General features: G+C 50.0%; 2 protein-coding genes across 4 annotated transcripts; one reads left to right on the forward strand and one right to left on the reverse strand.

The window, feature by feature from the left end:
- Positions 1-11,672: 11,672 nt before the first annotated feature.
- On the reverse strand, positions 11,673-35,926 carry PTPDC1 (protein tyrosine phosphatase domain containing 1). Of its 3 annotated transcripts, none has more exons than XM_054216729.1 (10): positions 35,888-35,926; positions 23,253-23,345; positions 20,361-20,532; positions 19,473-19,553; positions 19,132-19,250; positions 18,214-18,351; positions 16,338-17,533; positions 15,418-15,603; positions 13,324-13,434; positions 11,673-12,486 (listed from the first exon to the last, which is right to left on the reverse strand). In XM_054216729.1, the coding sequence occupies exons 2-10, from the start codon at positions 23,335-23,337 to the stop codon at positions 12,370-12,372; spliced, it is 2,205 nt and encodes a 734-aa protein (XP_054072704.1). In that variant the 5' UTR covers positions 23,338-23,345; positions 35,888-35,926; the 3' UTR covers positions 11,673-12,369. The 3 variants fall into 3 exon arrangements, with proteins under 3 accessions (XP_054072704.1, XP_054072705.1, XP_054072706.1); XM_054216730.1 differs by lacking the exon at positions 35,888-35,926 and adding an exon at positions 35,583-35,679; XM_054216731.1 differs by lacking the exons at positions 23,253-23,345; positions 35,888-35,926 and adding an exon at positions 21,085-22,227.
- A 23,115-nt stretch (positions 35,927-59,041) lies between these two features.
- Positions 59,042-62,098, forward strand: BARX1 (BARX homeobox 1). Its single transcript, XM_054216565.1, has 4 exons — positions 59,042-59,246; positions 61,016-61,304; positions 61,481-61,565; positions 61,934-62,098. Exons 1-4 carry the CDS (start codon positions 59,042-59,044, stop codon positions 62,096-62,098), a joined length of 744 nt encoding a protein of 247 aa, XP_054072540.1.
- Positions 62,099-69,719: the final 7,621 nt, after the last annotated feature.

Here is a 69,719-nt window from a genome sequence, read left to right on the forward strand (position 1 = left end):
AGGATGCCGTCTCCCTGATGGGCAACGCTCCCATCTGATCCAACTGTCCCACTTTCTTTCTCAAGAGACGGACCAAGAGGCTGCGCAGGAGGTGGCGTTTCCAGAAGGAAGCAGCGGCTCCCTGCCGGTCTCTGCTGAAGAATCAGAGGCGATGCCAGGTAATTGCTGTCCCGTGGTGAGCCGGTGTCACCCATGAGGATGACCGTGTGTCAGCAGGTTCTTCCCCGGTGCCCGCTCCTGCCCGTCACGTCAGCAGCCAAATGGCAACCTTCCCGTGGGCCCCCCGCGCCCCCGCAGCCAGTCCCTGGCCACCCTGCACCAACAGCAGGACCAGCCCAGCGGCCTGCAGCCCCAGAGCACACAGCAATGGCCCCCCTGCCGCACGAGCCCCCTGCTCCATCCCTCCAGCGAGGACTGGAGCCAGCCACACCAGGGTACAGCCTGGGACAGACACAGATCCACCACCCACAGCTTCCGGGATCCGCCATTTCTCTCCATATCAAGAGGGAGAGAGGCCATGGCGCCTGCCCAACGCCTCCTCCTCGTTGTCTTCCTCCTGGTGGCCCCGCACAGCAGGGTGGCCTGGGCTGCTCCGTTGCCAGCTTGGGGAGCAGGTGAGCAGATGGCGCTGGTGCAGCCTTTCACCAACGGGCCAGTGGGCTTTTCTCCCCGAGAAGTGTGGGTGATGGTTTGTCCCCCAGGGCTTTATCAGAGGCTTCCTCTGTGTGCGTGAGCTCTCCCGGTAAGAGCACCCCGAGGGGCCGTATGTTGGTCCACCGGCTCCTGAAGGGCTGTTGCCCATGGCCTGGAAGGAGTGTTTGGAGAGGTGCCTGGAGCCAGCCAAGAGCTCCCCAGCCCCATCTGCAGCTTCTGTAATCTCCACCTCCGTCTGGCTCCCACCTGGGGAGCCCAGCTCCTTCCAGTGCCAGCAGGTCCCTAAGGCAGAAGTGGGTCCCAACGTGCAATGGAAACGTTTCTCCTCTGTGCTTGCTTCTAGATGAGGATGGTGGCAATGGTTATTCTGCTTCTCGGCTGGACGTTGCTTTGGAGCCCTTAGGGCATCCTGCAGGCAAGTTCTCAATGTCCCTTTCCTTGCAAGCAGAAACATTGACAATGCGGCAAGCGATTATCCCGGTGCAATTTTCCTGAAGACCCTCGCAGGGCCGACGGCTTCCTGACTTCTTGCCCCCTTGCTGTCCTCCAGCCTGAGAGCAATCCCACAGCTAAGTCAGTGGGAGGAAGGAGCATCTACCTTTCCATCTTTTTTTCCTGTGAAATGCCTGTTGCTCCTTCCGTGGCTGATGTGCGGACACGGAGAAGAGCCGAGAGGGAAGGGGCCGGGCTCAGTGATGTGCCCTGGGGCGCTTTGCCTTGCAAAGCTCTTTGCTGGCCCCCGTGGGTACGTCACGGCTTTTTCCTCCCTTGGGGAGCTGCAGGTGTGAGGACAGAGACCTGCAGGCGTGTGCCCTCTCCTCACCCGATCCCCTTACCCCATCTGCGGTTGGGTTCTGCCAGTGCAGATCCCACGAGATGACGGAGGCTTCTCCTGGCTGTTTATTTGACAGATGTGTCCGTAGGGAAGGCTCTTCCAGCTCCTGGACTGGAGCGTGCGCTACAGCCCGGCTGGCGTCGCAGGGGTGAGTCGTCTGTCTCTGCCGACCTCCCAGACTGTGCACTGGTTTTCTCTCTTTTCTTGGTGTGAAATCAAACCGATGCTTTCTGTTAAGGTCCTCCGAGAGCAAAGTACCAAGCTGAAGGAGGACAAAAGCCCCCGGAGCCAACTGAAGTCCTCAGGGACATTGTGAAGGAACTGCAGAGAGGACACGGTGGGTGTATTTCACTCTGCGGTAGCCGCGAGACTCGGGCACCAGAGGTTTTCAGTCCCCGTCTGGCCGGGCTGTAGCCTGCAGAGCGGGAAGGGCTCCATCAGAGCCTGGCTGCGGCCACGCTGGGTCTCGGGCCTTGCAGGCGCTGCCGAGCCCCAGAGATGGTCCAGGGCCGCCGCTGCCAGTTGTGGCTCAGGCCGGGTGCCAGGGGCAGCCGCTGCCCCAGTTTGGCCGTTGCGGCTCAGAGCTGTTTGCGCAGAGGTGGGTGGGCAGGTTGGAGGGCCTGGCACGTGCTGAACTTGTGTTCAGCTCCCACGCAGCTCTGCTCGCCCGCTGGGCCACTGCCAGGGGGAGCGAGGTCCCCGGCAACGCTGGCTGCCCTTCCCTAGTGCTGGAAGTCGGGGGGAGATGCAGATGCGGCAGCTTTTGGGGTTGTCCTCCATTTCCCGTCTGCAGACCAGTAGGTGGGATGGGACAGATGTGAGCGTTGCTGGGGCTTGCAGGGCACGGCAGGAGGGCATGGTGCAGGAGCCCCAAAAGCCCAGGCATTCTTTCCAACCCCCATGGAGGTCTTTGAGAAGTATTGCCTCCTGAGGATGCCGTCTCCCTGATGGGCAACGCTCCCATCTGATCCAACTGTCCCACTTTCTTTCTCAAGAGACGGACCAAGAGGCTGCGCAGGAGGTGGCGTTTCCAGAAGGAAGCAGCGGCTCCCTGCCGGTCTCTGCTGAAGAATCAGAGGCGATGCCAGGTAATTGCTGTCCCGTGGTGAGCCGGTGTCACCCATGAGGATGACCGTGTGTCAGCAGGTTCTTCCCCGGTGCCCGCTCCTGCCCGTCACGTCAGCAGCCAAATGGCAACCTTCCCGTGGGCCCCCCGCGCCCCCGCAGCCAGTCCCTGGCCACCCTGCACCAACAGCAGGACCAGCCCAGCGGCCTGCAGCCCCAGAGCACACAGCAATGGCCCCCCTGCCGCACGAGCCCCCTGCTCCATCCCTCCAGCGAGGACTGGAGCCAGCCACACCAGGGTACAGCCTGGGACAGACACAGATCCACCACCCACAGCTTCCGGGATCCGCCATTTCTCTCCATATCAAGAGGGAGAGAGGCCATGGCGCCTGCCCAACGCCTCCTCCTCGTTGTCTTCCTCCTGGTGGCCCCGCACAGCAGGGTGGCCTGGGCTGCTCCGTTGCCAGCTTGGGGAGCAGGTGAGCAGATGGCGCTGGTGCAGCCTTTCACCAACGGGCCAGTGGGCTTTTCTCCCCGAGAAGTGTGGGTGATGGTTTGTCCCCCAGGGCTTTATCAGAGGCTTCCTCTGTGTGCGTGAGCTCTCCCGGTAAGAACACCCCGAGGGGCCGTATGTTGGTCCACCGGCTCCTGAAGGGCTGTTGCCCATGGCCTGGAAGGAGTGTTTGGAGAGGTGCCAGGAGCCAGCCAAGAGCTCCCCAGCCCCATCTGCAGCTTCTGTAATCTCCACCTCCGTCTGGCTCCCACCTGGGGAGCCCAGCTCCTTCCAGTGCCAGCAGGTCCCTAAGGCAGAAGTGGGTCCCAACGTGCAATGGAAACGTTTCTCCTCTGTGCTTGCTTCTAGATGAGGATGGTGGCAATGGTTATTCTGCTTCTCGGCTGGACGTTGCTTTGGAGCCCTTAGGGCATCCTGCAGGCAAGTTCTCAATGTCCCTTTCCTTGCAAGCAGAAACATTGACAATGCGGCAAGCGATTATCCCGGTGCAATTTTCCTGAAGACCCTCGCAGGGCCGACGGCTTCCTGACTTCTTGCCCCCTTGCTGTCCTCCAGCCTGAGAGCAATCCCACAGCTAAGTCAGTGGGAGGAAGGAGCATCTACATTTCCATCTTTTTTTCCTGTGAAATGCCCGTTGCTCCTTCCGTGGCCGATGTGCGGACACGGAGAAGAGCCGAGAGGGAAGGGGCCGGGCTCAGTGATGTGCCCTGGGGCGCTTTGCCTTGCAAAGCTCTTTGCTGGCCCCCGTGGGTACGTCACGGCTTTTTCCTCCCTTGGGGAGCTGCAGGTGTGAGGACAGAGACCTGCAGGCGTGTGCCCTCTCCTCACCCGATCCCCTTACCCCATCTGCGGTTGGGTTCTGCCAGTGCAGATCCCACGAGATGACGGAGGCTTCTCCTGGCTGTTTATTTGACAGATGTGTCCGTAGGGAAGGCTCTTCCAGCTCCTGGACTGGAGCGTGCGCTACAGCCCGGCTGGCGTCGCAGGGGTGAGTCGTCTGTCTCTGCCGACCTCCCAGACTGTGCACTGGTTTTCTCTCTTTTCTTGGTGTGAAATCAAACCGATGCTTTCTGTTAAGGTCCTCCGAGAGCAAAGTACCAAGCTGAAGGAGGACAAAAGCCCCCGGAGCCAACTGAAGTCCTCAGGGACATTGTGAAGGAACTGCAGAGAGGACACGGTGGGTGTATTTCACTCTGCGGTAGCCGCGAGACTCGGGCACCAGAGGTTTTCAGTCCCCGTCTGGCCGGGCTGTAGCCTGCAGAGCGGGAAGGGCTCCATCAGAGCCTGGCTGCAGCCACGCTGGGTCTCGGGCCTTGCAGGCGCTGCCGAGCCCCAGAGATGGTCCAGGGCCGCCGCTGCCAGTTGTGGCTCAGGCCGGGTGCCAGGGGCAGCCGCTGCCCCAGTTTGGCCGTTGCGGCTCAGAGCTGTTTGCGCAGAGGTGGGTGGGCAGGTTGGAGGGCCTGGCACGTGCTGAACTTGTGTTCAGCTCCCACGCAGCTCTGCTCGCCCGCTGGGCCACTGCCAGGGGGAGCGAGGTCCCCGGCAACGCTGGCTGCCCTTCCCTAGTGCTGGAAGTCGGGGGGAGATGCAGATGCGGCAGCTTTTGGGGTTGTCCTCCATTTCCCGTCTGCAGACCAGTAGGTGGGATGGGACAGATGTGAGCGTTGCTGGGGCTTGCAGGGCACGGCAGGAGGGCATGGTGCAGGAGCCCCAAAAGCCCAGGCATTCTTTCCAACCCCCATGGAGGTCTTTGAGAAGTATTGCCTCCTGAGGATGCCGTCTCCCTGATGGGCAACGCTCCCATCTGATCCAACTGTCCCACTTTCTTTCTCAAGAGACGGACCAAGAGGCTGCGCAGGAGGTGGCGTTTCCAGAAGGAAGCAGCGGCTCCCTGCCGGTCTCTGCTGAAGAATCAGAGGCGATGCCAGGTAATTGCTGTCCCGTGGTGAGCCGGTGTCACCCATGAGGATGACCGTGTGTCAGCAGGTTCTTCCCCGGTGCCCGCTCCTGCCCGTCACGTCAGCAGCCAAATGGCAACCTTCCCGTGGGCCCCCCGCGCCCCCGCAGCCAGTCCCTGGCCACCCTGCACCAACAGCAGGACCAGCCCAGCGGCCTGCAGCCCCAGAGCACACAGCAATGGCCCCCCTGCCGCACGAGCCCCCTGCTCCATCCCTCCAGCGAGGACTGGAGCCAGCCACACCAGGGTACAGCCTGGGACAGACACAGATCCACCACCCACAGCTTCCGGGATCCGCCATTTCTCTCCATATCAAGAGGGAGAGAGGCCATGGCGCCTGCCCAACGCCTCCTCCTCGTTGTCTTCCTCCTGGTGGCCCCGCACAGCAGGGTGGCCTGGGCTGCTCCGTTGCCAGCTTGGGGAGCAGGTGAGCAGATGGCGCTGGTGCAGCCTTTCACCAACGGGCCAGTGGGCTTTTCTCCCCGAGAAGTGTGGGTGATGGTTTGTCCCCCAGGGCTTTATCAGAGGCTTCCTCTGTGTGCGTGAGCTCTCCCGGTAAGAACACCCCGAGGGGCCGTATGTTGGTCCACCGGCTCCTGAAGGGCTGTTGCCCATGGCCTGGAAGGAGTGTTTGGAGAGGTGCCAGGAGCCAGCCAAGAGCTCCCCAGCCCCATCTGCAGCTTCTGTAATCTCCACCTCCGTCTGGCTCCCACCTGGGGAGCCCAGCTCCTTCCAGTGCCAGCAGGTCCCTAAGGCAGAAGTGGGTCCCAACGTGCAATGGAAACGTTTCTCCTCTGTGCTTGCTTCTAGATGAGGATGGTGGCAATGGTTATTCTGCTTCTCGGCTGGACGTTGCTTTGGAGCCCTTAGGGCATCCTGCAGGCAAGTTCTCAATGTCCCTTTCCTTGCAAGCAGAAACATTGACAATGCGGCAAGCGATTATCCCGGTGCAATTTTCCTGAAGACCCTCGCAGGGCCGACGGCTTCCTGACTTCTTGCCCCCTTGCTGTCCTCCAGCCTGAGAGCAATCCCACAGCTAAGTCAGTGGGAGGAAGGAGCATCTACATTTCCATCTTTTTTTCCTGTGAAATGCCCGTTGCTCCTTCCGTGGCCGATGTGCGGACACGGAGAAGAGCCGAGAGGGAAGGGGCCGGGCTCAGTGATGTGCCCTGGGGCGCTTTGCCTTGCAAAGCTCTTTGCTGGCCCCCGTGGGTACGTCACGGCTTTTTCCTCCCTTGGGGAGCTGCAGGTGTGAGGACAGAGACCTGCAGGCGTGTGCCCTCTCCTCACCCGATCCCCTTACCCCATCTGCGGTTGGGTTCTGCCAGTGCAGATCCCACGAGATGACGGAGGCTTCTCCTGGCTGTTTATTTGACAGATGTGTCCGTAGGGAAGGCTCTTCCAGCTCCTGGACTGGAGCGTGCGCTACAGCCCGGCTGGCGTCGCAGGGGTGAGTCGTCTGTCTCTGCCGACCTCCCAGACTGTGCACTGGTTTTCTCTCTTTTCTTGGTGTGAAATCAAACCGATGCTTTCTGTTAAGGTCCTCCGAGAGCAAAGTACCAAGCTGAAGGAGGACAAAAGCCCCCGGAGCCAACTGAAGTCCTCAGGGACATTGTGAAGGAACTGCAGAGAGGACACGGTGGGTGTATTTCACTCTGCGGTAGCCGCGAGACTCGGGCACCAGAGGTTTTCAGTCCCCGTCTGGCCGGGCTGTAGCCTGCAGAGCGGGAAGGGCTCCATCAGAGCCTGGCTGCAGCCACGCTGGGTCTCAGGCCTTGCAGGCGCTGCCGAGCCCCAGAGATGGTCCAGGGCCGCCGCTGCCAGTTGTGGCTCAGGCCGGGTGCCAGGGGCAGCCGCTGCCCCAGTTTGGCCATTGCGGCTCAGAGCTGTTTGCGCAGAGGTGGGTGGGCAGGTTGGAGGGCCTGGCACGTGCTGAACTTGTGTTCAGCTCCCACGCAGCTCTGCTCGCCCGCTGGGCCACTGCCAGGGGGAGCGAGGTCCCCGGCAACGCTGGCTGCCCTTCCCTAGTGCTGGAAGTCGGGGGGAGATGCAGATGCGGCAGCTTTTGGGGTTGTCCTCCATTTCCCGTCTGCAGACCAGTAGGTGGGATGGGACAGATGTGAGCGTTGCTGGGGCTTGCAGGGCACGGCAGGAGGGCATGGTGCAGGAGCCCCAAAAGCCCAGGCATTCTTTCCAACCCCCATGGAGGTCTTTGAGAAGTATTGCCTCCTGAGGATGCCGTCTCCCTGATGGGCAACGCTCCCATCTGATCCAACTGTCCCACTTTCTTTCTCAAGAGACGGACCAAGAGGCTGCGCAGGAGGTGGCGTTTCCAGAAGGAAGCAGCGGCTCCCTGCCGGTCTCTGCTGAAGAATCAGAGGCGATGCCAGGTAATTGCTGTCCCGTGGTGAGCCGGTGTCACCCATGAGGATGACCGTGTGTCAGCAGGTTCTTCCCCGGTGCCCGCTCCTGCCCGTCACGTCAGCAGCCAAATGGCAACCTTCCCGTGGGCCCCCCGCGCCCCCGCAGCCAGTCCCTGGCCACCCTGCACCAACAGCAGGACCAGCCCAGCGGCCTGCAGCCCCAGAGCACACAGCAATGGCCCCCCTGCCGCACGAGCCCCCTGCTCCATCCCTCCAGCGAGGACTGGAGCCAGCCACACCAGGGTACAGCCTGGGACAGACACAGATCCACCACCCACAGCTTCCGGGATCCGCCATTTCTCTCCATATCAAGAGGGAGAGAGGCCATGGCGCCTGCCCAACGCCTCCTCCTCGTTGTCTTCCTCCTGGTGGCCCCGCACAGCAGGGTGGCCTGGGCTGCTCCGTTGCCAGCTTGGGGAGCAGGTGAGCAGATGGCGCTGGTGCAGCCTTTCACCAACGGGCCAGTGGGCTTTTCTCCCCGAGAAGTGTGGGTGATGGTTTGTCCCCCAGGGCTTTATCAGGGGCTTCCTCTGTGTGCGTGAGCTCTCCCGGTAAGAGCACCCCGAGGGGCCGTATGTTGGTCCACCGGCTCCTGAAGGGCTGTTGCCCATGGCCTGGAAGGAGTGTTTGGAGAGGTGCCTGGAGCCAGCCAAGAGCTCCCCAGCCCCATCTGCAGCTTCTGTAATCTCCACCTCCGTCTGGCTCCCACCTGGGGAGCCCAGCTCCTTCCAGTGCCAGCAGGTCCCTAAGGCAGAAGTGGGTCCCAACGTGCAATGGAAACGTTTCTCCTCTGTGCTTGCTTCTAGATGAGGATGGTGGCAATGGTTATTCTGCTTCTCGGCTGGACGTTGCTTTGGAGCCCTTAGGGCATCCTGCAGGCAAGTTCTCAATGTCCCTTTCCTTGCAAGCAGAAACATTGACAATGCGGCAAGCGATTATCCCGGTGCAATTTTCCTGAAGACCCTCGCAGGGCCGACGGCTTCCTGACTTCTTGCCCCCTTGCTGTCCTCCAGCCTGAGAGCAATCCCACAGCTAAGTCAGTGGGAGGAAGGAGCATCTACCTTTCCATCTTTTTTTCCTGTGAAATGCCCGTTGCTCCTTCCGTGGCCGATGTGCGGACACGGAGAAGAGCCGAGAGGGAAGGGGCCGGGCTCAGTGATGTGCCCTGGGGCGCTTTGCCTTGCAAAGCTCTTTGCTGGCCCCCGTGGGTACGTCACGGCTTTTTCCTCCCTTGGGGAGCTGCAGGTGTGAGGACAGAGACCTGCAGGCGTGTGCCCTCTCCTCACCCGATCCCCTTACCCCATCTGCGGTTGGGTTCTGCCAGTGCAGATCCCACGAGATGACGGAGGCTTCTCCTGGCTGTTTATTTGACAGATGTGTCCGTAGGGAAGGCTCTTCCAGCTCCTGGACTGGAGCGTGCGCTACAGCCCGGCTGGCGTCGCAGGGGTGAGTCGTCTGTCTCTGCCGACCTCACAGACTGTGCACTGGTTTTCTCTCTTTTCTTGGTGTGAAATCAAACCGATGCTTTCTGTTAAGGTCCTCCGAGAGCAAAGTACCAAGCTGAAGGAGGACAAAAGCCCCCGGAGCCAACTGAAGTCCTCAGGGACATTGTGAAGGAACTGGAGAGAGGACACGGTGGGTGTATTTCACTCTGCGGTAGCCGCGAGACTCGGGCACCAGAGGTTTTCAGTCCCCGTCTGGCCGGGCTGTAGCCTGCAGAGCGGGAAGGGCTCCATCAGAGCCTGGCTGCAGCCACGCTGGGTCTCAGGCCTTGCAGGCGCTGCCGAGCCCCAGAGATGGTCCAGGGCCGCCGCTGCCAGTTGTGGCTCAGGCCGGGTGCCAGGGGCAGCCGCTGCCCCAGTTTGGCCATTGCGGCTCAGAGCTGTTTGCGCAGAGGTGGGTGGGCAGGTTGGAGGGCCTGGCACGTGCTGAACTTGTGTTCAGCTCCCACGCAGCTCTGCTCGCCCGCTGGGCCACTGCCAGGGGGAGCGAGGTCCCCGGCAACGCTGGCTGCCCTTCCCTAGTGCTGGAAGTCGGGGGGAGATGCAGATGCGGCAGCTTTTGGGGTTGTCCTCCATTTCCCGTCTGCAGACCAGTAGGTGGGATGGGACAGATGTGAGCGTTGCTGGGGCTTGCAGGGCACGGCAGGAGGGCATGGTGCAGGAGCCCCAAAAGCCCAGGCATTCTTTCCAACCCCCATGGAGGTCTTTGAGAAGTATTGCCTCCTGAGGATGCCGTCTCCCTGATGGGCAACGCTCCCATCTGATCCAACTGTCCCACTTTCTTTCTCAAGAGACGGACCAAGAGGCTGCGCAGGAGGTGGCGTTTCCAGAAGGAAGCAGCGGCTCCCTGCCGGTCTCTGCTGAAGAATCAGAGGCGATGCCAGGTAATTGCTGTCCCGTGGTGAGCCGGTGTCACCCATGAGGATGACCGTGTGTCAGCAGGTTCTTCCCCAGTGCCCGCTCCTGCCCGTCACGTCAGCAGCCAAAGCTGAAAGTGTTTTGGGGATCCAGGCATGTGAACCGCATTCTGCAGATGATGGGCAATGTGACTCTCGCACAAAGGTCCCTCCCGCTGTGGCTGCATCCCGGAGCTGGTCGGGAGTCCCTGGAGGCCCAAGGTGGAGGAGCAGCTCAGGGCGGGATGCCTCCCGTCAGCTGAGGGCCCCAGCGATGCCCTGACTCCCAGCCTGGGCAGGGGCTTTGAGGGAACCTCCCCGTCCTCCTGCATCCTCTGTGCCTGAGCCGTGCTGAGCCTTTACCTGTCCTCTCTGCTTTTTGGCAGCGCTGTCAAAGCCCGCAGAGCACCACCACAGCAGCGTGTATGAATTTTATCGATCAGACTCAGGTACTGAGCAGACTGGCTGGGTCCCTAAGTGGGAGACACGTCCTGAAACCTGGGAGCGGCTGCAGGCGGCGCCCATGCTGGAGAAGAGGCAGCAGGGGAGAGCAAGGCTCGAGCGTCTCCTGAGAGGGCCTGACTCCGTGCCCTCGGGGTGTGGGAGCGTGTCCGCGGGGAGGGAGAGTTGCGGGTGTCACTGCCTGCTGCAGGGATGGCTTTTGTCCGTGTCCCTCGAAGGAGCGACTGGTCAAGCAGCTGCGCTCCCCGCCACGCTCTCCTGAGTGTTGTTTGGTGGGACACCCTGTCCCAAAGGGTGGGAGTGTGCCTCCAGGCGCCGGCACTGGGGACACAGAGACCCTCCGGCCATATCCAACGTGCCGCAAGCTCACCAGGGCTGCGCAGGATGGACTAACGTTCCGAATTGCTCCTCCAGATAGGGGCGGCCAGGCAATCCCAAATGTTGACAGTATGCAGAGGACCGCAAGCGTCGTCTGTCCCCAAGACGTGCGAAGGCGCTGTATGGTAGACACAGCAGCAGTCGTGGTTTCCCTGCCGTTGACAATACTGCTCTGCTGTGTCATCATCAAGCGGCGGCGAAAGAAAATGCAGTGAGTCGTTGGTTTTTCCCCGCACTGCTTCCTTCGATGGCTGCTTGTAGCCACGAAGCCAGCGCTGGGCCGTGCCGTGCCGTGCTGAGCCATGCCGTGGAGGAGCGTCCCCGTGTCCCATCTGCAGCTGAGGCCTCAGCAACCTCCTCTCCCCACAGATCCTCCTCGGCAGCTTCAGGAGCCCACCTGGGAACCGGCGGACGCCGCTCGCGCCCAGAAGGCTGGACCAGCCGCCCCGGCAGCCCGCAGCGATGGACCCAGCGCCAGCAACCGCCGCCGTGGCCAGAAACACCAACACGGCCACCCTCCCGTGGGCCCCCACGCCCCCGCAGCCCGTCTCCGGCCACCCCGCGCCGACAGCAGGACCAGCCCAGCGGCCTCCAGCCCCAGAGCTCACCGCAACGGCCCCCGCGCCCCATGAGCCCCCTGCTCCATCCCTCCAGCGAGCCGCGACGGCCCCCCCCGCCCCTTGAGCCCCCTGCTGCGTCCCACCAGCGAGGACTGGAGCCAGCCACACCAGGGTGGGGCTCGGGGCGGTGACAAATCCCCCTCCGCCATCTCGCTGGATGGGCAGTTTTTCTTGACATAATTTTCTATTTTTTAGTAGTATTATGTAACTCTTATTTATGCAAGTTTTTGCTTCACATAAGTACGGACTGCATTAGAACCTTACTAAGTTTTGATAATTGTTTTTTCTCCCTTAAAATAAAATCTATAAAAGTTTAGCTAATAAAGCATAATTTTACTCTTATTGAAATCACTTACAATGCCACAATCGATATTCTGTCAAAACTATTTTAAAGCTTTCTTAGCCAAAAAAGTCTAAATTAAGGCCTTTTGATAACTTGATACACTTCATGTATTTCTTTAGTGCAACACCTTTTAGAAACACATTGGTGACAATTATTTAAGAGATCTAAAAGAAAAAATTATCTGCCATCAATAGGAGACCTCAAAATCTGTTCATTATTACTCTTAGTCTTATTTTAAAATTTCTAAAAGGAAGAGGAATTTAATAAGTTTGGTCAGTGTTTATTTTCTGCAAAGTAACATTAAATAACATGAACGTAAACGCACTTGATGATACATAAATATTAACTCCATCTATTAAACCTTTGTGTAGCATGGCACTGAACTTATGGCAACTGTGTAACTTGAAAATAACGTTGCTTGCCAATGACAGAGGTTTCTAAATCAATAAATACATTTGAAACCACAAGAGCGGTTCACAACATAAAAGCACAGTACCTGAACCCAAACGCTACAGTACGGTCACACAGGAGCTCTTCTTTACAACGGTGTAGATAGAACAATTGTCACTAAAACTCCCTCTAAAAAAATAAAATACTTTGTTAATAACTAGTATTACCTAAAGTTAGGTAAATCATGCCAGACAGCACAAAATACAGTAGCTGGAAAATGCAAAATAATTTGGTAGGCCCATCTAGTTCTTCGGCATAGCTGTGCAGGTATCAGGAGGAATTCTCTGTTCCTTCTTTAAGCTTTTTTCTTTTTTCTTCCAGCGTTTGTTTAAATACTTTTTTCAAGGTATTGTAAACATATGGTCCATTTTCAGAATCGAAGCTTGCCTAATAAAAGGGAGAAATTTAAGTTCAGTTGTTAAATAGATGTCACACGGCAAAATGCAAAGTAGATAATCACCATTTTAAAGAAAAAAAAAGTTTTAAGGTTTATCAAAGAAAGTATGCGCGTCACACTGGAGTACTTAACGCTAAGTATTTCCAACTTTATGCTGACCAGACGTTAAAACAAACTAGCAGAAGGAGAAATGTCGTGAGTGTTTTAACAGGTGACAACGTCTGCAGGTTCGGCAGAGATTAGGAAGCAGCGGGATGAACGTTCTGTTCAAATCATTTCACCCACCGAATCTGAGAAGAAAGCAGCTCCGAGCTGAGCAACAGCAAGCTTCACCTGTCACTGTGACTAAATGATTCCAAAAGCAGAAGTTATTTATATGCATCCTATACTAAGGGCCCGAAACATAACTTGAATTGCAGCGTAACTTCAGGAAATGATTTAATCTGATGGAAAGACTCCAAGTAGTACAGAATCTACCAAGGCCTTTGGTAAACTACTCCCAGTGACTAAGTATTCTCACCGCTTAAAAATTATCTTTTCCCTAATTTGAAGAAGTTCATGAATTGGCAGTGATCCAGAAACAGGAAAAAAAAAAAAAAGATACTAAAAGATTAAGGCTGTAGTGGCAGAATTTAATTACGGTGAGAATATTTCCTATCCTTTATGTAGGCCGATTATTATACACTGCAAACTCTGAAACAGATAAGCCGGAGGACACTAAGTGTGAAGGACTTACTGCAACTTTTCTCACAGAGGCCTGCTCTGTCGATTCACCCTTCGTGATTTAAATCAACTAAACGCGATGTCAGGGACAAATGGTTACTTGCCTTAGTGAAAGCTTTAATAGCACGAGCAAGTAAGGCCTCCTCCACGTCGGCTGGGAGCGTCTGCAAGTTCACCACGCAGTGTAAAATACAAAGGATGGTCTGACACTGTTCCTGGCGGGTAAAAGGATCAGCGGCTCATTAGAAGAAATATTTTCCTGAAAAACATCTCGCTTTCCGTTTTTGTTAACTGCTGTTTAACTATCAGACTGCGCCTTCCTGTGTTGAAACCCCGAGGTGCAGGAGTTGGGGAGGGAATTTTCCCAAGCCTAAAGAGCCTCTACATAATTATTTCCGTCGTGATGGGAGAAACTCTTCCCTTGTAGCGTACCACAAACTGCTCTGGAAATTTCTAGGAGGTCAGGCATGCAGCTGGAGACTTATTTTTCAAGGTCCCCTACACAAACAGTAGCATTCATGTGAATCGGCATAGAAAAAGTGAGATTTGATCTTTTCAGCCCAAGAAGCTATGCGTGTTTAGGGCTCTTTCCCCAATTAACACAGGATGATTTGCATCTTTCCGTCCTACCAGATCTCCTTCGCCATTAAAGGAAGCTTGCAGAAAGACACCTGGGCAGTGCTAGCAAGGATGCATAAAGTGAGCGACGGTATCTTTGTGGCTGCTGGTTCCCGGCCCTTTTCCAAGGGAGACAGATCTCCGCGCTGGCAGTTCACTTATCAGTGAAAACTCAATTAACACTTGAGGGATTTCTGGGAAGGGCAGCTAAATATGCACCCGTACGTAGCGGGGGCTGACTGGCTGGAGAGCGGATCAGCAGGGAGAACCTGGGTGTCCCAGCGCACACAAAGTTGAACCCGAGTCAGCAACGGGCCCTTGCGGTCAAGGCAGCTTAAAAGCATCCTGGGCTGCACTAGAGGCCAATTGAGGCGACACATCTGGAGTGCCAGGTCCAGCTCTGGGCTCCTTGGTACAAGAAGGACGTCGACATACTAGAACTAGTCCAGCGAGAGGCCACAAAGATGATTAAGGGACTGGGGCATCCGACACACAAGCAACCTGCTCTAGTTGACTCCATTTGGAGCAGGGCGGTTGGACTAGAAGATATCCAGAGGTCCCTGCCAACTCAACTATGCTGTGATTCTGAAATAATATAGGTTAAGATTAAGTAAGCTAAAATGAACATTTTAAATTAAAAAAAACAAAAACATAATTATTATTCCTTTCCCATTCATTTATAACAGGTGTCCAGCAGTTATTTTTTTATGTAATACAATTAGAAAGTTAAAACTCCGACAGCGAGGAAGAAGGCGTCAGGAAGAAATATGACAATTTTAGATGAACTTGGGAATTCTGAATGTCAGGTCATGAAGATGGTGACTGCACATAAAGTTCTGAAGGCGTATTCTTGGATATCTGGAAGCTGTTAAAAGGGGCCCTATTTTCCTCATAAATACTTTGGAAACAAAGAATTCCCAGAGAGTTAGGAAATGAATTTGTGTAATTAAGAGATCAAGAAAAGAGGGGGGTTTTGGGGTTGTTTTTTTTTTTAAATTTACCCCTCATCTAGCCCTTTGGGGAAAGCACAATTAAACAGTTTGGATCAGAAGTACCTGTTTCTCGTAGGAATTTCAGAATACAGATGGCCGCAGTTCTGAATTAGGCAGAATAATTTGCCCTGGCTTCTGATTCCTTGAATTGGCAAATTCTTCCTATTCCTTGCCCCAGCTCATCCAAAGCTGATGGATTAACATGGTTGCACAGCAAACAGCACAACCATTGAGCGCAGCTGCCTGATGTGACGTTAATGAAAGCCATAGATGGAGTCACAGAGAAAAAGTTTCTCATCTTTGCCTCTGGATCTCAAACTGCAGAATTTGCAGGGAAATATGCTGAAGTTGAGCTTCTATGAATGGTGGTCAAAGGTCGTATCTGGTATTTCTCTTCTAATATTCATCATCACAGTATTGATTACAACTTACACTATTCAATACCAAAACAATCCTCATTCTGATTTTCAAAGAGACCGAAGTTGCCTTTTAAAAGTTCAATTCCCTCGCCTAAAAGCCACACATCAATAGTTTAACACGCATTAACAAAATGTACTTGGCAGTTAAAGAATGAATTGACACATGTACCTTTCTCAGTAAATAAAGTGCGTCCTGTGATTCTGTGCAATTTTTTGCCAGCATGTCAATGTCATCTTTGGATATAATGGGTTCTTTCAGCTGCTCTATCCAGGACCACATCAAGCTACACAGGATAAAAGGATCTCTCTCGGTACAGATTTTATCCCAAGCGCCATCTCGAGAATTCAGTTCTTTCTTAAAAAAACAAAAACAAAACAAAACAAGAAAACCCTGAAAATGCATCATCTATTACTTTTGCCAACATCCTCTTTGACTGTAGCAGTATTTGGCTGTTTACCTTTCCGCAAAAAAACAAGACTTCAGAGTCACAAAAAAATTTTTTTCTAGTTTTTTCCGAAGCATCAACATGAATCAGCAGTAATACAAGCGATTCTTGCACATGACATAAACAGTGCAGCTCAGAACCTCCCAATTATCTCCTAGAATACATAAAACAGCTTTGGATTCCAACTGCAAAGCAAACATTGTGAGGAGGATCTGGTTTTGAGGATAAGCAGTTAAGTTTCCACTAAATTATTTTACTTTTACACGCGGAATCCTCTGATGACTTCTGAGACACAGCTCTACCAACACAGCTCTACCTTAAAATCTCTAGGACTTTTATGCTACCAGTAGCCAAGTTACAGCCACAGATAATTACATCAATTGTCATTAGTTAGTAAAATGAATGAACACAACCAGAAACTATGTTCTAATCTCCTGCTAGAGACCAAAATTTGTAGGTGCATTTTGCTTGCCTTTGAAAGAACTGGCCCGTAACTGCCAAATATAATCATTTACTGAACCAACAGTATACACTGGTGGCCCAACGGGCCACTTCAAAGCACATGGTGGCATTTTTGCCCTTCTAGGAATTAGCCTAGGTGAAATATGCAGAGCCCGTAATATTGAATCGAGTTAAAAATTACCTGCCACATTTCTACCTTCTGCTTCACTTCATCCTCTCCCAGAAATTCATTTATATCTGCAAGTGCTTTCGCTGCCAAAACTCTTCGGGCTTCCAAACTTAATTCTGACTGCACAACAATGTGTGGAATTGCCTCTGACACATCTTTGCTACCTTGGCTTTCGTATCCAATGGAAAAGTTCACTTTGGAAGAAGAAGAAGAATCAGAGTCCTCGGAGACATAGACTCTTCTGCCATACATGTTAGTCTTGTGGTCTTTTCTGTGACCAATCTCATTGGCAAACTTATGCCTTGGTGTTCCAGGCTCCCTGGTATTGTGGATAGATGCTAGACCTGAAGAAAAGGTTCTGCTGCGTTGTACTTCTTTGGTGGAGTTCCTTCTGTGGTAAAGTGAGGATCCGTCTTTTTGTCCATCCAAATTAAATTTCCCTTGGCTCCAGAACATGCATGTATTACGCACCAACGCTTCTTTGTTTAAATCCAGCTGTGGCTTTTGTTCGCCCTCCTCACCGCTGTTCTGCTTAAGTTTGCTGCACAGCAGTATCTGAGCAGGTACTGTCCATGCGGTTTCTCCTTGTTCTAGAAGAAACTCAGTTCTCCTTAAATCTGAATCACTGTAGCTTAGGCGCCTCTTCAGATGGGTAAAAGGCTGGAGGCATTCAGCATTCCTTCTTTTCCAAAGAGGGTCACATTCATGTCCCAGGGAGAAAAGAGAATCCTGGGTCTCAAAAGCAGACAAGTGGGTGTGGGAGGAGTCCGACGCATCGCTGTCCTGCCGTGCGAGTTCTCTGTCTAGCTGGGTGGACACCAGCTGAGAAACAGTCTTTTCAATTTCAGCGGAGAGATCTGGTATGTCTAACAATTCCGCCTCTATCACTTGTCGGTTTTCAGCCAAGTCTAGCAGCAATTTGCAAACCAGGTGAATAAGTTTTGGCACGTGTTTGAGATGCCTGCTCTCATAGCCGTGGAGCAGGTGCCTCTGACGGGTCAGGTACTGGGACAGTGTCACTGTGTGTGCCTTGGGCTCACAGCACGCAAATACGTTTCTCAGAGGAACCAAAAACTGAGTGAATTCTCTGATGCACAACAACTGCCCTCGAGTCTGGATAGAATTAGGCCTTTTTGCTCTGACAAAAAGAATCGCTTGATCAGCACTCATTCTTGTGGCAAAAACTAAGTAGCAAGCTATTAAAACACCTGGAAAATATGAAGACAAGCATTAGTTGAAGAACTCTCAGTCCAAAACAAATACTCGGTGGAACTATAGGATAAAAAAAATAATATAGCTAAAGATAGAGGCTTCACACCCTCTATTAGGCGACGCTGTTACCTAAGTATAGTTGTATTCGCTGGACCACAAGACAGCAAACCCATTCTCACTACCCTGTCAGTGGGAGCTGGTTTCCCACCACAGCATCTCTAAGAGTTCCACCATTTACGAACGCGGGAGCAACGGTGGTTTCCACGGGAAGGCACAGCCAAAAAGGTCTTGAAAGGAGTACATGAGATTTTAGCTGCTCGACCGAACCCACCTGATCTAACGACAAGTGGCACATTTGTAAACGTCTCACAGATAGTGGATGATGCAGGTGTACTAGGGGAATTTTTCCCATCAAAAAGAAGCTGTCCCATTTGTTTGTAACAGGGAATTATTACGCAGATTCAAAAATGTTCTAACCTGACAGGTTTCTGTTTTTAATATACTAAAGCTGATCCCCTCTAGACATTCAGATGATTTTCACAGATTTGTTTAGCATTTTTAACCATTTCATACGTGTACACCTTGCAAGGATAAAGAATCTAAACCAATTATGAATCATTTATAACCCGAGACCGTTTTGCAGTTTTAGAAAACCAAAATGCAGTAGAGCACATACCTGTCCGACCAAGTCCTGCGTGACAATGAACAGCCACCCTCCCTTCCTGCAGGGCGAAAGCCATGACTTTCACCATATCAAGTATAGTAGTGAGAGATGCCACTCCATAATCCTTCCACCCAAAATTATAAAAATAGACTGAAATAAAAAGAGAGAGAGAGAGTTATCTTCTGCCATGCCGAATGTGAGTTTTTCAGGACTATATGCAGAGGAGAGATGACTAATAATAAGCGATAGTATAAAATCGAACAAGGGATCTTGGAATGTGAGTACATATTGTTTGCAAGAGGTTTTCCCATTCCAGTGGACGCTTGCTGTTGAAATTTGATAAATACATGAAGCTAGGAAAGATCTGTCAAACTAAAGTTCAGCTAGAATGTAAGAGGTGTAACAAAACTGAGTGATTCACACAGAAATTACTGAGCTATATATAGGTAGAGGGTAATTTTTTCCTTTTAGAAATGAAAGCACTTCTTCAGTCAAAAGCTGTTTCCTACAGAGAGGCACTTTTTCTCATCTCACCGTCATATGAAAATACAGAAATACTGTCGATACAGATGTCCTCAAATGAAATAACCTTTTATGGTCTAGATAAGAAAACACGGATTGTACCACAATTTGAAACACCATTAACGTTTTATATATTTGTGAACTCAGAAGAAAAAGAAACATTGAAGTAGCTGTTGTCCTTTCTTTATTGCAAACACCTGAACATAAACCCTCCATCTCACCCTACATATACACGATCTTAACAATATGTTACTCACTCTTGATTATATTTGCCAAGTTTCATGTTTACGTCCCATTTTGTGCAACGTTTCTTGCATAGCTGCTTTTAACGCACAAGAATTCAAGTCAGAATATCGTTAAGTGCCCAAATCAATACTTAATGAGGAGCAGCAGCAGGAGTGAACTTACTTCCAGCCTCCATAAAAGCTTCAGGAAGGTAGGTGAAGCCGCTTTCTTGTTCCAGCGGATTCCCACAGCTCGCGTGCTCCCCAGGACGCTGGAGGTTAATTACGGTTTTTATGCCACATCTTAAGGAAGGAACAGATGAGTCAAAGTATTATATGCAGCCAAAATCTCATTATCCCTTCTTTTCTGAAACACACATTTATTCTCAGTGGAGGATAAATCTTTACCTGTATATTGTTAAAATGAAAGGATCTTTATCAACAATCCCGATCTATGTCGAAAGAGAAAATGGATCAGGAATTACACTGGTAATACCCACAATAAACAATGAATAAATTTGTTACCTTTCAAACTGTTCAATAATGTTGTATTTTTCAATTAATTCTGTTGAGGGTCGAGCCATAGCCAGTATGTTATCTGTTATCCTGAGAAATTAGAAAAGTAGAAAATAATGTTGTTATTAATAATTTCCCGGGCATGAATCTACCAAAATAAGAATACTATGTCGTATTCAAGAAAGACACAAATAACTTGCTGATCAACTAGAAGCAATTTTTGAAAAAATTCTACTCTATTAGTGTTAGTGATAAACCTTCTTAACCTGATACAGATGGGACATACCAAAAGACCATTACTAGAACTGTTGAAATGCCAGGCCAACGAACATATTAAAAAATTCCTTTGACTAGAAATCTCTCTTTGGCCCTGTAAGGTTTTGTATGCTTTTGCTGTTACAAAAAAATCAGTTAAGGATGTAAAGATACATTTCATGTGAATATTACTGCACAGGAATATGTTTTGGAACACACACCTTCTGTTAGTTCATCTTCAGTAGATGTTTTTACTTTTAAATCCTATTAGGAACACGTTTTAATTAATTTGCATTTGAAACCTTAGCAAGAACTGTCTATAACCCGGAATGGTTTTGTTTTGTTTTGTTTTGTTTTTTTTATAATTCATGGCAGACAGGTATTTATTCTTTTGGATCTGAGCCAGACTTATTGTAAGTCAACAGAAATCTTTCATCATCTTTACTGGGCTACGTACAATAGCCATTATGGTTTACTGCTAAGCTGTAATTCTGAATCAAGCCATCATTATGTTTTATGCTTAACTTAGCAGTAGCTGATTTAAAAAAAAAAAAAAAAGCTCATTATTTTCCTTTGAATTCTCTTTTTACATAAACACGATCAATGTGGCTACATTTAGTGGGATTAAATGCTGCTGGTTACCAAGAAGAGTAGAGGCCTTTAATGGCTTGCTCCTGGTCACTCCATCGAGCCGGGTTTTCGTACTTGCAAGCACGTCCACCACACGCCATCGAGCACTGCATGTGGCCAGGAATGACATGGCGAAGGCGCTCCCCTACTTTCGTGTATTTTGCTGTCGGACGCCTCGAACTCCCTAGAACACAGGAAAAAACCCCACGTTTCGTAAGGAAGCTTAGAAATTCGTCTCCACCTTAAAAGGTTCGACCTTAAATTGATGAAGCTACAAACAGCACAAATATATGGAACGTGCAATTCAGGCTCGTTTTTCAACACAAAGTAAGGATTCTGAGGGGAAAAAATTTCTTGCGTCACTGCAGAAGTTGTTTTCTCGCGGAGTAAGTTCGTTTTTTCTGATGAAGTTAGAGGTGTGTGATATCCTTTGCAACAGAACAAAAGGTCACAGTCCTCTTCCACCTGAAAGGGAAAATTCTTAGCCGTATACTCGGTGTATGTGTGAACGTGTGCTTCTGTTGTATCTGTTCCTTATAACCGAGCCGGTAGAGTGAAAAGCACATATTAATCCTTGAATAAGGAATCAGTTAACAAAATATAAAACACAGGGGAAAAAATTAAGACCCGGTATTTTATGCATATCTATATAAAAGATAGTTATCAGAACAAAAGTATATTAATTTAATAGCAAGAAAATACCCAGAACTGCCAACTTTAAGGAAAAGTACTTTACTTTTTTTTTCAGGAAAAGTTGCGTCCAGCTCCTCGGGGCTCAGAGACGATACCGCCACCATAACCCGGTGAGTCGATGACGAGAGTAGCTCTACGACTGAGCTCCGGCGCCTCTGGATTATGCGAAGAAGGGGATCGGAGGAAGAATGCCTCCGACCCTGGAAAAAGTTGCTAAAAATACTCACTGCCGACCGCCTTCGGGGTGAACCCTGCATGACTGAGCAGCCCCAGCTACCGTCTGGGAAGGCTGCTGAGGACGCACTGACGGGGAATTCAAGTTGCTCGGCGCTGAAGTTGGGGAGAGCTGAGCATCCTTCGCCCGCTCCAGCAGCTCGTCAGCATGGGCTGAGCTGTCTCCATAGTAACTAACAGTGCAGGCGCCGCTGCCAGCTCGGGACCGCTCCGTTTGATAGGAATCGAGTCTGTTTGGGACAAACTGTACCACCGCTTGATGAAAATAGTCGCATTTCAAGCAGATAATTTTGAAAACGGACTGAGAACAACCAAAACGCTTTCCATAAACAATGCGAGCATTGAGCTAGTTGTAAATAACGCGCATTCAGAACTCGCTAAGACACAAAATGCGAGAGTCAAAAGAACAATCAAAATGTAGCTGGAGGCTCTGCTTCCTGAGGAATCTGTAAGTACATTATACTCCCCCACCTCTTGGTTTAACATTCCATAACCACCTCTCCTCCTCCACTCAGTCGCTCCAAAATGCATCATTAGCTCTGTAATGATTGGGATTAGTGTGTTCCTACTGAAATTGTTCAGTACATGATGAATTGTAGACTGTTCGCTCTGGACCATTCATATCTTCTAACAAAACACAATTTGTTATTCAAAACAAAAGGCTTATTTTTATATATTTTTTCAGGGCGCAGCTATTTTATTAAGCAAAGCTGTTAGCCCTACAGATAAAGCAGATGACGGGGAGGAGAAGACGTATCAGTTGAGTGCTTCAGGCTTTTGAAGGTAGATATTAGGTGGCAAATTGCCTCCCACTTTGCTTCCAGTGTGCCAAGACGGAGAATGAGCTGGCCAGAAAGATCGCAAGGCTCTCAGGAGCACAAAATTCCCATGCGGCTAGGTGGAGAACAGACTACAGCGATGCTAACTAAACTCTGTCGCCCCGTTGTCTGCGCACGAGACTGCGCGTTGAAAAGAGAGACTGCGGAAATCAAGAAAACCCACCAAAACTTTGTTCAATAAGCAAATGAATCACATTGCTTTTCCTAAAGCTATATATATACTCTGTTTCTTTTTGTACTGCAAAACCGGTAACTTTACAGAGGAAATCTGCGTTAAGAGAAAGCTCTCTTCTGATAAAAACTCATCAGGCAAAAATCTACTGTTTCCTCTAGGTACTGAAGAGGAACCGAGTGACTGAATTTCAAATACTGCGCCCCAGCTCCTAAGGAGCCGCGGTAAGGTCTGCTGGAGATACCGGGCCTGAAACATCAGCAGGGATGTCGTAGAGAAAAGGAAAACATTAAAGCTGACTCTGTTAGCTGTTGTCTCAAAACTCTGACTATTCTAATTCAACAATAAAGCTGGCAGCAAGAGGCGAGGAGGTATTTATTTTGGGGGTAGGGTGGAAGAAAGGATGAAAAAGGCTATTTCAAGTGCTACCTATATCCAAGAAACGTGAAAAATATTTTCTAATTAATTATATTGCTTCCTCATATTTAATTCTTTTTCTCCTTCTCTTCCCAGAAGCTTGTCTTCAGGATACATCAAATGACAGTGGGGCCAGAAATGAGCAAAATAAAATGCTGCACATCATTATTTTCCGACTGAATCTAGCAGGATTTGCAAGTACTCACCCAAAACAGTAAGAGAGGATGACATCCTACAAGAGTTTAAATGCTTTATTAGAAAGGGGACTTTGCTGAAGGCCTGTTTCTATTTTCAGAGAGCTAGGCAGTTTCTGAACACAAAAATCACACAGTTTCTTCAATTAAGAGATCTGACAATATGAAAGTTAAAGAGACATATTACCACATTGTGCTGATGATAAAGTAACGCCGTTTGGTTTGAGACACTTTATGTTTATAATTGGGGACAATGTTTCCGGGGTTTTTAATTTTCTATGGAAAATATTTTTTTTTTTTCCCAGAATTTCTCTAAGTACTTTTTATGAATGGCGTATCAGAGAAAAAGTATTACCTGAACTCATATTTGCAAGATGTACACTGCTCTCTAGCAACGAAGAATACGGTAGCTCATTTTGCAGCAGAACTCCTGCAGCCATGGCGGTACCTGTGGAAACAGGAATACGTTCACTGAAAACCTACAACAGAAGCTCAAAAATGCGAAATAAAGCTGAGTACCTGGCACCTGGTTAGAGAGTTGCTGAAGGTCTGGGCAGATAAAGAAGATGGAGATTCCCTTTTTACGTGCAGTCACATGGAGAAGACAATGGGTAATGGGTAGAAGTTTCTCCAGGGGAGATTCCGATTGGACGCAAGAGGACAATTTTTCACAATAAGAAGAATCAGCCATTGGAACAATCTCCCCAGGGAGGTGGTGGATTCCCCATCACTGGACACTTGTAAGACTCAGCTGGACAGGGTGCTGGGCCACCTTGTCTAGACGGTGCTTTTGCCAAGAAAGGTCGGACCAGACGACCCTTGAGGTCCCTTCCAACACAGTATTCTATGATTCTACAACATGGACTGTGCTTTCTTTTTGGTGTGCAGTCATCTTAAAATTCAACGGCCTCTCTGACTGTCCTAGCAATTAAAAGTTTAGTTGATTGGGTGTTTCAAGCTCTAGAGTTTGGCCGATTACGTGCTTCAGAACTGTGTCTTTCAGATGGCCAGGAATCACTCAAATCAAAGCGTTTCATGTAATGCCATCTTGATTTTCTCAAATTCCTGAAAGTAAACCTACAGCCAGAGGTCTCAAACTGCAATCTTGCAAGGGGCATAGCAGCACAATTTCTAGATCACCCTGTTTGTCATTTTCGTCGACGCTTGCCAAGCAGGCTGTCCACGAGCTAAATGCGTTCTCTGCTCCCTTCCCTCCCCTCCTTGTTTTCACTCTGTTGGCAAGTTTGAAGTCAAATACGTAACAATTCTCCTCTAACAAGAAAATTGAACGCAAGGGTCTGTCTAAGCAGAAAACGTTTTTTTTTCTCATGCTTTAATATAATTTCTAATACACAGTAAGTCCTGCTCTGAAGACCTTCTATCTGACAAAAAGGGAGGTAAAGGAAAGCTGAAAATGTGAACATATTAATCGGTCACGGTGATGTTTAAATAAACCATTTACATGGATCTTGAGTGCAAATTCTTACCCAGTGTAAGATTACCATCCTGCTTCTCTTATCTCTGTAGGAAAACAGTTGCAAGTATAACAAAAAAGCATTTTTTATACCAAACTAAGTAGGTCTCTGCTGTATGTATAACTATGGAAACTTTACTAAATAGACAAACCTTAGGTCCCAAATTCTGCAAAACCAGTATTAGGATTTGGCAGCACAAATAATGTTTTAAAAGACAGATTTGCCCAAAAAAAAAAAAAAAATTAATAAAATAGCATTGTGGGGATTAGGCGGTATAACAGTCCTGGGCTGCGTTGAAGTGTGGTGTTAACTGCTTGCTGCTCATTTTGTACCTTTTATCTATAACTCTGCATAATTGTTTTTAAAGTAAATATTTAAATAGAGTCAAATAGGATTTCATTCATTTAGAGATTACATTACCTACCACGTACTTGAATAAATTAGTCTTCCAATAATGCTAGCGGGCTGTACTCCACAAAGTCACCTAGAGCAGCTCTGCCCTGTCCAAGATGCGTAAAGGTGGGACGGGAACACACATCACGTGAATAACCCGCTAATGCTGCTCCATCAGCCCCCTCAGAGGCGAGGATTACGGTTGGTTGTGAAAGCCAAAAGGCCTTTTGGAACTTCCGTGATGCTCAGAAATGCATTTCGAACGTAAACATATCGAGAAGAAGATGAATTAAGATGAATCTTAATAGAGATTAAAGAGTATCTGGAGCATTTCCTACTCAACTACTAGACTCTGCACTTTCAAACGCCGATCCTTTAATAAATATGCAGGAATACTTGCATATAATTGCATTCTATTTGGAGAAGCTCCAAAACCTCTATTTTTTTTTTTTCCAGCGGACTTTGGGATGGCTTTCATGATCAGAGGAAATTTTGTAGCTAGAGAAATAACTTTATTTTACCCCCAGAAATTCTTTTTAGAGTTAATAGAGTTGGAAAAAAAAAAAATATTAATAGCTTGTCCGGATAATAGACAAGCATTTGAAAAAGACATGTCTCATTATCTGGGCAGCAGAATCCCCACCAGTATGACTCTTTAGGTTTTCTATTTCCTTGCACTCAAGCGTTAGAAAAAATGAGATGAAATATCAGAGACATTTCTATCATCGAAAACTACTTTTCTTTTTTTTTTTTTTAAAATCAGAATTGAGCCAAACGAGGCCTCTTAACCGAAAAGGGAAGAGATGGAGATTCAGGCAGAAGATAATACACCCACAGATTGTTCTAAACGGCAGAAGTAACCAATGCGGTTATTTGCTGCGTAACAAACTAGCCTTCCCTCAGTTTTATTAACGAAGATACAGCAAATCCCTGTCTCCTGGTCTGTATAACCAGGCAGTTCCAATTGACTTAAAATATTTTGTCTGCCTGCCTTTCGGCTTGCTAAATTTACGCCCTGACAGGTGTTTTGAATTGCACAGTGCGATCAACGTGACCAATTCCCTTATATTGGTTTCTGAAAAAAAAAAAAAAAAAAAAAAGAAAAGAAAAGTAAGTTTGCGACAAATCACAGAGTTGTACTGCGCTCCCTCAAACAGATGGAAAATGTTGTCATTTGGGAGAGGAAGTACTATTTCGGTGTTGATGTTACTAGAGAGGGATATTACATTCCTGCACAGATAAAAAAGAGTGGTGAAAGTCAAAATAGTGCTTGGCTAACAGAAACAACTCTCTCCCGATTCTTCTATGTCCCAGATAGTTTTTAAAAGGTCCTCTTCGGCATTTTGTTCATCACACGAGCACTTGATAGCTGCTGGAGACAAACCCAAGCCTGGAGCGTTATTCCAGGTCATGGTCCTCCTGAGCGGTGTGAGGGAGCCGAGTCACGTGCCTCGTGGCAGTCCCAACACCACCTTAATCAGATCCTCTCCCTTATCTCTGGCCTACATTTCTATCGCCATGACAGCAAAGAAGCTGCTCTTTTAATCCCCATTTTCCCCCTTCAAGAAGTGGAACGGTGTCTCAGGTGATGCTGCATCTCTTTAGGCTTTATCACAGGAAGCGATGTCATGAAGCGTGCGTAAACACCACAGCTAACGAAGCAAAACATAGTAAAAATAACGACTGGGTTGTTGGCTGACTGAAGGAAATAGCAGTACCACACTGCCCGAGGGAACAAGGGTCTTGAAATCATGATACGCCGTCAGATGTCAGGCACTAAGGGGGACATTTCAGGAGGTCCGCTCCTGGATCTTAGACTTGTTTTGATGTCTCTATGTATTTTTGAGGTGGATTATTTTTTTCCACTATTGAGCAGAGCAATTCCTAACAGAAAGGACGTAACATTTTTTGCATCCTGTTCAGTTGCCCCCTTGATTATTCACGTGTTGCATTTGGTGACGTGACAGCTGTCACTCACTGCTTCCTACGGGCAGGGAGGTGACCTTCTCGCAGAGGAGACAGCACAGGGACACCGCGCTGTCGCGGGCTCAGCTCCTTTAAGGAGGGAAGCAGACTCTTGTCCACGTGCATTTCCTCTGGAACAAAAGCACTCCTCTCTCGTAAAGTTACAGGTTGCCCCAAGAACGAAATGAGAGAAAGGAGCAACGTCTAGCGTTTTAGCAGCCAGAAAACAATTATACAGCCAAAAAGCGATGAGACAAGAAGACGCTGGTCCCGCTCCACCTTAGCAGTCAGGATGGTTATTTAAGAAATGCAATTATTATCTTTTACTTCACAACGCGTTTTCGAAAGGGAGAGAAGAGCTCGCGTTCCAGGCTGGAACGGTTCCAGTTGGGGCGGTTCAGGGGGAAGGGTAATGCCCTTGGCGAAGCTCCCCGCTGCGCTTCTGCCGAACTACCTACGGACAGCGAGGTCCTGTCTCGCCAGACTCGGGTGGATTCGGTAAACAAGGCTACGGCAGCCGACCACACATTTCAAAAGATTACTTTTATGCGTTAACACGAAAAAAGAGCTTGGATCAGCTTTCAATTTTAAAATATCAGTGTATAAGGAACGCTATTTTAAACCTCAAATACATGCATACAATAGGCAAATGCTGATGCCTGTCACATAGGATTTTGATGTTATTTTTACTGTTTTCTTGTCTTCTAAAGTGAATTTGTTTTCTCCCTGTTGCAGCCATGTGTAAGTAACTACCCGGTCGCCAAGTTTTTAACGGAGGGTAGCCGCCTACAGAGGCAGGTAAGGGACCGTGTCAGCTCAGCACCTAAGCCCTCAGGTAACACCTCTAAAATTTATTCCGTGGCCCGATTCCGCAGGTGCGTATCTCCCTGAGAAGCTTTGCTTTTGGGAGCAGCCCCACAGAAGTCCACAGGGTATCTGCCTAAAGATAAGATCACACGGGATAAAGTTTCATTGCCAAAACGCAAAGTTCTGTAAACTGCACTAATTACAACGCTGTAGATACGTAACTAAAGATAACTTAGATAACTAAGACTAAGCAAATACACGATAGTGTAAGGAGGACTGTTTATATTTAAAGAAGTGGTCTCGAAATTCAGGCTTTAAAACCAATGTTTTAAGATTGCCAGATCGCGGGAGTTTTTAAAAGAAAAATCTAAATTTGCTGAGACCGTTAGTCACTTCTACAGGAAGGACTGGTGAAGGAAATTGTGTTTTAAATTACAGCAGACTATCTAATTTTAACATTGCCGGGAATAACAACCATTTCTTTGTAAAGTTTTGTAAAAATGGTAGATAACTGGTTTTTGTTAAATTATGAATAATGAAACAAAATGCAAAGGTTGTTGTTCTAATGTATAGATCAGTAAAAACGCTCGCTGATACTACGTATTTCACAAATACTTAAGCTCCAGTTAAGGCAGTTTTAGCACTGAGCACACACCTTTCGGGAGGCACGCACTTCAACTCCCAAGGCTTATTTGAAATGTAAAATGTTTGCTACCTAGAAGCAAACGCCACAAAACAGGAAAAAGAAAATAAACACAAAGATATAGGACAGCGAGAAGACCAGGTAGTTTAGTTAGATGTAATTCACGGAGCAGAACAATACTACGGCTGTTGTAAAACTCCAGTGATTGCACTGGGACCACAACCAGAACGGATTTGTTATTTCTGCATGTGTTTTTTCCCCCTTCGGGAAAAAAATATTCCCCATCTGTTTTAGTAAAAGGTGAATGTCATTTAATCATTAAGTTTGATATTTAAGAAGGACTGTAAGTGCTTTCACGTCCTAAAGAGACAAAAGAATATAATTCATTAGAAGATTATGTAGGTGTTGCTCTGGTGAGTCAGTATTTGCTATTCATAGATTTTTTTGACATAAATAGCAAGAAATGGCATGCTAAAGTGATGGACAGCTCTACCAATTGACTTGATTCATGTTGTTTAAGTCAATTCAGCTTTCCTTGGTAGCGTTAACCCAATAGTTAACAGAAGTTATTTTAAACTACCTTGAACAGGCTGGCAGCCAGTAATTATTATTGAGAATTATAAAGGAGATGGTGTAAAATGAATATATTAACTGTTCTGCAAACAAAACTGGTGACTCAGATACTCTTGATCATGAATATCATGTTTACTAAGAGGCTATCAGACTTGTAAGACTGACTACATACAAAAGAATGAAGCATTGTCCATAATGCATTTTAACAGCTTTCAGAAGCGGAAAAGTTTAAAAAAGAACTCTGCAAGTTAAGAGGAATTATTTTTAAATCTCCTATAGTCAAAACCACAGCAACTTTACGTGAGTTTTAACAGAGTTTCAATAATTTCAATTTAATACCTTACCTGTTACCCGGCAAAAAGAATAAGTGATTGTTGACCCCTTCATTGTTGCGGTATCGCCCACAAGAAGCGCGTTGCAGGGAGTTCACATTTTACAGAAGAGAAGGTGGATGATGTTGCCGCAGTATTTCCTGTAGTTAATTGGATTCGTGATGGTAATCTGGGAGGAGCCAGTAACTATCTTTTCTTAAGACTGTATGAAGAGTGCCTTACGGACTCTGCAGATAATCATCCCATAAACTGCTTTCTGGGTGTGCCTAGATTTTCAAGGGATTGAGGCAAACAGGCCACGTCAAGCTGCTGTTTTAATAACTGACTCTTCTGCCTCTTTTTTTCCGTTCACCTCATTTTCCTACTATCAACCCCAAGTATAGATAGATATGTGCGTGTCTACATGCATCAGACAACTAAGCACATAGCTACAGAGACAATTTTGTGAAGGTACATTAATGACAGTTACACTAATACATTATTAATTCTGAAATGCCATGAGAAGAATATCAGAGATGAATGTTTCATTGTTATCTGTGGTTACACCCTGAACAAAACCTTGTTTTTCCTCACCCAATAAAGCACAGATTATCAGCAAAGTATTTACATCGAGTAGTAATTAACTGCAGTAAAAGCAGTATCTCAAAACCGTAACAAAAATAAGTTCATCTGAACGTACAGGATGTAATCTACTAAAAACCAAAGCAAAGACCTTGACGACTTCGGTAAATACCAGATAAAGTAATACAACAAGCTAAATAAAATAGGATGCAATATTTTATTCTATCTTACTAAATCAATCTCAACCACTAAATATTAGCTGACAAATAAAAAAAAAAAAAAAGGCTTTCAACTATTTCCATCACTTTCCCTGCACGTTTTATTAAAAAATCCCTAGCATTAATTAAGCAGTACTCACTGCTCATCATTAAAAATGTCTCCCAATTGTTTAGAAACAAAATATTTGTGCAAGCTTCTGTGGATGTGTATTATTTAAACAAGCAAGGAGAGCAAGCTACAGGAGACAACTCAACCTTATTAATTCCAGAAATATCATCTTGGCTAAACACTTGCCTTAATTTTGGCTAAGAGAGAGATGGAGCATATAACAGGACTCAACTGTTTTGTTAATTTTCAGAAACAATTTTGTAGTCAGGTTTTTGCCGTATACTGCTAATAAAAATCGGAAGGAAGAAGGATCCAACTTCTTTTCTATAAAAAAGGTAATTTACTGAGAACAGAGACAAATTAACAAAGTAATCCTTAAAATTACACACCCAGTTTCTTACTAATCTTGCAGGGACAATAAAAAATAAAGTCAACTAAACTTCACCCAGTCATTTTAGTAAGCAGCAAATATCATTTTTAGATACATGTATGGATGTTCGTACGAAGAAAAAACCTTTAATGGGGCTTCAAAAGATTTGTAGACAATTTTGGAAAACAACACGCCTTCGGTAATTAAAAACCCGAACAGGTTGTGGAGCCTAAAATCCTCGGTTGCACATCTTTCTTTAGTACAGTGGTAGACGTTTGGGTTCCAGAGGTGCCAAGCACCCGCAGCTCCCCCAGCCTGCAGGTGGAACTGGAGGGTTCAAAACCTCCCCAAGCCTGGTCCTCGCGGGTCCCAGTGTCACAAGAACTGGTGAGCAGCCCTACTGCCCCAGCCCCGGGCTGTGAGCACACCGAATGAGGCGTTCACTCGGGTATTTGTGAGAGCGGACCCCAAGCAGTAACCAAAGTCACTGCTTTAGAGGCCCAGCAGAACGCACTGTCGACTTCCTGGGAATTAATTCCGTAGGAACCTGTATTAGCATCACGGAAAATGTAGGGCAGAAAGCACTGGAGGTCAGCTAGTCCCACATCCTGCTCAAGGCAGGGCTGACTCCCAACTCAGATCAAGCACTGGCAGATTCCCTCTCTGAAGATCTCCCCGACAGCAGCATCGCTTCTTGGTTTCATCACGCATTGTTCGTAGTCATTACAGAAGTGGTTCTAGAAATCAGAATCTAAGAAATGAGAGTAAAGGGGCGCATGCATTTTTCAAGTGTCAGCACACAAAAAAATGTGTTAAACAAACGGAGCATCCTACATTTTGTAGGAGGACATGGAGGAGGTTAGCATTTTTTTTTTTAGTTGACTAAAGAACAAAGAGCAGCTTTGGATAACTAAGAAATATTAATTAAATTACATTCTTAATATAAGCATACTCTTCTGGGGAGCGTTCTAAATGCTCACATTTGAGAAGCTGTTACTGACATACTTAGTGTTTCTTTTCATATGGATAATAAAATAACACTATTTACCTATTTGATTCCAGAGGGGGGTAATTCTTGGATGGTTTGGATTCTCGGTGCAATCTGCTGTACCAGTTTGTAGGTGTTAAGAGGTTTGCTGGGTTGCCCCTTATATCTGTTCCTACATTCGTACTCTTTGGTATTAATGGCAGTTTATTCAGCTAAAGAACTAATTTTTTCTAGTGATCTGCAAAGTTTAGCTAGTTCCAGGAACTGCTGCCAAACATGTTTGTTCAAACATCATATTTTTGTCAAGACAAGGCTTTGTGCTAACTGAGATGACTTTTTGGGGGAGTTAACCATTAGGTTGAAATAATTTGCCATTTCCAAGGAAAGAATACACACAGTAGGTGGGATGCTAGTGACTAAACTAATAATCTTCATCTCGCTGCGCTCGGCATTTTCCTGTTTAAACAAAATGAAGAATCCCAAATCCTCTGGAAAATTCTGTTGAACTGTGACTGTCGTTTAAAGACACTAACAAGCTTTTTAGGTAAGTAGAACGGGATCACTAGGCTTCTGGCAGCTTATTCCTCTTGCACTGCATGGGCTGCCTCATGGCTACTTTACAGCAGACTTAGCAAATCCACCTGTCCCGCGACCTCAGGTACTAATTTATCAGATTAGGCAGGTAGAAAACTCTCTAAATCATCTCATAAAGAGCTGGATGCAATTAAAATGTTTGACCATTGCTTAGGCTGCACTGTTTTCACTGGTACGTAGACAGAATCAAAACATCAAACCTATTCTAAAAAAATTTACTCAAACCTAATTTACATTAAGGTTATTTTTAATTTAGTACAAACTATGTACTTAGATTCCTAGCTGGCTTTGGACATTTCCAGCTTTGCCTTTTGCTTGTTGCTCTTCTCATGGTTTGGATAATAAAAATCGCTCAATGTGGCTTTACTTTCAGCTTGTATTGAAATACTGCAGGCAATGCTTTAGTTTTGTGCAACTTTAAAACTGTATGAAATGTTATTAAAGACTTTTTTTAAGTTTTGCTTTTAGATTTTATACGTATACACATATATACATTTATTTTTGCCCCAAAAGCATCGTGCAGTACCACTGCAAAGCAAACATAAAAGCAGGGTCACAGCCTATCTTTGGCAGACCTCGACTACAGCGGCAGTGTTACAGTTGTGAGATAAATATACATGTTTAGCTGCTTAATGAGATCCCAGAGCAGCAGCCCACCTGGGATCCCTATCCTCTTTCATCCTCTGTAATTCTGACAGTCTCTCTTTTTCTGTTTGTTCCCCTGTTAGCTAAAATTGCCAATAAATGATAAAATGGAAAGATAGTGAAATGTTAGGTAAAGGCAGCATAGTAATACGAAGGTTTCGATTCAAAAGCCAGTTCTAAAACTGAAGACATTTATCGGGTATTACTTGCAGGTCATTCAATGGACTTGCAACGCAGAAGGTGACTGCAAGGCTAGGAAAATAGTCTAGAACCTCTTTGTAGCCACAGTCTTTCAAATGAAAGAAAAATTCACAACTTAAACTAGATATAGCTATAAAAAGGAAAGGAGAGCTGTAGCAACCCTGCCTAGCTCTGCTTTGCGAGAGCTCATTCTCTCAATATATGACACAGGGGTACCCGTGCGGCTGCAAACCCCTCGTCCAGCAACGGTCTACTTGGGGTTGGTAGCTCTGCCTTTGAAATAGCCATCACACGTCAGGCTGTTGGAAAACAGAGAAGTAAGGAAGAAATCCTTTCCCAAATTTTAGAACTTCTGAAGAGCTACCATATATGAAGGCCATTTGTGATGACCTTTGCAAAAGCACTGTTTAACGTACATATCGTCTCTAAGAAACACTGGACCTGCTGTGGGTACGCAGAACGGTTGTCGAGTTTATGCACAATAAAACTGAGCTGTTCAAAAACAGCAGACTAAGTAAAAGAAACGAGGAAATGTTAAGAAAAATAAGCAGCACTAAGGCAGACAGTCCTTTCAGGCATTTTATCATGTGCTTTTTGCTAAGGAACAAAATGGTCAAGCTCCGTAACACAGGGAACTGTTTGAGTTAAAGAATCAAAGAGGTCAACGGAATTTAATCCAAGTAGCCAGAGATCAAGAGTTGCAGGTGGCTCTATCTCCCTCATGTTCCTGTGACAGAAATCCAAGAAAAACTCCAGCATTGAGAGAAAACTGAGGAAATGGATATGTTTTTATGTTTTCATCATTTTCAGCAATAACAAGCTACCCGAGATCAGGAGTAAAAATGTTTACAAATTTCTGTATTTTCTTGGAAAAACAACTACAGAATACAAGGTCAGGCATAATTGGCGTTTTGTTGTACATTTGCTTAAGCAGTGCTGGAGCCTGAATCTTGTTTCACAAAGAAACGGAAAACCTATGCCTAGGCAACGTGTCTGAGGAAGGAGCAGGGCGTCACTGTGTCCCTGCTGACGGCAGAAGATCGCTGCACCTCGGAGCTGCTCGGGGTTCCCACAGAGCTCCGCTGCGGGCAGGACCCTTCCTCGCACAGAGGGAAAGGACCTTCAATGAACCGCTTAGAGTAGGCAGGTGGTCTTTAACCGTACGTGGCTGTTAACAGGAGAAGACTGAGTTCCTTTTGAAATGTACTTATTTTAAGGAGCCACAGGTATTAATTTTCCTGTACAGGTGAACTGGCTGAGGGTGGCAGTCAGCAACAGCTCTGGGAGGCAGTAGCTGAGCAGCCTCTGCAGCAAGGCAGAAAAATACCCAACCAGGGACTCTTCTGAGTCACCCGCTGAAGTAAATGAGAAACTTACCTTGCCTAGTTGAACTGAGTCTCTTTAAACAAGTCAGCCTTTAATTCTGAATTACATACTAGGAGAAAGAAACACTAAAGTAAGCCAGCAAACTGTATTCTCCATTCAGAAAAGTAGGAATATATTGCCAGAAAGAGGGAATGTATTTGCCAGCTAGCAAAATCCAAAAAGATACAAGCAATCTTGTACCTTATCTGAGCACTTGCAATCCATTTTTTTTATAGTATTTGTAGCACATTCCTTCCCAGCAACTAGCTTCACATGTCAGATTTCACAATTTCTATTCATGGCTTTCATTTGTGATTTTACTACTGTTACAAAAAATACTCATAGTGGTATAACTGGATTTACAATGAATAAAGTATTTACTCAAACATGGGGAAGAAATCTATTCAGATCCGTTTATGCTGCCACCCAAGCAATCACATAACGAGAGAGGATTACATTGCTAATTATATCACAGAGGTTATACTCTTACAGTATCTGGCCCTGAAGACTCTCTCCCTAACTTATTTTGTCTTTGTTGTCTTGCACGTGTGGCTCCTACGTGGAAGTAACACACATGTGGTACACAAACTACTGATCAAAACAAGAGACGGGAAGATGCTTTCAGGCGATACGTAGTTGCAAATACTTATTTTGTACGTGTTCTTTTGGGATTAATTACTCCACAGATGTGGTGCTCCGTTTTACTAATCGGGGTGCGGGCCTCCTGAAAACACGGCTCTTTCGAAGAACAGAAAAGCAAGGGAGCTGTGCAAAAAGGAAATACTTAAGTCTAGATTACTAATATAGCAGGTAATTGTTTCTCGGGATACTGAAGAGCATAGTTGCAGTCTGTTGGCAAAAGCAGCAATAGCTACATCTAAAAATTAGTATCCTGCGTTTGAAGAATATGCCATAGGCACGTCTGCCTTTTCAACTCCAAAGGGGACTGGATGAGCTGCCTTTTCCGAAGGTGATGAAGTGACGATTAGAGGTAGGGTATAACGGCCACCGAACACGCAGACGCTGCTGCCAAGTCCCTTTTCCGTCGCGGGTATCGCCTACAGAAGCCGCGCTCCCCTGCCCTCATCCGCAGTCCTCTCAGTCCCTGACAGGCGTACGCCTTGGGCGGAGGTCGAACCCCGCGGAATTTGGCAAAGGCTGGCAGGAAGGGCTGGATTACCCCGCAGTGCTACCAACGGGGGGGGGGCACAGGCCGCTGCGCTGAGCTGCGGGTGCCGGGCGAGCCCCCCGGAGGGAGCAGGGCAGCTCCCACCCCCTCGGGGGGCAGAGAGGGGCGTCTGAGGGTCTCTGCTCCTTAACGGAGGGCTTCTGCTCTGGGTGTCACCGAGCAGAAAACGTGGAGCTGCTGGAGAACTTAAAGTCGCTAGCTAAGGAAGCGTATTTTAAAGCTTTTCTGCCCGTGCTGAGCACACTGCAGTCGCTTACCTCAGCGAGGGCGGGAGGGGGCAGCCCCCCGCGGCCGGGGGCGAGGCCTGGGGGAGAGGGAGCGCACGAGCAGCCGGGCCCCCACCGCGCCGCGGGACCCTCGGGGCCGGGAAATGGCCGCCGCCCCGCCGAGGGGCCGCCGCCGGGCGTGCCGCGCTGCCATGGCGACGGGGGCGGGCCCCGAGGGACGGCGGCAGCGGGGCGACCCTGACGGGCCGGGGGGGAAAGGGGTGAGCGGGGCGGTGCTCCCCGCCGGCGGCCGCCGCCGCTGCGGGCAGGGGGCGTGGGGACGGCACCGGACCCACCTGGCTCCCGCCGCCTCAGGCCGCCGCTCCGCCGCCCGACATGGGGGGAAGGCGGTGGCGGGGGAGGGCGCATGCGCCGCTGTGAGGGAGCGGGCTGAGGGGCGGGCGATGGCGGCGGGCTGAGGGCTGAGGGGAGGGCGGCGGTTTGGCAGGGGCTTGCCCCGGTCCCAGACGCCCTTGCTGTCCTTAGCCTTCCCCGAGCAGCCGCCTCCTCATGGCGGCCTCAGAGGCGCTGAGGCGGCGTGGCACCAAGCCGGGGGAGCACAGGCCTCCTCTGGCAGAGGAGGGTTGCCCGAGGGAGAACTTGCCGCCCGCTGACAGCCGCAGCGTTGCACCCGTGCTGTCAGAGGTGTCTCCTTGTTCGTTTTCTTCCAGGTCGGGGATGGCAAGGGGTCGGTGTCGCCCTCGGCCGCGGCCGCCGCCGCCGCCCGCAGCCCGGCCCGGCAGCCAGGCCTCGGGCCTCCCGTAGCTGCCCCGCACCGAGAAGTACACAAAACAATAGCGAATAAATTCACTGGCGCGGCTTAATGTTTTTAGCATCATCGTGACTCGTGGATTCTTCTTAGTGGTTAAAATTTGGGGACTTCATTGAAAATTTTCAAAAGTTTCTTTCCATTGAGGTAAATTGTGCCTACAGCTGATGGGGCTAGGGGGGGAGGGTGGGGGGGTGAATTAGCCACATTTATACCCCAAAGGGTTTCAGCTCCAGCTAACTGCTCTCTTGGTTGTTTTATATTTTACTCATTAAAGGTGTCGGTGGTAAAGAGATGCCAAACAGACATCGGTTAGGGTTTCGAGAGGCTTAGTTAGTTTTTTTTAGCATTTTTAACAGACATAAAAGGTGGTTGGGTCTTGGACACAGAGCAGAATAGCTTTGTAATGGTTTGTTTTAATATTAGAGTTGAATACACAGTTCCTGATTAAAGGAGTAATAAGAGCTGTAAACCTGTGTGTTGCTAGGCCAAAACATCTGTCTGCTGGGTAATAAGGGTATTTTTGGAGCGAGTGTCCTTGTAACACACTTGTGAAGTTAAGTTGTGGTTATCAAAATACTTGCAGGTTTTTGACAGTATTACGTGTCTGTCTCATTAGCCACATTAGTAAATTAGCTTGGAGAATTAGTGTCTGTAGTATATCATATATAATTTTCAAGTTATGTTTTTTTAAAGATAAAAACTGTTTCGGGAACTTGGTGGAGGCACTGAAGAGATCTCTCTTGCTCTTTTTCTTTCTCCTAAGCTAAAGGAGCTGTCAGTGTTGGAGAGACAGGGCTTGCTTCTTAAAACCTGTCAGTCTTATTCGTACTGAAGTGTCTTAAACGTGTCTTGGTTTTTGACAGCATTAGCGTACCGCATTTCCTACAATAACGGTGATTTCTAAACAAGCAAAAAAATGGCTGTGTGACTCTTACCTCTCTCTCCCTTTAAAAGATTCCAATGCAGTTTCCCTTCCTGTGTTTACCTGTCAGAAACTATTGCTAAAGTTTACAAGTTTCATTTTTTAAATTAACTACAGGACACACACGTAGTGTTCAGTCCCGCTGAGTGTGATTTGTGCCTTTGCCATCGATTATCATTCTCGTGTGTTTAGGGTTTTGCTGGCTCAGGGCTGGAATGCTGAGCTGTGAGCACGCCATGTGATATCTGTTCCCAAAATTTGTGTTTATCATTACATAATTACACGAATAAACAAATTTCCTGTGCACTTCAGAAAGAATTTATAAAATTCACAGAGGAAAGCTTAAAGTTTTCTTTGTTTTGTTGAAAAGATACAACCACAGAGGCATACCGCACTTCTTGAAAATAAACGCTGGCTTTGCTCCTTTCTGTCTGAAATAAGGAAAAAGGTTAGGTTTTCACCACACCACGTCCACAGTCCGGCTCGTGGTGGAGCAGCATAAACACTTGTGCCAGTACGGTGGTGCGGAGGGAACGAGTCCGCCTCCGTCACTGTGCCTCTCCGCAGGCTGGACCATGAAGGGCCCCCTCAATCCCGCAGCACAGAGAAATCCGTGCTGCAGGAGTGCTCAGAAATGTCGTATTTTGAAAGATACGGGGTTTCTTTTTTGGTTCAGAGAATGAACCAGAACCAGCAGAAAACTCACGGAGATTGAACATGAGATACGGGCGCCCAGATACAGCCAGGAAAAGGTTGGTTTTGCTTAGAGCAACTCTAGAATATAAGGGGCGAAACGGAGAAAATGAAACTTTTTGCTTTTCCAGGAGGAAGGGTGAAATCAAGTTCGGTGGTAATCCTAGGGATATGATGAGATTCTCTAATACCGTAGGGCCGAGTTCAAACCTGACGCAAATGGAGTAACTCCGGTGAAGCTGAACCTCCTCACCCCACATCGGAGTTTTGCTGGTTAGACCTTACAGATTTTACCTGACTGGAACTTATTTTAGATCTGCACATGCCACCTTGTGGCAAATTAACGTGGTGCATCTGCTCTTTTTCCAGCTCTCTAAACCACTTTTTTCTTTATTAAGGTTCTGCCCTGTCTTTATATTCCTTGGATTGCTGTGGGGGCAAGACGGGTTTCATCTCCGAAGTTCCTGCTTTGTTGTAACCCCCACCTGTTCAACACGGTGGTATTTTGCACCTGGATGTTAGGCCAACCGTTTCAGCAAGGTGCTCTCAGCGCTTTCCGATTCCAAGCGAGCAGCTGGCTGAAGAATAACCGTATGGGGATAATCCGTAAAGTAAGGTATCGTAAAGAACGTGGAACGTTTACCTTTAACCTTTTACCTTCATGTCTCCATCCAAATTGTTCGTGGTGCTTACCTCTCTTGCACAAGCACTGGATTTAAATGCTGTATGCCTCTTTTTGCTTTCTGACATCCCACTTGCTCGCTGGGGATAGCAGTGTTCCTTTCCAGCGTAAACACAGCCTTTACAGAGATGATTTTGGTGTTCACTACGAGCCTTTCATTTGCATTGTTTATGCAGGCACATCACGCGTTGTACAGTATCTGTCTTGTTGGCGATGAGCGTCAGCGTGATGGGAAGGGAACAAAAGACTAGGAGGGATAATCAGCAGATGCAATGAAACAATGCCAATGGCAAGAGAAAATAGCTGGAGAGGCAGCTTCTGGGGTTAGAAGAGTCTTCAGTGGGATGTGGTATATGCAGATTCACTGGAGCCGGTGGATCTTCTAGATACTGAGTATTCTGCTGGAACTCATTCATCTTTTTAACTTTCTGCCTTTTCTTGGAAAAGACGAGGTGATGCCTACTGCCGCAGGTTTTCCAAGACATTTTGCCTGGGTACTGTGTTGGTGACACCTCCCGCTCTTCCCTCCTGACCTGCACACAACAACGTGAGGCTGTAAACCCCTCACTGCGAGCTGGGTTTGGTTTCAGAGCGGGACAAGCACAGCAGATACTCTTCTGCTTCCCGTCATGCCCGTTTCATGTCCTTTCATTTGGTTTTGTGGGGATTTGATTCCTATTTCTTCTAAAAAGATGTGTTTCTCTGACATGTAACCAGTCTTTTCCCTGGTCTGTAGAGATTTCTTATTCTCACTGCTTTTTTTTTTTAATTGACTTTTTTAATGGGATTTTGTATTGAATTTCCTTCTACTTCTCTTTTCAGTTTGTATGTGCTTTACATTTCTTAGCTTCAAGACCTTAAAACTGTACTTTGGCCTTTATAGTTGCGGTAGCCTGGTAAGTCAAGTGAAAAGTTGTTCCAAGTAAATTTGTTGTCACAAAAGGGTGGGTATTTCTGTAGTTTACCTTACCCACATTTTTCATTAAACGAATTTTTTTAATAATAACTATACCTCAGCATAGAGCTAATAGCTGCCCCCCGCTTTACAACAGCACAGGTAAAGGGAAAGGTCTGAGTGTCCTGGGCTTCGCGTGGCTATACTTTAAAATGATGATTAAGAAATTTGATAGCCAAAGTCTACAGCTTTGACTATGGTGAATTCTTTCCCAGATCAGGGTAGGGAATACAGGGACATTGAGACCCTCTTCTCCCCTCTCATGCGGTCTGTGTTCTTCCAGAAAGATGTTAAAGAAATAACTTTGCAGTAGCTGAAGGTGTAACCTGCTGCATTTATTTCAATAATCTCTTTTCGTCATTTGTCATTACACACAAAACGTGTGTAACCATTTTACTTTCTAAAACAAATGCTTATGTATTTTTCATGTTATAAAGCCTGTAATTGTTGAAGTTACGTGCAGCTCTATAGCTGCAAATTAATACGAGCCACAATGGAGGAAAATAAATTTTAATAGCATACATAGCAGCTGTAAGTTTGCGGGGAGCTAATTTAAACCATACACTCTTACCAGTCTGCCTCGAGCATTAGTAAGAAATATCTTAAGTGAGATGTAACTCATTTTGGTCGTAATTCTAGTGGTAATTTTCTTTTATATTTAAAGCTTATCAGTCTATAGCTTTTTCTTTTTACATCATAAGTCTTCAATTGAAGGGGATTTTCAGTGAATTCTGCATTAGGTTGGATTGGCGTTTCTGACCTACAGGTAATAAGTGCCAGTGAAAATTCAGAATCATATCTGTACAAAATGTGATTGATTTCTTAAAGTGATCGGCTGCCATGGGCCACTGTGTGCACTAAAGTGGCTAATGTGCTGCCAGTATTATCTGTATCTCAGATTAGAAACAATTATTGACTAAGTAATAGTTTTCTTTCCATCAAAGAAGAACACGTTGGCAGAATGGAGTGGCTGCTTCCTGAAGGAGATGCTGGAAGAAGAGGGGTGTAAGCAACTCACACAAGCGATGAGTTGGATTTTGGGGGGTTTTGGGTTTTTTTTTTGTTAGGAAAGAAAGAATAAGGACTAAGAAGATGAATTACTTTTTAACATCTGGAATGGCCAAGGAGCAGAGTCAGGCAATGAGTCAATGTGAACCTTTTGGTTGCCCGCCAGAAGATTGCTGTAGGAAGAAGGCAAAACACGTAGATCAGGAAGACTGAGCTGCAGAAGTGAAGTCTTGTGGTTTCTGACCATGAAGGCACCGTGCAAAACCCAAAGGGACCTCAGGAGGGGTCGGACTTCGACAAAGAGAATTGCAGGTATGTATTGGAATAGGAATGTATTGGTACGCCTGCAGCGGGGTGGCCAGAGGGAAGGTGGCGGCTCTTGATAGGTATGGAATTATTATTTCTAGAGAGCTGTATCGCAAATTGTCTAAGAAGCAGGGTCCTTCCAGCTACAGCTGCCTGGTGATTTGCATGCGTTTAGTTAGGCTTTTCATTAAGTCCCATCCAAGTCCCTGAATAAAGTCGTCCCTAGAAGAGATTGAATGTTTGTTGTGTTTGTGGAGGGGGTAGCGAGCCTCGTCCCTCTTCCATTATTCACTGTGCAGGAACAGGAGTAAAACAGGACATGGTCTAGCTTGGTGCCATCAGTACTGTCATCCTGTCTTAAAGCTTGTCTTGTGTTCAGCTGTGCTGGTTTCCAGACGGCTGTTTGACAAATAACAGCCAAATGTACGTACCGTCATTCTCCCTTTCTTGACATAGTACTCGTGGAGAGATTTTGTGAGCTCTGTGCCACTCCAAAAGACCCCAAAACCTTTAGGTAAGGAGTCCGTTTGCTTCAGGCTCACAACATCTGCAGGGTGCTGCAGGAGTTTTTGTGGACCGTCAGAGAGCAAAGACTTGGAGCATACATTGTACGAAAACCTCATTAACAGAGCATCGGGTCATGCATGAATGCAGGACATTCAGAAAGGTGTATTTGAAAAGCGTCTTCACCATTTGAAGGGAAAATAAGTGCATTTATCAGAAATCAGTATATATTGCAAAAGCGGACTGTTCAGATTTTAAAACAAATTTGTTTTGGCTGTGGTCTTGTCTACCACCGTGTCTACCACCATTTGTGCCAGTAACAACAGATTTGGGAGCTGTCTGTCCGGAGTTTAAATTGACAAGCGTGTGGATTCATGCCGGAACCACAGGGACACTTGTTTCTTGGGGAAGTAAGCAACACAACGTGATGGACCTGCTCGGTCACAACTGTTTGGCGGGCGGCTTTTCTGATTCCATGGAGCGGAGCTACTTTGTTTTTAATTAAAAATAGGGTGCTTTAAAATTGTAATTGAACTCAAGGAAACTGCATTTGATTCAGGGATATTATGGAAGCAATAAAAAGAGGTTTAAAAAAATCAGCAGTTTTCTGGAGATTATTTGCTCAGCTCTCCTATTAATATTGTTTTGTTTGCCAGACTATGATCAAAAACATTTGGCAGGCAAGACATGGTCAGGAAAGTGAGCCAGAAAAGTTGAGCTGTCATCTAAGTACGTACAGAAAAACTGTTCTCTTGGCATGGAAAACAGACTGTTTACAGAAATAATAAACATGCCCTCTAAAATTATGTTCCTTCTCTCTAAAATCATGGAAGGTCACAAGACTTTGACCCTACAGAAGGAGCATAACACTTTATGAGACTTCTGTCAAAGCACATGATAAAAAATAAATACACTGTAATAAAGACGTGTCAGTCTGATGGCTCAAATGTGCCTTCCCAGCGTCCCCTGTCTCCTGGCTTTGGGATGTGGTATGCGCACTGCCACGCAAAGGAAGCCCATCTGGAAGGGATAGCAAATCAATCCGTTTTCTTGACGTATCAGTTGATGTAATTAACTTTTGTTTCATCTCCCGAGCAAACCTTGTAAACAATAAAACGCGTCAAAGTAAAATAGAATTTATTGAAAAGTGTAATTTGCAAAAATCCTTATGGTGATTCAGCTGCTGGATAGAGCCCCAGACGCTGAGTATCCATGAGGAATAAGAGACTGATCTGGCCAAGACTTGGGTTTTTTCCGGAGCCCTGACGATAGACGAGTGAGCTGTAAGCAGGGGAGAAGGTAGTGGCTGCTACCTCAGCAGCTGTCTGCAGCTGGAGGAGGAGTGTGTCCACCGCCATTGCCAACGTGCCCCGAGGGCGGTGCTCACCTTCTGTTAGCTCCTCAGGGTTTCCAGGTTTGCTCTTTATTTGGGTTCCTCCTTCCTCCCCTCCCCGTAAAGCTGTTTGTTTAAATGCTGCTGTGTAAACTCCAGGCACGGGAGTGAAAAATACCGCTCCTCCTCGCGAGCCCAAGTCAAACAACGCAGCTCTCCAGTATCATTTGAGCATCTTCAGTGGAGACCCTCGACCAGCTGTCCCTGGTGCTCTGTTGCAAAGCGGTGACTGACGGCAAGGTTCTGGTTATTCTGGCCATTAACTAAAATAGCTGCAAGTGTTTCCCTGCAAAACTTTGTCTGGGGCAGTCTAGCAGCAGGTAGTATTTACATATGAGAGCTGAGATGAGGGAACAACAAGACCTTTTCACTTGGTAAATACTACCCTTCAGCTGCCTGCAAGCGGAAGTCTGTTTCTAAACTTAATTGCACCGTGGCATCTCTGACTAGGACCTGCTTATCACTAAGGGCTGTCGCCACTAAGGGGGAGAGAGAGAGCCCAAAAGACAGGATTTGAGTTGTAGGAGGACATTTTCTTGGAGTTACAGGTTGCACCTGAGAATCTCCATTGACTACGTAGGTGTCATGGTTTAACCCCAGCCAGCAACTAGGACCACGTAGCCTCTCGCTCGTCCCCCTTCCCTCCGACCCCAGAAGGGTAGGGAGAAGAGGGAGAAAAGGAGGGAACAGGGGGAAAAAAAACCTCATGAGTTTAGGTATAGAGAGTTTAATAGAACAATAATGGAAAAGGAATATAACAACAATAATAATAATAATGGTAAAAGAATATACAAGGCACAAGTTACTCTCACCACCTGGTGAACTGGTTGCCCAGCCTGACCTGAGCAGAGACTGTGGATTTCTCCCCGCCAGCCAACCCTCATTTACGTACTGAGCATGATGTCTGTGGTACAGAATATTCCACTGGCCATTCTGTTGTTCTGTCTACGCTCCTTCTCAGCTTCTATGGGAAGCTGAAAAAAAGTCCTTGACTAGTATAAACATCGCTTAGCAACAACTAAACCAATATGCAGTATTGATATTCCTTTCATACCGTACCTGAAAACACAGCAACCACTAGAATGAAAATTATCTCAGGTGAAACCAGGACAATAGGGAACCAAGGAAAACCAGCATTAATAGGTTAATCTTTGTAAGATCCTTTCTTCCCTCCCCTAGTTACTTGCACAGCTATTTCCTTATATGCTTCCCAGCTGCCTCTGGTATTCCCAGACTGCCCACTACTTCCACAGACACAGCAGTGGGGCTGTGGACTCGCAGCTGGGGTACGGTGGCAGTAGCTGTAGGTACCTGCGGCAGCATGGATGGAATTTAGCGTGGGCTGAGAATCCGGGAGAGGAGCGGGGCGAGCGTTACGCCCCCTGAGCTCCATGCTGTCACAAGTTTCTTGGTGTCTAATTGAGCTAGGCAATCAAAACAACAGTCAAGAAGCTGCAACTCCATTTTTGAGGGCAGTGCAGACTCGTAGTCAATGCTGCTGGGCTACCTGTGTCCTGCAACCATTAGCCCTTCCTCTGGCATCCCTCTAGTTCAGGGGAAGCAGAAGTGTTTCCCCACTGCCTTCCTCAGCTGCCGAGGTCGTCTTCTCAGCACAAAGCCAGCTAGATGACCCCTGTTTTGGAACTCCACCAGTAGAGCTTATACATGGGCAAAACATAAAAGATATTTAAATTTATAAAGCTTGAGCTTTCCAGCTTGCCGAGGGTGAGTGTGCAAGCGTTTGGCTTTGGGTCCATGTCCCCCACGCCCCACAGAACTGTTTAATCCACACGTGAAAAAAGAAAAAAAAAACTATCTTCATTTGCTGGTAGTTTAGAGTCTGTTTAGTTGTAACTCACAACCCCAAAACCTAAGAATTAAGTTTAATAGTTCATAAATTATACAGCACACAGCACATACTGTTGTAATCTGTACTGCACATAATCTATATGAAGTATTAACACCATGTCTAAACAAAATACAAAGTCACTATAGGCAATCTTAAACCTCAGCTGTACGGTTTTGCTGAAGTATTTTGGCTATAGACGTGATTTTTCACCCCTCTACCCTCATATGGTATTAATTCAATTGTTTTATGTGTTATACATGCGTAAGAACTAGAAGGGATTTCCTTAAACAACAAACACTGAGGATAAAAAGGTTGGTGTTTATAAAAACGTCAAACTCAAAGGCTCTTCCATAACTTGTTAGAGGATTGCTATCATTTAAGACTCAAAAGCCAGTCATTCAAGAAGTCCTCCAGAGAGAAAAGCTAATCCTGAGTTTCCCCCCGTGAGTTACTGGCGTGATCCCTCAGCAGAGCATCAGCAGCAGCCATGCTGAAGGAAGACCAGAGAAATCTGGACATGGTTTAAAAGATGCGAAACAGACTGTGGGATGATTGAGTTCTCCAGCACGTAGCTCTTGCTCGCTCCCGTGTTTGGTTTGGGCTTAGAAGCTCGGCATGAAGCAGCTCTGAGCGTGGTGCAGCTGACAGTCATGCAACGGTCCGTTGCGGCAGGGTGTTGAAAAGCTCAGCTCTTCCACAGGCAACATGACAAATGAGAAATCTTTAAAAGTCATGGAGTTGTCCTGTGTCTCTGCCGTTTACCGACAGCTCTGAGTAGGTGCTGGAAGGCAATGCCCGGTCACAGGATGAGGTGGGAGAGTTTTCGAAGTCATCAGGCACCATCCCAGCGGTGACTGAGCAGCTTCCTCCCTTGGAATCAAATAAAATATCAGCAATATCTAAATCTACAGAGATATTTAGGAGAACAGAGGTTGACGTAGGAGCTTCAAAATAACAAAAGACTTTGAAAACTAGTGTCCCGATTCAAAACGTGATCTCCCTGGGAATGCCTGTTGTAGAGAGATCTCAGCCTTCTGAGGCGGAAGATCTCGGTAGCAGTTAGGAGGAGCAAAATTACTTGTCACGGTTGATGGGAGGGAGGCGGAACTGGAAAGGCAGTGCTGTGGTAATGCTACCTGGAGCTCCACAGGGGTGAGGTGGTGTGCAGGTCCTATGTAAGAAAGAGGGAGCAGAAGCAGGGTCTGGTGTGGGGTTGAGGAGATGCTCCCGTGGACTTCATGGCATCCTGCTTGCTGCGGGGCTGAAGCATCAGCTCTCGGCCCCCGCGTACACCGAGGCCTGTGGAGCCAAGCAGGAGGTTCGTTGCTGAGCGGGGCCGTGCGGGCACGTACCTGCTCTTTTGCAAAGGCTGTTGATGATCTGCCAGAGCCAATGTCAGAACTGTTGGATGTGCTGATTCGTTGGTATTGCCAGTTACATAGAACCATAGAATGGTTTGGGTTGGAAGGGACCTTAAAGCCCATCCAGTGCCACTCCCTGCCCTGGGCAGGGACACCTCCCACCAGCCCAGGTTGCTCCAAGCCCCGTCCAGCCTGGCCTTGAACCCCTCCAGGGATGGGGCATTGACCACCTCTCTGGGCAACCTGGGCCAGGGGCTCACCGCCCTCACACCAAAGAATTTCTTCCTGAGATGTCATCTAAATATTCCTTCTTCCAGTTTGAAAACCTTCCAAACCGTGCAAAACCTTCCCAAACCCAACGATTTCATTGCTAAAATCGCAGCCTTTGTGTGTTCATGTTGCCATTCATTGAAATATGTTAAGTAGAGCTTTCCCTTTCTGAACCAAAATCTTGTGATGTTATCGACTTAATAAAAAAAAAAAAAAGGCCTGTTGCTAGAACTTTATTTGGGACGTGAAGGGAATAAGAAGGATCTACAGCTGCTTTTTCTGAGTAAGCCAAGGGCCTAATTCCCTGCTTAAAACTAGTCGAAATGTTTGTGTTAATAGTGGTGTAGTGTTGTAGTGCTGAATGTGTCTCTAATGTTAAAGCGCTTGTACTTTTTTCCTGGTGACTTTGGTGTTCAGCTCTATTGCGTGAGTACAAGCGCCCGTCAGTTGGCAGGCTTTAGGCTGATCTGGCTCTCGGTGAGAAGCGTACCAAATCTGTAAAACCATCTGTAGAACGGGAGACAAAAAGGTCAGTCCCCACCTGCCGCTGCCCTACTGCGTGGCTTTGGGGCCCAGCCGTCACCTGCTGGCATTTCTGCGCTTGCCTTCCTGGCAACATGCTTTGAGTTTGCTCTTCTGTGTATCTCCCCTTGTTCCGCAGGCTAATACTTAGTTTAGGACAAGAGGAAACGGTCTCAGGTTGTTCCAGGGGAGGTTTAGATTGGATATTAGAAAGGGTTGTCAGCCATCGGAACAGGCTGCCCAGGGAAGTGGTGGAATCACCATCCCTGGAGGTATTCAATGGTATTTAAAGCCGGGCAGACGTGGTGCTGAGGGACATGGTTTGGTGGTGGTTTTGCCAGCGTAAGGTTAATGGTGGGACTTGATGATCTTAAAGGTCCCTTCCAACCTGGACGGTTCTATGATTCTGTGATTAGTAGTTAAAGGCTGAGCTATTACTACATGATCCTCGTTATCAATACAGGCTGGGGGATGAGGTGATAGAGAGCAGCCCTGCGGAAAAGGACTTGGGGGTCCTGGTGGATGAAAAGCTGGGCATGAGCCAACAATGTGAGCTTGCAGCCCAGAAGGCCAATGGCATCCTGGGCTGCATCAGAAGAACCGTGGCCAGCAGATCCAGAGAGGGGATTCTGCCCCTCTACTCTGCTCTCCTGAGACCCCACCTGGAGTACTGTGTCCAGCTCTGGAGCCCTCAGCACAAGAAGGACATGAACCTGTTGGAGCAGGTCCAGAGGAGGCCACAAAGATGATCAAAGGGCTGGAGCCCCTCTGCTGTGAGGACAGGCTGAGAGAGCTGGGGGGGTTCAGCCTGGAGAAGAGAAGGCTCTGGGGAGAACTTAGAGCCCCTTCCAGTCCCTGAAGGGGGCCTACAGTAAAGCTGGGGAGGGGCTGTTGGCAAGGGCAGGTAGCGATAGGACGAGGGACAATGGTTTAAACTAGAGCAGGGCAGGTTTAGATGAGACATTGGGAAGAAGTTCTTTACACTGAGGGTGGTGAGGCACTGGCCCAGGTTGCCCAGAGAGGGGGTGGAGGCCCCATCCCTGGAGACATTCAAGGCCAGGCTGGATGAGGCTCTGAGCGACCTGATCTAGTTGAAGATGTCCCTGCTGACTGCAGGGGGTTGGACTAGGTGGCCTTGAGAGGTCCCTTCCAGCCCAACACATTCTATGATTCTATGATTCTATTTCCTCTTTACCTTTTCTAATATATTCCTAATATTCTTTCTATTCAACAGTATCCTTTTTTTTTTCTTTTTATTTTTGAGGTTTTAATTGCAATCTGAGGAGTTGTTCTCGACTGACACTTTCCGCGAAAACAACAAACCGGTGCCCAAACGCCTCCCCGCTCTCTGCAGCTCCCCGGCTGCGCTGGCTGCAGGGGCGGGATGGAACGGGAGCGGGGACTCCCCTGGCCGCCCTCCGACTGGGAGCCCCCGGGCGCGGGGAGGGGGCGGGATGTCGCCGGGGTTGGGGGGGGTGTTCGCGCTGTCCCCGTGTCGGTGGCGGGCGGTGCCGGTGCCGGTGCCGGCAGAGGGCAGCCGCCGCCCGGGCAGCGCCGCTCCCGCCCGTCCCTCCGCCCGCCGCCGCGGCCGCGGGGTTTAAATTCGCCTTGTGGAGCCCTTGGGTGGGTTTCGGGGAAGACAGGAGAGGCTGGGCTAGGGAGAAGGGAGAAGGGAGAAGGGAGAAGGGAGAAGGGAGAAGGGAGAAGGAGGGAGAAGGGAGAAGGAGGGAGAAGGAGGGAGAAGGGAGAAGGAGGGAGAAGGGAGAAGGGAGAAGGGAGAAGGAGGGAGAAGGGAGAAGGGAGGAGGGAGAAGGAGGGAGAAGGGAGGAGAAGGGAGAAGGGAGAAGGAGGGAGGAGGGAGAAGGGAGGAGAAGGGAGGAGAAGGGAGAAGGGAGAAGGGAGGAGAAGGGAGAAGGGAGAAGGAGGGAGAAGGAAGGAGGAGAAGGGAGAAGGAGGGAGGAGAAGGGAGAAGGAGGGAGAAGGGAGAAGGGAGGAGAAGGAAGAAGGAGGGAGAAGGGAGAAGGGAGAAGGAGGGAGGAGAAGGGAGAAGGAGGGAGAAGGGAGAAGGAGGGAGAAGGGAGGAGAAGGGAGAAGGGAGAAGGGAGGAGAAGGGAGAAGGGAGAAGGAGGGAGAAGGGAGAAGGGAGAAGGGAGAAGGAGGGAGAAGGGAGAAGGGAGGAGAAGGGAGAAGAAGGGAGAAGGGAGAAGGGAGAAGAAGGGAGAAGGGAGAAGGGAGAAGGAGGGAGAAGGGAGAAGAAGGGAGAAGGGAGAAGGGAGAAGGAGGGAGAAGGGAGAAGGAGGGAGAAGGGAGGAGAAGGGAGAAGGGAGAAGGGAGAAGGAGGGAGAAGGGAGGAGGGAGAAGGGAGGAGAAGGGAGAAGGGAGAAGGGAGGAGAAGGGAGAAGGGAGAAGGAGGGAGAAGGAAGGAGGAGAAGGGAGAAGGAGGGAGGAGAAGGGAGAAGGAGGGAGAAGGGAGAAGGGAGGAGAAGGAAGAAGGAGGGAGAAGGGAGAAGGGAGAAGGAGGGAGGAGAAGGGAGAAGGAGGGAGAAGGGAGAAGGAGGGAGAAGGGAGGAGGAGGGAGAAGGGAGAAGGGAGGAGAAGGGAGAGGAAGGGAGAAGGGAGAAGGGAGAAGGAGGGAGAAGGGAGAAGAAGGGAGAAGGGAGAAGGGAGAAGGAGGGAGAAGGGAGGAGAAGGGAGAAGGGAGGAGAAGGGAGAAGGGAGAAGGAGGGAGAAGGAAGGAGGAGAAGGGAGAAGGAGGGAGGAGAAGGGAGAAGGAGGGAGAAGGGAGAAGGGAGGAGAAGGAAGAAGGAGGGAGAAGGGAGAAGGAGGGAGGAGAAGGGAGAAGGAGGGAGAAGGGAGAAGGAGGGAGAAGGGAGAAGGGAGAAGGAGGGAGAAGGGAGAAGGGAGAAGGAGGGAGGAGGGAGAAGAAGGGAGAATGGAGAAGAAGGGAGACGGGAGATGGAGGGAGGAGAAGGGAGACGGAGGGAGAAGAAGGGAGAGAAGGGAGAAGAAGGGAGAAGGGAGCAAACCAGCGGGGGAAGTGCTGCTGAGCAAGGCGAGAAGGGTACGGAGCCGCGTGGAATCGATCCGGCTGTAGCTCAGGCCAGGAACTGTCAGCGGGGTCGTGGAATTTCGTATTAGAGTCCAGAAATTTGCAAGCGCCACAATATCTATATGGAAAGCAAAATTGTTTAAACTTCTTTAGCGGTCACGGCCATATATGGGTTTGAAATTTAGTTCTGGACGCGGTATATAGAAATTTGCCGTATCAGATGTAGGAATCGCAGCGTGGGCGGTGTGAAAATCGGTTCTTGTTTCGCCTGGGGCGGGTAGTAAATCTCCTCCTGGTGACTTCAGTGTGAGTGAGGTTTTCCCGCGTAGACAGAATTCAGAATATCTGCTGCAGCATCGGGGGCCTTGAGTCCTTCTGAGAATCCCAGTCCACTTTTATCCACTAGGATAAAAATTTGCACTTTTATCCACTAGGATAAAAGACCTAGAGCGTGGTCCAGGCTTTCCCTGAGAAAGGTCAGACTGGAAATCAGAAGCCGTTACACTTTCTTTACCATTATAAGAACATTGGTCTTTCTTAAGGCTAATTTTAGAAAGCCCTATAACCCTCGTTTGTCATCTCTTAGGAGGGAGAGGAAATCTGTTCCTGCAGTGTTCTAGGTTCATTATAACTTTCGGGGTGGTAGTAAAGCCTGTGTGGGGGCTCAGGGTGTACCCTTAGAGGAATTAATTTCTTCATACAGCTAGTTGTCTTTGCATGAATGATGAAGGAGTTAATCTCTTAAAATCTCACACCTTCAAGGGGATTTTTCGGTATCAGGAATGACCTCTGTTAACATTGCTTCTTTTAAAGCATTTCATTAGAACATGACCTTCCTATTTCCCGGCTTCATTCTGAATTAGACTGGTCCACGAACGGGCGTAAGAAAAAGCACGCTTATTCCCAGCGAAGTGGGATACAGGAGGAGGAAGCTGACAACTGTAGAAAAAATTCACCCTCTCCCTCTTCCACCCCAACCTAAGCGAATCTATGGGCTGGATTTTCCGTAGATAGAAGTGTCGCAATGCAGTGGGTTGGTTAGTGCCCCAAGGCCGAGGTGGGGCAGGGAGGTCGCTGCAGGGTGCGGGATCTCGGCTGGAGCGGGTACGGCTGGGGGGATGAGCCCGTCGTCCCCACCTGAAGTTCACAGAGAGGAAATTAGGCTTGATTTTTACTTGCAATCCTCTGTCACCCGGCTTGCTGTCAGAGCAGGACACACTAAGCAAAGCCCTGGCTTGAGGAGTTACACAGAGGATCCCAGGATCTTTGCGCGGGTTGGCTTACAGCACTGGCGGGGGAAAAGGAGGGATTTTGGCCAGAGCACTTATACTTGGCCAAATTTTGTCTAGGACATTTGGACTCTGGAAAGTTACAGAGCTGCCTGCGATAGGAAATGGCCCAAAACCCGCCCCCTGAGCCCAGGTACATGCACCCGCGAACTGGTGCCGCTGCCTTCCCGCCATCTCTCACGAAAACCAGCTTCCCTTAATCCCAGATCCCCCTCCCGTTGAAGCGGGGACACAACTGCCACCAACATCAGCTGGTTCAGGGCCAGCCCTTGTTTTCAGTTTGGTTAAATTTAGCACATCGGCATGAAGCGCCCGGGTTTCATCCTGGGCCAGGGCTCCCCGCTGAGATGAAGATGAGGAGAACAAGCCCCTGCCCGGTCGCCTGCGTCCCTCCCGCGTGTGGCCCGAGCACAGGTAACTCTGTTCAGTATTTTTAACCTCGTCTACCGATTTATGAGCAAGACTCCTACAAAAAGTTACATTTTTAAGGATCCATTGAACCTCCAGACAACCTATGGAGATTAAAACAGATGAAGACTCTTAGAAACGTAAACAGCATATGGAAATCCTCGTCTGTGTGGCGCAATTTAATGTAAAGAAACAATTGTTCTAGCCTGAGGTGGTAAATCGTACTCAGTTTCTGCGTGTCTGATGTCTGGGAGCCCACGTATCTTTAATTGCCTTCTGTTATTAACGCTCCTCGCAGCAGGTAACGCTTGCCGTTGGAGTGGATGTTTCCATGATGGCAGGTTTTAGCCGCAGCGGATCACTTGGCCTGTCAGGTGGAATAAATGCAGCAGCCGGCATGGCAAAGGGAAACTTCTAAAAATAGGAGCCGTTTAGGAGATTTCAGACACCTGGTTGTTCATTTTTAGAACGTTTTTCTTAAGTATTTTTGGTTGGCGTGATTTTCTTTGTGGAGAGCCCAGGCTGCAGACCCTTCTCTTGTGCCAGGGCCATTAATTTCTAGGGGAAACGAGAAGAGATTCTCTTCCTAATCCCCATTCCGGGGGCGCTTTAATGTTTTTGTGCCCGTATTTTAAAACAAAATATGCATACAAATCAAAAGTGTGTTTTAGAAATAACCCAACAGAAAGAAACTCTTCATCACTTAATTGTTTTATGTTGTTTGGCATTTAACAAAAGCTACTTTGTGTAGTTGGCTCTCTGTCCTAGGGGGTTTTAACTGGCTGTAGCGGTGCTTGCGAGAGACTGGGAAGTCAGCTTTAATATGATTTTAATATGTATAAAACATCTTGTTATTTTTTAAATAAAAATGTTTCAATTAGCCATTATTGTGTTAAATGACTTAAACATCTCCCTGCTGATCTATAAACCCAAACCATCCAGATCTGACGTGCTACTCGAGAACTAGGAACCAAAACTGACTGGGGGCTAACTGTAAAACCGAAGAGTGAAGGGATTTTATTCTGTTTCGTCACTTCGCTTTTAAAAACTGAAGGCCCCGGCTCCGCACAGATGTAGTCATTAACTTAATTTTATGAACCATAAACAGTCCGATTCCAGTCAGCCGACGGTGCTCACGGTGACTAACCTAAGCACACATTTAGGTGTTTACAGCACGGGGGCTAATGTGATATCATTAAGGGCATCCTTAATTTTGCAACAGATGCAGGGGTCGCTTGAATTCAAAGTAACGCAAGAGGGATAAGGACGATTCGGTGTTTTCCGTCTGAAACCCGTCTAGAATCTAGACATGGGGCAGCACAGCCGTAGGTGCCGGTTCAGAGTGTCATTATTTACTGATCCTACGTTTAACTTACCCTTTTTATAGATCTCTTAACTGTTATTTGCAAAACACATTTGTTACCCGCAGTTTCCCCACACCCATCCGTAACTCCGGTTGTAGCCGTGCTGCGCAAGATCCGTTTTGAGGTGAAACCCCAGCCTGGGGGATTTATGCCGACCGCTGGCCGGAGCCCGAGGCCCGCGCGCACCGTCGCACCGCTTTTTGATAGCGGCTCTGGGTGGAGAAAGATGGTCGCACACGCTGTCAACAAGGGAAAGTCTAACTGCGCTCACCTGTCAGCTGGGACACTGGTTGTAGGGGCCGCAGCCGCCCCCGCTTTTGGCAGCGCTGGTGAAGGAGCCTCTGAGCCTACAGATCTCTTCATAACTAGAAACCTCGGCTGTCACGAGAAATACGGTCCAGCCTGAAACCGAATCGCATCGCATCCCTTGCCTGTGAACTCGGGAAAAATGAAAACTAATAAATTAATTAATAACATTTTAAAATTCTGTGTGTAAAAAAAAAAAAAGCGAGGGGAGGGGTGGGTTCACAGTGTGTGCCTCACTCGCTGCTTGTGCTGGTTTGGTGTTCAGCGAAATAGAAGGATGCCAGGGAAAAGGCGTTACGGTCGAATGGATGGGTACGTGGTCGCCCGTGACAGAGGCGGTGTGTACCCCTCGGGTGCGTGTTCTATTCGATTGGATATAAATTAAATGTATTCAGACGATACCAGTTTTAGGGATGGTTTCCTTATGCTTGTAGAGCTCTGGAAGGAACGGGGGACACCTCGTTCATGAGAGCCGTTGGAGCGTGTGCGGCAGCAGGACGGGTGATGTACCTCATATGGCAGGGAAATAAAGGGGCTGGGGCGCAGTTCCCCGCAGCCCTCGCTCGAACCTAATTGCATCCTCTAAACGTGGCTTTCAGAGATAATTAAATAGCCAAACTGTCTGATGAGGCCAGGTGTTTGCAGAAAATAATTTTTAGAGGGATACGTGTTTAAATGCTGATGAAGCTTTAGTCAGCCATTAAACATAACGTATTACTCAGGACTGAGCTATTCCCTCAGCCCTAATGCTCCTTCCCAATTAGCCTGTGATGTCACGTTTTCCACTCTCTCCGTACCACTTTGTGGATTTCCTGAATATTAAGTGCCATGAGAAGTGAGCGAGTCGGAGATGGCTGGGACTAATTCCCCTCCTCGGACAGTCTGCAGCCGCAGGAAGGCCAGAGGGTGCGGGGATGGGCTTCCCGCAACCGCCCTGAGGGTCAACCCCCCCCCCCCCAACAGCCTTTCCCGGGGGGGGCGGGGGGAGGGCCGGCCCGGTCCGCCCTGGGCAAAAATCTAAAAAAAACAACAACAACAAAAAAAAAATTTTAAAAAAATTGTGTTAAATTTTTTTACAAAGGTGGTGTTGGAAAACCAAAGAAGTGTTTGGGTTTAAAATGCATCGAGAGTTTTGATACAAAAACAAAACAAAACAAAACAAAACAACAAAAAAAACGGTCGTTAATTGATTTAATTAATCTCCAGGGCGGGGTGCGGGGCTGGCGGGAGCAGCGGTGCGGGGCGACACCGCGGGTCCCCCGGGCCCGGCCAGCGGGGACCCTCCTGCCCCGGGACAAGCCGAGCTTGGGGTTTGCCGGCCCTTGGCTGTGCTCCGAGCCCCGCGGAGCCTCCGCGCCCTACCGCGGGAGCTGCGCGCTCCTTAACCGCCCCCGCGCCCTGTTCGGCCGCTTTGAGTTCTGCCCGCCAGCCTGGGCTTCGTTTGCTGCCCTTTGGACGTTAAAATATTTCCCCGGTTGGGATGTTTCCTGAGGGATCCGGGGAAGCAAAGAGTTTTAAATGTGATTATTTTTCGCGTTGCGGGTGTTGGAGTGCGGAGAACGCGACGGGAACTTCACCGAGGGGCCGGGAACGGGCAAAATTCGGCAAAACTCTTCGTCCCGGCAAAACGGGGATTAATCGGCGAAGCAAAAGGTCTCCTACCCCGGTGAAGAATTTTAAATCCCCGGGTGAACTTGTTTCCTTCCTCGTGGCAAAATTTGTACCGCTTAAACTGTCATCTTTTTCTGGGTTACCCGACCAAAATAGAGGCATCTATCAAGACATCTGAAGTGTAAAATTAAGCAAAAGAAGCCTTTAAAAATGCGTTCCACTTTTACATAAAAGGAAGATTAGAAGAACCTCTGAATGGGATAGATATATTGATAGTTCTGAAACTAGTTACAAACACTTGTATAAAATTATTTTAAAATAGGCAACCCTAGAAATAGTCTGTTTCTAACAGTTTTATAAAGTCTGTGGCTGGTGCAAGCAAAAAAAAAAAACCAAACCCCACTCATTAAATGAGGAGCGTTTTTGCAGAGAAAGGTGATTCCCTTCTAGTAGCTGGGGAAAAAAATAAATTAATATTTAGGGCCTGCGGCTTTTCCATCCAGTTCCTCCTTAAAGCCCCGCGTATTTTGTGGAACTTCCACTCTGAAATGATGCTATTTGGAAAAGAGCGGTTGCGTGAATTTGCTCAGCGTTGTAGCTGCTGGGCAGATGGATGCAAAATAAGAGTGTGGGTTTAGGTGCTCTGTAAGAGCACAGGAAAATAGGCAATTTCAGGCACTGTAAGTGTCACAATTAAAAAAAAAAAACGATCCACTGATGGACTTTTAGCTGTAGGATTTGCTTTGCAACGATTTTGAATTGTCGACTGTGAACGCAGCCGGGTGGTGAAGTTCTTCCTTCCTTTCTTACGGCGCAGCATCGAAATCTTACAATAGGCGCATTTTCCATAAATGTTATTTTTTTTGTCATGACCTGGGAGGCTGTAGGGCCTGCTCCCGGGATGTGTTTCGGATGTGTGATCCTCAGGCCGGCCTGGCTGCGGCTGCTCACATAAGCAGCCCCGGGGCAGATGTTTCACAAGATTCACCAAACCTTAAATTATCGAAGGTAATTCCGTGTGCTGGGAAATGATACCCGGTCTCTGAACCTAACCCGCTCGGAGATAGGGATAGTGGGGATAAATATTTACAATCATTCACGCGGTTTGTTTTATTTTAAAGAAAAAAAAAATAATAATCAAGGTGCGTGCTTTGAGGGGAGGAGTTGGTAATTTATTTTCTGCGTGCTATTTGTTCACGGGTGCGCTAGGCTGGGAGGTGAGGTTGTTTAAACAATCCGACGGGGATTTGTCTGCTCGCTTGAGTGTGGCCCAAATTCTTCTCGCTTTACTCGTAATTATTCTCCTTGTTATTTATTACAATAGCTCCAAAGGCCTTTTTTTTTTTGCCACGGCCCTTAGAAATCCGTACCTCGGCGTGAAAATACCTTGCGCTCTAAATAGAGAAGATGGACAAAATGACGGGCGGACAAAAAGCCTTGGAAGGGAGCTGGGGAGGGGTTTTGTCCTGATTTTTGGGGCTCCGTTAACCTCGGCTGGGGCAGACGCCGCTCCAGGGGGGACGGGAGACGCGGGGCAGGGATGGAGGCAGCATCCCGGTGGGCTCAGCCCTGCCCGTCCCTGTCCGCAGGGACCGGGAGGGGACGGCGGGGACCCGGCTGCGGCCACCGCTTTGTCCTGTTTCGCTGACTCGTTGGCGGTCCAGACACTACGGGCGGTGTCCGAATGGGTGACAACCCTCCAACACAAGTCAGGGCAGCAGGAGGGCCGGGGAAGGTTAATAAGGTGTTTTTCAGCTCGTTGGTGTTTCACGGAGCGAGGGGTATCATTTTAAATGAAGAAACGTGGAGAAAACAGGAAAAAAATAAAAAAATCGGTGCGGAACCGCTCTGTACAAGTGGCAGTAAACATATGGAACAGGTTATCTGGGGAGGCAGGGGAAGTACAGAGCATAAATTAATTCAAGAAACACCTCGTTTTTGTCGAATGCGATGGTTGAGCGGGACGGTGAGACGACAGGACAGTAGGATTTCAATAACGCTAACGAGAGCGAGCAGCTCGGCCTCGCCTCCGCGACAGCTCCTTAAACGCCTCCGCGTATCCCTTCCCTCACGATTTAATTAAAAACACCGCCCCGGGTGTTCCGATCCTCCGAGGGTCCCAGCGGCGCATCTCCCGCCGGGTGCCGGCTGTGCGGGCAGCGCTGGCTGCGGGTCCCCCCGACGCGTTTTGCCGGGCGTGGAGCCCGGCGAGAAGCCGGGAGAGCGCGGGGGGGAGCCCGGGGTCGGGGCAGTGGGGGGGAGACGGCCGAACCCCCCGGCCCCGACGGCCGCGGGGTGCCGCCCCCCGTGGGAAAAGGCATCCGCGGGTGACCCCCGGGCCGCGCAAAACCGCGCCGGCGGCTCCCCACGCCCCCGCAGATCCCTCGCCAGCCCCGAGAAAACGAGCCGAAATCCACCCCACCCCCTTTTTTTTTTTTTTTTTTTTTTTTTTTTTCTGAAAACCATAAAGACGGAGGCTGACCCCCTCCTTCCCCCGGGGGTGAGCCCAGCTCCCCGGGCTCCGCCGAAATTACACCCACCCCCACCCCCCGCTAATCCGTTGGTGCCTACATTTTCTGATGGGGATTATGAGCGTTGGGACTCTCGCACTTAAATCACGCACGAAGTACGTCAGTAATGAGTCGGCACCACTCATTAATTATCTGCTGTCTGGCGTGACAAGGGAATTAAACGAATCCCGTTGTACCGAGCGAAATATTCGTGAAAAGTCTATAAAAGCGGAGGGGAACGCTCCGCTCCGTGCCGTTTGGTTTCGTTCCCTGACCGGCTCCTTTCGGTTGTTCACAGCGATTTGCCCGAGGCCCGGAGGGAGCCCGGGGCTGTGGCCGTCGGGCCGGGCTCTCTCGACCGGCAGCTCCCAGCCCCGACCGGCGGCGCGGTCCTCGCCTTCCCTCGGGCTGTCCCGGATCCCCCCCGGCCCCGGCTGCCCCTGGCCCCCGCACCGGGGCTGCCCCGAGGGCTCCGGGCCGCCGGCGATGCCGCGGGGCGGCGGCCCTTCCCCGCCGGGGGGGACCTGCGGGTCCACGGCCGGGGCCGCGGGGCTGGCCACCCCGAGGGGAGCAGGCCCTGGGGGCGGGTGGCCCGGGCAGGTGGCGGGGCGGTCCCCGGGGGTGGCTCCGTGTGTCCCCCCACCTCCGGCCAGGCGCTCCCCGGGGCTGCGGGTCCCCTGCCAGCCCCGGGAATGGGGACGGGGCTGGAGACAGGGCTAGGGCTGGGGCTGGGGCTGGGGCCGGGGTCAGGGACAGAGATGGGGACCGGGAAGGGGCCAGGGATGGGGACGGAGATAGGGATGGATGGGGATGAGATGGGAATGGGGGTGGGAATGCGGCCGAGGATGGGTATGGGGACGGGGACGGGGATGGGGACGGGGCTGGAGACAGGGCTGGGGCTGGGGCCGGGGCCAGGGACGGAGATGGGGACCGGCAAGGGGCCAGGGATGGGGAAGGAGATAGGGATAGGCATGGGGATGAGATGGGGTTGGGGACGGGGGTGGGAATGGGGACGGGGATGGGGCCGAGGATGGGTATGGGGACGGGGATGGGGATGGGGCCGGGGAAGGGGCCAGAGATGGGGCCGGAGCCGGGGCTAGGAATTGCGATGGGGCCAGGGATGGGGCCGCGCTCCGCAGGGGCCGCGGCTTGTTTGGGTGCCCGCTCTCCCGCGGCGAGCAGAAACGGCTAATTTGCTTTGTATGGCAGGGGATCAAATGCTCTGCTGTAACCTCTCGCTTCCAGGTACTCGCCCGCCCCGGCCCCTTCCTTCCTCCGCGGCCCCTCCCGCGCCCTCCCCCGCAGCGCTGACAGCCCCGCCGGGGCCGGTGGTATAATAGGCCGCTGCCCGCCGTCCCGGGGCGGAGAGACGCTCCCCGGTGCCGCGCCCCGGGTGCATGCGGCGGTAACGGCTCCGTCCCGCCGCGCTGCTCAGGCCGGTCCCGGGCCACTGGCGCTGGGGGGGCCGCGCCGGGCCCGGCCCGTAGGGGCAGGGGCAGGGTAGGGGGGCGGCGGGGCGATGGGCAGAGCCCCCCCGGGGCGCCCCGCTGCCCGGCTGCCAGCAGCGCCGGCCGGGGGGCTGCGCTAGGGCGGCCCGGCGGCCCCGGGGGTCGTCCGTCCGTCCGTCCGTCCGTCCGTCCGTCCCCCCCCCGCCCGCCCCCTCCGCCCCGGCGAGGATGCAGCACCCGCTGGAACTGGGGGCCGCGCACTATTTTCCGGCCGAAGCCTTCCCCGACCACCGCTCGCATCGCTACCGCAGCTTCATGATCGAGGAGATCCTCACCGACCCCCCGGACGCCAAGGGGGCCGCGCCGGCCGGGGAGCTGCTCAAGTTCGGGGTGCAAGCGCTGCTCTCCGCCCGCCCCTACCACAACCACCTCGGTACGTCCCGGGGCGGCGGGGGGGGGGGCGCAGGGGGAGCCCCCCGAGCCGAGGGGGTCCCGCGGCTGGGGGCGGGGGGGGGGGCGAGAGGGGCGGCGAGGCGGGGAGGCATTTCCCGCTGATCCATCCGAGCGCGTTTTAGAGATTTTGGAGGAAAACTTCATGATTTTTTTTACCTAAAAAGATAGCCGCCGGGCTTTGCCGGCCGTGCGCATCCCCTCGCCGTGCCGCCGGAGGCTCCCAGCCTGGAGCCTGACAAATATTTTGGGCCTAAAATGAAGAAAGCGGTTTTACGGCTCCGTCGCCGCTTGCACAAAACGGCCATTGAATTTCACGGGGAGACCGTTGTTGTTGATGGGGTTGGGGGTTTCTTTGTTTTTTTTTTTCTCCTCGTGGTTTTTTTTTGGATGAGGTGTGAATTGCTGGAACCTACGCAGCGGGGTATATATCTGTATGGCTGCGAGAGGCGGCACGGCGCTCTCCGGACACGGATTTAGCTGGAATCCCGACATATGTATATAATACATATATTATTTTTTTACATATATAAAAAATATATTTTTATATATACTTATTTAAAGAGGGAGCCAGCGTGCTCTATCCAGTCTGATATAGTATCTAAGACAAATGCAGTGTCTTTTTAAAAGAGATACTTTTTAAAAAATCCGCCAATATTTAATGTATTTTAAACGCCAGTGTTTCATGTGAGATTGCGAAAGCTTTCGCTTCCCAAGCCATCTTAGTCTGCGGAGACGTTGCTCTTTATCCGTAGAAGCGAGCGGAAGAGTAGGATCCCGATTTCTCGCTTTCTTTTTAAAAGAGAAAGAAGAAAGCGCCAAACCCCAGAGCAGGGGGGCAACGCATATCAGAGTACCTGGAGGACAGTATTGTTTTCAAGATGGGCAGAACTCTTTGAAATAGTGGGCCAGATAAAAGGCTGTATATAGCCCCCCGCGGCGCGGCTCCCGCCGGGTTCAGCGGGAGCAGGATCGGGCCCTGTAAGGGAGCCCGGGCGTTATTTGCTTCGACGCCACGATTTCTGGCCAGGCCGCGGCGGCGGAGCCGGCAGAGCCTCCCCTCCAAGCCCTTTTCGCCGGCGGGGAGGGGAGGGCAGGCAGGGCCGGAGCTCCTTTCCACCCTCCGGGCGCCCTGAATTTGGGACGGACGCTGTGTTCCCCGGGAGAGCCGAACCGAGCCGAGCCGGGGCGGGCGGCGGCCCCAGCCCGCCGGGGAGCGGAGCGGCCGCCGCCTGGGCCGAGAGCCCGGCGGCGTCTGCAGCAGCATCCTCGGGGATGGGCTCCGAAACTCTCCCTGTCCCCCGGCGCGTCTTCATCGGAAAATCGTGGGGATATAAAATCGTTCCCCGACCGAAAACGTCCCGAAAACTCCTCGGGAGGGAAACCCGGGGCTCGGCCGGCTGCAGCGGGCCCGGCGCTTGTTGTGTGGCACTGGCGGGGAAAGCTTTTCGGTTTATTTAAACTCCTTTCGCTGATAACCCGCCAAGTCATTCCGTAATTAAGCAATTGCCGGTTGAAGGGTAAAATGTGACCCTGTACCGCGGAGGCGGCAGAGCCGGGGTCTCCGCATCCCAAGGATTTCCGCATCCCGGGGGGGCTCCGCTTTTTTCTCGTCTCCGAGAAAGGAGGCGAAGGGCCCGGGGCTCCCTGCAGGGTCCGATCCCCGGGGGAACCGAGGCACCCTGCAGCCCCGGGGGTCCCCGGGGTCCGGTCCGGGGGTTGCCCGGCGCTGACGGCCCTTCTCTCCCGCAGCGGTGCTGAAGGCGGAGCCGGCCGCCGTGTTCAAGTTCCCGCTGGCTCCCTTGGGCTGCTCGGGGCTGGGCTCGGCGCTGCTGGCCGCCGGCTCGGGGCTGCAGGGCGGCTCCGCCTCGCCCCATCTCCCGCTGGAGCTGCACCTCCGCGGCAAGCTGGACCCCGGTCCCCCGGAGCCGGGCGGCAAAGCCAAGAAGGGGCGCCGGAGCCGCACCGTCTTCACCGAGCTGCAGCTCATGGGGCTGGAGAAACGCTTCGAGAAGCAGAAATACCTCTCCACGCCCGACAGGTAGGAGATGAAAGACCCTCCGGACCGCGGGCGGGACGGGATGGGATGGAACCGGACGGCATAGGATGGATTGGGATGGGATGGGAGCTTATTTTTCCCGCAAAAGGAGGAAAGCTGCCAGCCGAGACGAAAGCCGCCCGGCCTCACCGCCCTCTCTCTTTCTCTCTCGCCCGCAGAATAGACCTGGCCGAATCGCTGGGGCTCAGCCAGCTCCAGGTGAAAACCTGGTACCAGAACAGGCGTATGAAATGGAAGAAAATAGTAAGTATCTGAGGCCGCCCCTTCTGCGCGCCGCACCGCGCCGGGTCCGCGCCCCGCCGGGGTACGGAGCGCTGCACCGCGGGCTCGTCCTTCCGCGCGCCGGCCCTGGCCAAAAAAAAAAAAAAAAAATTAATAATAATTTAAAAAAATATATATGGTCCCGATCTTTAAGGCCAGCCGGACCCCGCGCCCCGGTCCGAGACCTCCCGGTTTTGCAGCTCGTTGCGCGGGTGCGGAGGGCGATCGGCGCAGGTCGGGAGGAGCCGCACCGGGGGACGGGGCAGAGGGGGGTTCCTCCCGCCGCGGGCTGATGGCAGCACGGTTTGACCGGGGTCTCCCCCCTCCTCTACCCCCTCCCCGCCTGGCAGGTGTTGCAGGGGGGCGGCCTGGAGTCCCCCACCAAGCCCAAGGGCCGCCCCAAGAAGAACTCCATCCCCAGCAGCGAGCAGCTCTCGGAGCAGGAGAGGGCCCGGGAGGCCGAGAAGCCGCCCGAGAGCCTGGGCTCGCCGGCCGAGGTCAGCCAGGAGGAGTGAGGGTGACCGCCCGGCCCCACCGCCGCCGGCCCCGGCCGCCCCCGCGGGGCGCTGCCCGCCCAGCCCGCCGCCGGCCCCGCACCTCTCCGCCCGCCGCGGCGGCAGGACGGGGGACAGCACGGTCAGTGGTCACGGTCGCCTTCGGTCTCCGCTGAATCGGGCGTCTTGGTTGGTCGCGTCCCCTTTTCCCCGTCGTGTCCCCCCACTCCCCCTCCCACCTCCCCTTCCCCCGCCCCGCCGTTCCTCTCCGCGCCCGCGGAGCGCTGCGCCACGGACGCCTGTGTTGTGCGACGGCCCGGAGGGGCCAGGAGGACACTGGATCCCACCTTTCACATCTACTCGCTGTCTAAAACCCTGTGGTGCCCCTAGTTATTCGAAAACTGCATTTTATGATCAGTTTTATTAATGCGAAGATATTTACTTTATTTCAATAAAGTATTTTATGAACTATTGCTCTGAGTAATGTAATGCTTTTTAAGAAACAATTTTTTTTAATTTTTTTTTTTTTTTTTTTTTTTTTTACGGAGGCAGGTTAGAGATTCCCCCACCCCCCAGGTTCTCAGGCAGATCTACCGAGACGGAGAGAAGCGCGGTGCTGCCCCGGCCGGTCCCGGGGCGGATTCTCCCGGGGCTTTCCCCGCGGCTCGGCCCGGGCCCGGGAGATGCAGGACCCGCAGGTTTTGCTCGGGCAAATTCGGATGCTTTCGCGTTTTAAAGATCCGTTAGTTGCTGTCAAATAAATTCATTAGATTCCGCTCTGAGCATCCTAAATGGTGCTTTTTTTAAACCGCGGTTGGGGCAGAGCGGGGCAGGAGGGCGAGTGGCCTGGGCAAACCATTGCCCAACCCGCCGCATCCCCGAGCCCGGTAACCCCATCGCCCGCCGGTTCGGGTCTCCGCCGCTCTCCCGGGGCTCTGATCGAGCTGCTGCGACGTAGCACGAAACCGTGGCGCTTTGCTCTTTTTTTTTTTCTTATTTTTTTTCTTTACTTATTTCTTGTTTGTTTGTTTGTTTTCCCCGAGTCCCTGCTGTGCTTTTTTTTTCCATCGAGATATCAAATTATAGAGCCTCTACCCAGACGTGCAATTACCGCCGTCCTGCCGAGAAACAGAAGCACCGCGGGAAGCGGCGAGGACGGGCCGGGGAGCGGGGCCGGCGGCAGCGCGGGCGCGGTGTTTGCGCGGTGGGGCGATAAGCGGCGGAGCGGCCCTGCGTTGAGCCCCTGCCGCGGGGGCGTTAATTAGGCGGGCCTCCCAATTAAAGGGGGTAGTTAGCAGCTGCGGGCTCGGGGGGGTTTGTCGGTGTCCTCTCCGCCGCCGGTCGCAGTCGCCGGGGAGCGGGTCCGTCTCTATCGCGACACAGCCCGCATCGGAGCCGGTTGTCGGTAACGCTCAGGGCACGACGGCAGGGTCAGGGGGGGACAGGAGCCGCGCCGGCAGCATTTATGGGCTTTATTTAAACATCGCCCCGAGCATCCCCGGCTCCGAGGGGAACCGGCGCTCCAGCCCCCCCGTCTCTGACACCGGTGCTCCCGGTTTTCCTGCTTTCGCCCCGCTCCGGGGGCGGGGGGGGGGGGGTCCGCCGGGGCGAGGGAGGAGGTGTGCGGAGGCCGGGGGGTCCCGGCCCGGCTCCGGGGATGCCTGGGGGTGGCTTCTTCCATCCCGGCTCAAAATCAGCTCCCGGGATGAGCGGCGGAGCGTTTGTCAGCACAGAATACGGCCGTTGCTGAGTAAATAGGAAGCGTGCTCATACTCTCACGCTGAAACGGCTTACCTATTTAAACAAACAATTGGTTCGAAATGTTTTATTTAACCTGGGAACAGGGATTAGCGCTGGGAAGGGGCGGGCGGCGGGGTCCCCGGCGCGGGCAGGGCCCGGGGGTCTGACTCTGTCACCTCTTTATTTCAGCTTCTGGCCGCCGTTTCTGTTGAGGTTGCGGGGTAACGACCTCAGCGCACGTGAAAACGGCAGCCGGTTTTAATTCAAAGGCAGATTCACCGGCGCATTAACCTAAATTAGCGGCATGACAAGCCGTGTCCATCGCCACCGTTAAACGGAGATTCGGAAAGCGCGGGGCTTCGGTTATTACTATCGCGCTTAGGATAGAAGGGTAATATTTTCGCATCTGAGCAAGTGGCGGACAAGTGATTATTTTTCGCAGACCATAAAGGCATTAAATAAGTTATTTTATTGTATTTTCTCCTGGACAGCGAAGGAGAAGAGCAAGGAGGGGGGTGGGGTGGGTTAGGCGGAGCGGGTTTTCTTCCTGCGCCGGGGCCGAAGGTTCCCCGCACCTCTCGCCGAACCCCGCGGGCGCGCAGGGCAGCGCAGGCTGCGCCCCCGCGGCTCTCCAGGGGTTGTGTGTGTGTGTGTCTCTGTGTGTATCGGCCGCGCTTCCCCGCAGCATCCGGAGGGAATTTATTTTTCCTCCGCCGTTTGACGGCGGGGAGAGCTCGGAGGGGCGTGCGGGGGGGAGCCTTCCCTCCCCCCGCAACCTCCTGCCCGCGGCCGCCCGCGGGGATCCCCGCGGCCGGGGCTCTCCAGCCCGGTTCCTGCCATCCCGCCCGGAGATGCGGGTGGGAGAGGACCGTTCCAGCCCCAAGCCGGCTCCCGGGGCACCGGGCTCCCCCCGCCGCAGCGGGAGGCGGTGTGTTTGGAAGCAAAGGGCAGGGAGGGGGGACACGCTTGGATGTGGCAACACGGCGTCAACGAAAATGCCGCACCTCCAGCAGCCGGCTGGGACCCCCGCGTTGCTGGGCTCCACGCGTGGAACCGCTCGCGCCTAGAAACGTTTGTTTTTTTGGGTTTTTTTTGTTTTTTTTTTTTTTGGTAGGAAGGAGATTCGTGACAAACTTTAGCTTTGGAGGGAGCTATTTGCAGCAGGGAGGGCGCGTGCGGAGCGGAGGAGCCCTTACCGTGCCATCGCGGGTGCCGATGAACCCCAAAGTCCTCTCCGTCACGTGAGAAATCTCTTAGAAGCCACTGACAATATACCTGAGGAGTGTTTGGTCGTTTGGATTTTTTTTTTTTTTAATTTGGAAATACTTTTTTTTTTTTTTTAGTGTAAGCTATTTTCTCTTTTAATGAGTTTCTATATTATTTTCTGTTGAAGCTTAATCTCCCGGTGTTTAATCTCCCTGCTGGGCTTAGGCCGGCGTGGCGTTGCACCTCAGCGACAGCAGCTCAGAGCTGGGAGTGGAGGGGTTCTTCTGCTTGAAAAGCAAAGGCAAGTGCCAGCAGCGATGAGCGACAGCGTTTTGGTAATACCCAAGTGCGGTTAGAAATAGAGCTTTGACCTCACCTCAACCAGCATCGCCCACCTTCGCTGTCTGGGGAGCCACCATGAGGAAATCGTAACAGGCCTCACCACCACCTGCGTTTGGTGCCGGTGGATAATTTTTGTTAGCGCAGCGTAATTGTTTCATTCTTAAATTACTTTTTACAGCTGTAACGAAGCGGTATGGGTGTTGTTAGGCCACAATGGGCGATACCTGCCTTCACGCTTCAGCGGTAGAGCCGCGGCAGCCCAGCCCCCCAGAGGTGTTGGAGAGGAGCCCTGGGGAAGACCTGGGTGGCTTTGTTCAGTGCTGTGATTTCTCCTCGGAGCCCTGTTCTGCCCGCGGGGATGGTCTGTCTCTGCAGCACCCCAAAGCGCGGCTGCCAGAAAAGCTGCCCCGGGCCCCCGGGGTCGTTTGCCCGTGCTGTATAATTCTGGGGCCAGTAAAGTGTACTTGTAGCTAATACACCTGATGTTTATTCTCTTTTCGGTATATAAATAAGCTGTATTGGCAGAGCACATTTATTCTGGCAGAAATGCGTCTGTGCGAGGGAACTCTACCATTTTAATTACACCAGTATAGGTAAAACAGTGTATGTTTTCTCTGTAAACAAAGTAGAAGGGCGTAGATTGAAGGCTGGAAAAGTAGCACCGAAAGTAGATTCTTCCCATGTTCGAATGCTAATCGGGTCGCAGTTAATCGGCAAACGTTATGACGGTTTTCTTAACAAAAATCCATTTAGGTGAGTTTCCAGTTCAAACATCCCAAATTCCCTTTACATGAACCATCGCGGGGAAACCTGAGAAAGGTTCTGCTTTTTCATCAACGTCAATTTAAAAATAGCTCCATGGAGCCAGGAGGATTTTAAGATTAATGACATGGAGTTTGTACCGAGGTAAAAGTGTAGGAGTGCTTGCTCCGTCAGGAGCGGACCGGACACTGTGCCGGCGTTGTGAGGGGGTGCCCCGCTGCCGGCGTGGGGCGGGGGGGAGAGCAGCGGCCTTGCGGGGCAAATGGAGATCTGCTGTGCCCTTCTGAAAGCAAAAATTGCTCCTACAGCAACGCCTCGTGAGCACTCCCCACCCAAAAAAACCAACCCCAAAGCACAGTCTTGGTGCTGCCCTTTCCACGCCGGGGGTTTTGAGGGGGGAGCTGCAGGGAGGATGGAGAGGGATGTGGGGTGGATGCGGGAGTATGGAGGGACGCGGAGGGTTGTGATGGGAGGGTGGAGGGGGGATGTGGGGAGCACGGAGGGATGGGGGAGGGTGGAGGAGTGGGGATGCAGGGGGTTGCGAGGCTACATGAGGGGGATGCAAGAGGATGCGGGGGGATGCTGGATAGATGGCAGGGAATATGAAGGGATGTGGAAGGTTTTTGGGGGGGATGCAGGAATGATGGTGGGGAAGCTGAAGGGTACGCGGGGAGGATGGAGGTGTTGGGGGTGGGATGTGGGGGTTTTGAGGGGCTGTGGGGAGGATGGAGGGGGATGTGGGAGGATGCAAGGGTGTGTGGAGGGGGAGGCGGAGTGCCTGGGGGGAACATGGAGGGATGTGGGGAGGTCGCAAGGGTGTGTGTGTGGGGGGGATGAGGGGTGGATTTGGGGGGAATATCAAGGGATGAGGAGGATTGTGAGGGGGGGGATATGGGGGTGATGGGTGGGGAGGCCAGAGGGGCATGCAGGAAAGAGAGAGAAGCGGGGGTGGGATGTGGGGGTTTTGAGGGGACGCGGGGAGGACGGAGGGGGACGTGGGAGGATGCAAGGCTGTGCGCAGGGGGATGCAGAGTGCCTGGGGGGAATAGAGAGGGATGGGGGGAGGACGGGGGAGTGGGGATGCAGCAGGGGGTGTGCAGGGATGCGGGGAGGATGGGAGACTGGGGGGGTGGGATGGAGGTGGGATGCGTAGGTGGCTGCAGCCTGCACCCCTCGCATACTGATAGATACACCACCTAGTACTACGCCTGTGCTGAGCTGAAGCTGGGGTGGGTCGGACCTCCTTGGAGGTGGGGAGAAAAAACTTAACATCTATCTGGCACTTCTTATCACCGTTTTGGATAAAAATATAAGGAAGGGATCCATGTGGCCTATTGAGCTCAGTCAAATTCTTTGAAAACCATTAACCAGCACGTGAAGTACTGTTATTAGACGTTTGTCTTAACCCAACATTTGGTTGTTTCAGCCGACTTGTAACGGTAGATAAAAATCTAAATGCTGAATTCCATGAGATTTGGCCGAGTAGCATGTAAATGAAGTTCAGGGCAAGTTCGCATGAAAGACGCTAGCACGGCTGCTGATACTATCATCTCTGCTCGGCTAAACTTTTCCATGAAATCTTTAGGGAATTTGCCAGAATCAAGGCTCCTGGATAGGGGTGGTCACCTTCGATGAAGTTGACGATGACCATCGCGTTGGCAGGCTGCGGTTTTTGTAGCGTACTTTAAAAATACATGCTCTTATCCGTGCAGCTCTGCGTTGATGGAAAAAGTCACAGTCTTGGATGGGTTCATCAGTTTAGAGAGTCCATTAAAACATGATTATGTACAAAATGGGTTCTTCCTCTGTGAGATCCTCTAATCCATTGTTTATATTGCACCTATATTAACAAACCGCAAAATAAGCTCGTAGCGTTTCTAAAGCATATTTTTTTAGGCTGGGAATGTGGAAACTTTCCGAAATTGAATTGGCGTACGAGGCAAATGAACAGAAGAAGATTGATTTGTTGTCTAAAGTTTGAGTATTAGCTGGAATGAGAAGATTTCTTTTTTTTTTTCCAACCCAATTTCCTCCCCCCCCAGATAATCAATTTAAGGAGTACATTCACTCCCTGAGTAGATATTGGAGTTAGTGGATTATATTTAAATGGAGGGTTCTATTCAAGGAGGAAACCCTTGAGATTGCCTGCGGAGTTCGGGTACAGATATGTGTAAAGCGTGATGTCCTTTTCCATTCTTACTCAAGTCACTCAGGCACGACCCGCAGTGAAAAATTATGCAAAACCCATTAATTTATGACAACCGTTTCCAGCCTGATATTTCGTAACCGCCAGCTGAAAACTCGCTTGTGCAGGATCCCTAGGTTTCAGCGACATTCCACGAGGATAAAGAAACTAAAGGGCAAACAAGAGCCCAGAAGAGACTAGGCAGACGTGCAGTATTTCTTCACGCACTGAAAACTGCATGTCTTAGGAACTGTGATGTCTTTCTGAAGAAACAGCATTACAATAATGAGGAGAAAAGACCCTCAAATGCTATTTTGGGCAATCTTATCCGAATCGCAGCACAACGCTCCTCCAGTTCCCAAAGTTGCACTTTGTGTAGTATGAATATCGTGGGGGGGAAGCATTCTGGGCGTAAAGCTACGTACGGCAGGAGATCTTGGCAAAACGCGAGGCTGACTTTGGCTGGCAAGGAAGGTACTCCCAAAATATGGTGTTTTTTTTGTTTTCACCACGGTAAGGTCTGAGCGAGAAGCTGGCTGTTCAGCTTGAGCCAACGGGCTTTTTCCTTCTCTACTGCTTGATTGACTACAAGGTCTTAAAGGGATTCCACCCAACTAGACACACTCTCCGAGGTATTTACTGAAGATTAAACACAAGTATTTAAGAATCTAACGTAAACCCCAAAATAATTTTAATTGATGTTCTCTCTTATTTATATCAGTTGCTGAAACATGGAAGTGAGTAACATCTTGTCTAAATTAAAACAGCTTTTAAGAGACTTTTGGGAAAAAAAAAAAGACTAATTTGTGTGTCTTGCCCTCTTCTCCTTTTTGTAAAAGTGAGAGTTGGGTTGCCGAATATTAGCATTTCTTAAACAGAAATTCTTATAGGGACCGTTCAGTCAGTGCAAAAAGTGGGGTTTTTGTGCCGGTCCTTGCAGATGTTCAGAGTCTCCTCTCGTTCTAGCCCTTTGAGGGCCATTACTGCAGTAGGTAAGGTTTAAAGGGCGCTGTAAGGTTCTTTTGAATTCTGTGGTGCGCCATGAAATTTCCACGTTAATGAGTGCGGAAGTACTTCATATTCTGATTTTGTACTGTTAATCGTAGAAGTCACAGAGCGCTGCTTGTTTCCTGGTCCGATGGCATTTCTCACGGGGTAAGTGTCCGTGTACGGACCATGCATGCGATAACCCAACGTACCATGTTAAGCCCGGCGGTTATTTGAAATTAAAATTCATTATTCACTAGTATTTGTACTAGTAAAGTACAAGTGCTCAAATATTTGCAGAAAGCAAACGTGAAGCAGCTGTAAATATGGCTGAATTTGCTTCTGAATTTTAATGAATATTTGCAGATTGTTGGCTAAGCTGTAATGTATGTGGGGGGGGGGGGACAGAAGGCTTGTAAA

Source organism: Rissa tridactyla, chromosome 10, assembly GCF_028500815.1.
Source record: "Rissa tridactyla isolate bRisTri1 chromosome 10, bRisTri1.patW.cur.20221130, whole genome shotgun sequence".
NCBI lineage: Eukaryota > Metazoa > Chordata > Aves > Charadriiformes > Laridae > Rissa > Rissa tridactyla.

Excerpts from the sequence above, each read along its gene's own strand:
- PTPDC1 (XM_054216731.1), bottom strand. The coding sequence starts at position 21,298 with ATGCAGGGTTCACCCCGAAGGCGGTCGGCAGTGAGTATTTTTAGCAAC. Across the intron at positions 17,534-18,213 it reads CGCAGGACTTGGTCGGACAG|GTGTTTTAATAGCTTGCTAC; the intron begins GTATGTGCTCTA and ends CATATTTTCCAG. Across the intron at positions 12,487-13,323 it reads CTATTAAAGCTTTCACTAAG|GCAAGCTTCGATTCTGAAAA; the intron begins GCAAGTAACCAT and ends CCCTTTTATTAG.
- BARX1 (XM_054216565.1), top strand. The coding sequence starts at position 59,042 with ATGCAGCACCCGCTGGAACTGGGGGCCGCGCACTATTTTCCGGCCGAA. Across the intron at positions 61,305-61,480 it reads TACCTCTCCACGCCCGACAG|AATAGACCTGGCCGAATCGC; the intron begins GTAGGAGATGAA and ends TCTCGCCCGCAG. Across the intron at positions 61,566-61,933 it reads GTATGAAATGGAAGAAAATA|GTGTTGCAGGGGGGCGGCCT; the intron begins GTAAGTATCTGA and ends CCCGCCTGGCAG.